The following is a 65,568-nucleotide window of genomic DNA, read 5'->3' on the forward strand; positions in this document are numbered from 1 at the left end:
CAACATCTTTAGTCATCGGAGAAATGCTAATTAAAGAATGCCTTGCTAGTCAGAGTGGCTACAATCAGGAATGTGTACTCCAAATGAAGATCGGTCACCCTCACAAATATGGGTGAGAATGCAAAGTAGTCTAAACACTTTGGAAATCAGCCTACAGTTTTCTCAAAAAACGAAAAGAAAATCAAACTCGAGATGGAATGACCACAGCACACAGCTATCTATGCCACTCGTGGATGAAAACCCAGAGGATTCTATTTCCTCTGAGAGGGACACTTGCTCGCCTCTGTTCATTACTGTTCTGTTCACAATAGCTAGGGAAGAGAATCAGCCTCTGTCGATCGACAGATGACTACATAAGGAAAATAAGGCGCATATAGAGAGTTGGAATTTTACTCAGCTGTCAAGAAAATGACATCTGCAAGAGTGAACGGAACCGGAAGAGTTTATATCGACTGAGGTCACCCAGGCTCCAAGAAAAATGCCGCGTCTTCTCTGTCGCATGGGGATCGCGGTTTTGAATTTTCAGATTCGTTTGTTTCGGTTGGAAAGTCCGTAGAGATTAGAAACAGGAAAGCAGTGTTGGAGGGGAGCAGAGGACGTAATGGGGTGGAGATAGAGGGACACATGTGCTTTGAGGACAGAAGAAGGGATTACTAGGGGGTTACAAGGCTTAAAAGGGGAGGATGCAGAGACCATAGAGGAGATGGGGTACTGAGAGGGTTGATGGAAATTAAGCATGTGCAAAGAAGCCACATGGAAATCCAATACTTGATTATAAAACGTAAAAAAAGATAGTTGGAGCAGGATGCTGTGCGTGGAATTGGTGATGCCAGTCCCAGAAGCCAGGGGTAAGTAAACAATAATCCTCCTAGGATAACGCTCTAGGATTTATTGGCCAGAAAGAGCTCCAAAGACCCCCCCACCCAAACAGTACGGGTTATAGCCATTGCCTTCGGGTAACCTGCCAAACTGGATAGTATGACCTTGTTGCAGAGTACGGCGAGACCACGCTGGGATAGTTTCCTCCTTGCTGGCTGGGCTTCAGAGGATGTTATGACTAAGAGCACAAAATTTGTTATGGGCTTGCATTCAGATTCCATCCAGGGATTGAAAACTCTTAGGTAAAATATAAGTACGTTTAACATATATAACGCACTTCCTGGAGTCTGTAAGTGTTTTCTACTTTATCCATGTCCTTACCCGTGCTTGCAACTAGCTGGGCTCTGAATCACACAGCTCACAGTCTGTGGAGTAAACTCTCGGGGATGTCAAAGCACACCAGGCAGAAGTCATTCTGCTTTTAACCCTTCCTGCCATACACACCCGAGGCTAGACAGGCCCTGAAGGGACCAAAAGTGTATGTGTGATGGGGGATTTCTGAACCCAAACAGCTGAGTGATATTTTCCAATCTTCAGCCCAGAATCCATAGAGCAGGGGACTCTGTTGTTAGACTACAATCTCAAATAAGGACTGAAGCCGGGTGCTTTCTTCAGACCCTGGCCATGCTGGGCCTTCAGTGAGTGAGCGAAGAAGTCTAGTGCATGAAGCTGTATCTGGATGACAAAGGCTGCATGACACCTGGGATTGTGGTGAGGCGCTGTCCGGGCTTCAAAGAACCAATGGGGCAACCCCAACGGTGCCTTGAGGATCCATTCCACCACCCTCAACACTCCCACCACACACTTCCCACATTTAAGTAAATGTAACATTGTTCAGTGATGCTCTCTCAACTTCCCAAGTATCGATAGTAATATAGAGATCAAAAAATAAGCTACTACTAGTGAAAGAAGCTTGAGAAATTGTGAACACTCACTATATCTATGAGGTGTGGGCATGAGCATATTACGGTTTTGAAAGTCACAAAAGTTAAGTTTTGATAAATCCAGGGTATTTCTCGACATTTTACCAACTAACCACCATTTTGCTCAGCATACTGTCCACTTCCCTCTCGTCAGTGTTCTGGTAGCATCATACCAGGAAAGGTAAAATTAAAATACTGCCTTCAGAAGGAAGAGGCATGGGGTCATTGCTGTTCACATTTGTCTGTCTGTACTGGGATCTATGTTTCTGGAGTAATGATGTTTGCAGTATTTCTTGTAGATATCCAGCCTTGTCTTGATTGAGTGGGTGTTCCGTTCTTTGAGCAGTTACTCACTCTAGAAGCTAGGCAAGTGTGGTCTCCGTGGGGTCCCTGTTACAGGCGACAGAAACGGCTGGAAATAGTCTAGAAGGAAAGCATGAGGGGGCAGTGGAAAAGAGTTAGGGAGACCAGTTATCCTAAGAGGTGGAGTCTCCAGGAAGTGGAGGGAGGTGGGGGGAGGAGCTTCTGCATGCAGCCTGCTTGCTGTGGGGCTAAGAATAATTCTGAAGACACTGGAATGGAGAACAAGAAGGATAGTAGAAATATCACCTGCCTGCATCTTAGCCCAGGGAGGTCACTGGGGGTTCCTGGTGGATAGTGTTTCTGTGGATCAGTAGCTGACAGAAAGGAACAGAGATGGGCAAGCAAGGATGGAGGGCTGAGTGCTGCTGGGAAAGAGCTAAGGGGACTCCACCTCAGCCCCAAGATGTGTATGGCTTTGTTCTGATCACAGGAAAAATGCTGCGTTTAGAAATAAAACGGTTCTAAAATTTAAATTAGACTTCTTCAAACTTAGGACTTTTGTTCTTAAAAGACACAGCTAAGAAAAAGAAGTCATGACAGAGGAGATCATACACCACATATGAAATACCTATGACAGAGGAGATCATATACCACATATGAAATACCTGTGACAGAGGAGATCATACACCACATATGAAATACCTATGACAGAGGAGATCATACACCACATATGAAATACCTGTGACAGAGGAGATCATACACCACATATGAAATACCTATGACAGAGGAGATCATACACCACATATGAAATACCTGTGACAGAGGAGATCATACACCACATATGAAATACCCGCTGCCAGAATCTATCATCTTCCCCCAAATTCTCCAGAGTGTCAATCAGAAAAAAATAAACATCCAATTACAAAAGGAATCAAAGTATTTATTTCTTTTTATATCTTATCAAAGAGATGTGCTTAAAAACTGTGTAGCAGGGCTGCTCCTCAGGAAAAGTAAACTCCTGTAAAGGGGTTAGAGTGATGAAAACTTAAATTATTGAAACCGAGTATCATTCTAACACCAAGGTTAGAATGGTGACAAATAAAGCTAATGATACTGTTTCAAAAGTTAAAACAACAGCAGCAAAACCATAGAGCTTTTTACACCCCTGAGGTGTAAAATGGACAAGAGTCTGACAGCTTCCTTGAAAGGTATGTAAGCTCTGTCTGTGTGTGTGTGTGTGTGTGTGTGTGTGTGTGTGTGTGTGTGTGTGTGTGTGTCTGTGTGTGTGTGTGTGTGTGTGTGTCTGTGTCTGTGTGTGTGTCTGTGTGTGTGTGTGTGTGTGTGTGTGTGTGTGTGTGTGTGTGTGTGTGTGTGTGTGTGTGTGTGTTATATGTGCTGATGATTCTAAATCTCTTCATAGGCTAGAAGATGGCTTTGGATTTCTTGGATCTGGGTTGGTCGTGAGCCTGATACATGTCTGGCAACCAATTTTGTGTCCTTACAACCAGCAGTAGTTTTTGAGTGAGTGTGTGTGTGTGTGTGTGTGTGTGTGTGTGTGTGTGTGTGTGTGTGTGTTTGCATGTGCACCTGTGTATGATTTGCTTTCTTTTTTTTTCCATGTGGAAAGGTTTAATGAGAGAAGAAGAATAGACAAGGAGAGGAGTAAAGGTTGGCCATGAGCACATGGAGGGAAGTGGGGAGGGAAATGGGGAGAGAAGGGACAAAGGGGAAGAGGGGAGAGGGGAAGGGGAAGGGGGGAAGGGGAAGTGGGGAAGTGGGGAAGAGGGGAAGGGGGGGAAGAGGGGAAGGGGGAAGAGGGGAAGAGGGGAAGTGGGGGAAGGGGAAGAGGGGAAAGGGGAAGGGGAAGAGGGGAAGGGGGAAGGGAAGGGAAAGAGGGGAAGAGGGAAGGGGAAGAGGGGAAGGGGGAAGTGGGGGAAGGGGAAGAGGGGGAGAGGGGAAGAGGGGAAGAGGGAAGAGGGAAGGGGGAAGAGGGAAAGGGGAAGAGGGGAGTGGGAAGAGGGGAAGAGGGGGAAGAGGGGAAGAGGGGAGGGAAGGGGAAGGGGAAGGGGAAGAGGGGAAGTGGGGAAGAGGGGGAAGAGGGGAAGGGGGAGGGGAAGAAGGGGGGGGGAAGAGGGAAGAGGGAAGAGGGAAGAGCAAGAGGCAAAGGCTCTTTTATCAGAAAAATACACATCTAAAAATCTGCTCATTGGCACTTGGCATATCTCAAAGTAAAATTGTTAACAAAGTGTTGAAGCATGGTGGGCAGTAAAATTTCATATGAACTAATAAGAGATCTTGATTCTCAATTATTGCTTATATATTTATGCAAAATCATTTAAATAAAAATAACCCCCAATATTTTCAAGAATGTATTTCTTTCTTTTGTTCCTATAGTCCTAAAAGCACACCACTGCCTGTACACAGAGTTCCTGGTTGAAAATTTTACATAAAATATTTTTGTTGCCAATTATTTTTTCTCCATCTTTATTAACTTGGGTATTTCTTATTTACATTTCAATTGTTATTCCCTTTCCTGATTTCCAGGCCAACATTCCCCAACCCCCTTCCCCTTCTGTATAGGTGTTCCCCTCCCCATCCTCCCCCCATTACTGCCTTCCCCCCAACAATCCCGTTCACAGGGGTTCAGTCTTGGCTTCCCCTTCCACTGGTGCTCTTACTAGGCTATTCATTGCTACCTATGCGTTGGAGCCCCAGGGTCAGTCCATGTATAGTCTTTGGGTAGTGGCTTAGTCCCTGGAAGCTCTGGTTGATTGGCATTGTTGTTCATATGGGGTCTCAAGCCCTTCAAGCTCTTTCAGTCCTTTCTCTGATTCCTTCAACAGGGGTCCCGTTCTCAGTACAGTGGTTTGCTGCTGGCATTCGCCTATGTATTTGCCGTATTCTGGCTGGATCTCTCAGGAGAGATCTACATCCGGCTCCTGTCAGCCTGCACTTCTTTGCTTCATCCATCTTATCTAGTTTGGTTGTTGCCAATTATTTTAGCACTGAAATTATCACTATTTGTGTAGCACCAGTTAGAGACACTTAGAAGGGGTTAGTCATGCAGTGATCTAATAACAAGAAACAAAGTAATCTATCTTCTTGTCTGGTTTTGAATGCACTCATGTTATTACTACTGGTAAACTCTGGTTTATCCAAAGACAATGGCCAGTGGGAATTTAATACGTTTGTTTACAGTGATGTTAAAATCTTCAGAAGAAAACAGTTGGAGAGGAAAGAGGCCTGGAGCAGAGGATTCCAAGTATTTAGATGTGAAAGGTCATGGAAAACATACAGCAAACATGCAATTTCTACCATCTCTTTAGCTTTGAGTTCATACTTAAATACTCAGCATTATATATATGTATATATACATATATATATGAAATATGATTAGTGATTCTTAAATTTTAAAGAAAAGAGATATAAAAGAAAAATAGCACACAGCTGACAACTGAATCTTGTGGAACACATTTGCAAGTGGTGTGCTACCACCGCACAGCCTGGCTTTGTCAGGAAGCAGTTCACATAGGTAGTTGTAGAAATACAGTTCTTTCCTGACTTATTTCATTGGCCATCCAGGTAAAACCGGTTGGTGTGAAACAAGAATTGTCATCAACACTCGATATCACCATCCTCTTCACACTCATCAGTAAGTCTGTAACAAGGGCTTCTCTGTCTCCTCTCTCTTTCTGCTTCTGTCTCTGTCTGTCGGTCTTTTCATGTGCACAGACATGCACATCATAGAGAGACGTAGCTGTGACTTCAGTACACAGCACCAAGAAAACAGAGAAACCCTAGATGCCAACCAACAATAAACCAGGAAAAATTGTGGTTCATATGCACAGTAGAATTTATGCATCCAGAAAGAGAATTCATGACGCTTTGGGGAAATGTGTGAAGGTCAAAATTATGTGAGTCCAAGTAATAAACCAGAAAGACAAACAAAAAAGAAAAGGTGTCTTCTCTCCTATGTGGAACTTACGGTTTTATATGTGTGAGTACATGTGTGGACAGAGTGCCAATATAGGTCAATAAACTGGAAATGGGTCAGCAAGGTGGGGGGAGAAATCTAATGGAGAGCAAGGAGCATGATGGAACACTTGTGGGAACTAAAACAGAAGGGGGTCACTGTGGGGCGGAAGAAAAGGGGCAGGAGGTGTGGAGGTTCAGAAGGAGAGGGGAAAGTAGATCAATGTAAACAAAACGTAAGTGAAAATGCTTGAATCGAAATACATTATTTTGTATTTTAATTTCTTAATAAAAAATGTCAAGGGCTCAGATTTTTTTCACAAATCAATTACAGACTCTTCCTCCCTCCCTTCCAACGTCCCTCCCCTACTTCCTCTCTCCTTCCTTCAGCAGGAAAGAAGTACTGACAGGGAGCCAACAGGAAATGCTTAGTCACTCGAAAGAAGACCTAGGAGCTGCTGCGACATTTCTCAATGCTGGACAGTTTGTGCTAAGTATGCCGGGGCACGGGGAAGGACTAGGAGATTGGAGGGTGCAAAGAACCCAGGCACAAAGGCCACAGAGCTATGGTTTACTTCTTACCAGATGTGAGGATGAGGAAAGTCCAGGGTCTATAGGAAGGGAAAGGTCAGAGGAATACTGCAGAAAAGGAACATCTCTCTCACAACAGTCAAGGGTCCACCTGAACCACACTATTTGTGACTTCTGTGACCCTTTGATGATTTAGCAGGGAGGAACAAAGCTTTCCACATGCCTCTGAAAAGGTTTCAAAACAGCATCTCTGAGATGGTTGTCACTGAACAGTATGTGAACCAAAGAGGGGATTTATGACTTGTACAAGTGACTCAGTAGAATGCATCTAATTTTCCCAAGTAATAAAGCTTTGGTACAAAACCATGGCACCTTATAAGGAAGGTGTGGTCATCATACTGCCTGGTAATGGCTCTTGACGTGACGACTTGTTGTTTAAACTTGCTAACTTGTGGTGGCAGCCTTCTTCCTTAAAAGGCCCTGGATGAAAGATGCTATGAAAAAGGGTCATGCCAAGAGGCTCTCCCTGGAAAGAGGAGCTTTTTTGAACTGAGCATTTGTTCAAAGGACAAGAAAGGAGAGGTTAAGGAACTGACAATCTTTACTTGGGAATATTTGGGGCTTGTTCTGTATTTCCCAGGAGAGGACCAACCTGAAGAGTTCTGAAGTCTCTGGCCACTGAGGTTCACACAATGTCCCCTAACGCTAAAGAAGCCAGATCATAATATTACAGTGCTTTGCTTACTAGAAATATTTTTCCAGAGAAGCGATAAGATGGATTTTTTTTCTCTACTTGAAATCTGTTTTATACAACTCTAGGTACGGGTAATTTTTCTAGTTGGGTAGTCATGAAATGAGGGAAAAGGAACAGTTGGTACTCTGGATATCAGTGTAGCCTTGCTCACATCTATCAACAACACTTCAAAGCAGTTTTCATAGAGAACTGAAGCTGAGCTCATTTTTGTAGTAAGCCCACTGTGCACACAGCTGAAAGCATTAGGTCAGTGAACCTTGGGATCCAGACAGCACGTCCCCAGAAGTCTTCCACTGAATGACAGGATAGAACCGTCATCTAAATGCAAATATGTCTTAGAATTAAAGATATCTAAGCCATGGTAATCACCTGAGCGCGTACCCTTACAAATATGTACATAATTTAAATAGGAAAACTCTGATGATTGTTCTTTTGAGTCAATTGCAGTTTGAATTAAGAATTTATTGAATGTGAATTGTGCACTGACAAACGCAGAATACTTTGTGGCTGGGAAGATGGAATTATATGCTATGTGGACCTTATGATAGCAAGTGGAAACTTCTGTGAAAATTTTATCTTGAAAATCTATTCTGGGGGTGGAGCTGAAGTAATTAAGGGCACCGGTTACTTTCGTAAAGGTCAGGAGTTCAATGTCACAATCACCTGTGACACCAGCTTCAGGGAGTTTGACCCTTTCTGGCCTCTGCAGCTCTCTTTCTCTCTCTCTCTCTCTCTCTCTCTCTCTCTCTCTCTCTCTCTCTCTCACACACAGACACACACACACACACACACACACATGTGACATAAATAAGTTAAAATGTATCCTTTCATCATTTTCTTACATCATTTTGGAGAGAACTTAATGCACTAGGCTGATAAAGCAAAGTAGAAACAAGGAAGTGCCTAAGTTTGGTTTGACGTAGTTTAAGGCTTAGGTATCAGAGGCTTTGTTCAGTTACCGTGAATGAAAATGCAGGCACAGTGTTAGTAAGCATCTATGACCTCCGAAGGGTTATCCTGCTGAAATGGCTGCAGGTCGATTTATTATCTCCTTCAGTTATGTGGCTACGCAGCTGACAATTCCTTGACTTTGAGAGTCTGTTCATACTGAAGGAAAGCACCCAGAGAAAGAAGAGGGAGTGACAGCAGTTATTTTCATTAAGGGTAATTTAATGGCCTGAGTTTTGCTAATCACCACCTCTGTGGCAGCCTCTCACGGGTCAGCCTGTTGTTTCCTCTACTGGGTTTGCAAAGGAAGGAGGTACGTTTCACATCTAGTCTTGAGGTCTGAGTGTGGCAAGTGACTCCTTACACCATGCTCTGCCCCTTATGCCATAGGCTTCTACCCCCTCAAACTCTCATCTGTCCTCTGTACTAAGGATGCTCGGGTGGACCCTGCCTGACTGTGATGTAGAAACTCCACACTTTTTCAGAGTGCAAGCAGTCACTGAAGACTCAGGAGTAATTCAAGAAAATTAATTATAATGTAGGGAGAAATGAACTCTAAAACTGACAGCTTCTTCAAAACGAGTGTTTCCTGGTCCAGTAGAAGATGGTAAAAAGAAAGAGCGGAGTTACGCCCTTGCCAGCTTCTTACAGGACGCACTCTCTGTGTCTTTTCTCTTTTCCCAATATTGTCCCCTTGTCTCCAATACTCACTTAGCTCTTTTTTTAGTGAAATTCTATTGCCTGCCCCTATGGGAGCTTGTCTTACCCTAGTTATCATTTGTCTCTTCTAAAGTGCAGACAATAAAATGAAACAGTCTTCAGCCACGTATATGTAGTTGAACTCTCTAAGATACTGTTGAACAAGATCAAGGGCTGTAGCCAATGGTGGCAGAGATGGGATAGGCTTTGGCATTTCAAATGTTGAGTATCCTAATGTTTCCAATAAAGTTATGTCTTCTTATCCTTCCTGGCAGAAGCTAATGCTAATGGATAAGGTGTGTGTGTGTGTGTGTGTGTGTGTGAGAGAAAGAGAGAGAGAGAGAGAGAGAGAGAGAGAGGGAGAGGGAGAGAGAGAGATATGCATTTATGTACATAGGCATGTTTGAACGTTCACAGGGATGGACATATATCTCATGGCAGACAAGGCTGAATTTCTATAAAATGCATTCTGATGTAGGAAGATTAGATACACCTCCCATTGAAGAGCCCAGCCGTGTTAGCTCTCTTTAGATTACCGCAGCAGGTACTCTGGCTTTCGGTGGTAAGTGACCCCATACTTTGTCCTCTTGGTGAGTCTTGGGTTTTGCAGCTATCGAGTGCCTTTCTTAAGAGGTTTTACTTTTCCATGCATGTATTGCACATAGGCCGCATTTATCCACACACACAGAAAGTCTAGAAAAATAGACACAATTCTATTTGCATGATGGACAAAGGAAGAGTGTCAGGTAGTGTAAGCCATAGGGATGAGGTCGCATGACTGACTACACAGTCTAACTGCATGACTTCAGAGTCCATGCTGTTTCTTGAGATTTAGTCCCCTGTAGCTCATGAAGTAATCCAATACCATGACACACATGTGCAAATAATTCTCAGCCCTGGGAAACACGAGCTTTGGTTTGGTCCTCACCAACTAGTTTGCTTTTTGGGCCAGGCATGGGCACGTCTATACCTTCATAACTAAACAGAGCAGGATTTGAGGGTGTGTTGGGAAGAATAAGAGATTCTAATACTGTAACAGAAAATGATTACAAAGGAAAAACGATTCCCACTACGTATCTCAGGCAGAGCTCGAATTTTCAGTCCTCCTGCTTGGGCCCTCTAAGTGCTGTTCGTACAAACACTACCACAGCGAAGAGATTTCCCTTTCTAATGCATGCGTGTAGTGCCACAGTTACCAGGCAATACCGATTTTCTTGTGTTCTCCATAGTTTACTGTGCTTTATCATCCAAAACATAAAAACAAAACTTTTCTCTGGGGCTTCTTTTTTGACCCCTTTCCAAGTCTTCTAATTCCCCCCAACCTTTCTCATCACTAATTTCTAACTTCATTTTGCTGTAGTTGGAGAAAATCATCTGCGTCATCCGCTTCCCTTTGTACTTGCGGAAGCTTGTTCTGTGGAGCGGAGGAGGAAAGATGTGTTGCCCCGCCTCCCAGGGTTGTTATAAACAGCGTGCGTTTTTTTCTGTTCCTAGGTGATGTTCCACAGATCTGCGATAGAGCCTGTGGGCTGGTGGTATCGTTGATTCTCGCTGTTGTGTCTCGCTGATATCGTTCTATCATTTGTTAAACGTTTTGAAGCTGTCCGTCACGGTACAGCTCCTTATTCCTTCTCCAGTTCTTTACGCCTTATACTGCATGCTTTACGTTGTGGTCTTTTATGCATGTACATTGGCCTTCTGCTTCTACTGACCTTTTTATTATATAACATCCCTACCTCCCTACCGCTTTCCTTTTTCTTTTCTGTGATGACACTACCCGAGATTAATTTATCTACTCTTACTTCCCCCCCGCGACAGTTTGTGTGATGGTGTATCTGTCTTTCTTCCATCCTTTACCCTTGAGCTACGCGAGTGTTTCTTATAGACAGCATACTATAGAATGACTTTAAAAGAAAACCCATTCTGCCAATTTCTTTTAAACTCAAATTACTCTACTTTAAAAAAAAGTATATGTTTATTTTGTAGTTCCAGTATACACTGTTGATGTGCAATACTGATGTATATACATATAGTGTCATCATTTCATTAGCTAAGGCACAATTTATGAACTTTTCCATGTCCCTTACCCCCTTTAATTGCTTGAGTGTCTATGTGCATGCATATTAGAATAACACCAGAAATTATAATATTTTCTCCCCTTGTGAAGAATTATTTAGAAAATGAAAAAAAAAAAAAGGAAGGGAAATCTTTGTGCTAATACCCATGCATTTTTCTCACTTAATTTTCCCCCTTTTTTGTTTGGTACACCAGTGTTCCTTCTGTTGCGTTATTTCTGTTTAAATTTCCCTTCAAATATTGTCAAAGGGGTGAAGGGGTCCAATGGTAACAGCGTCGTTCGGGTTATATTACCTGTGAACATCTTGATTTTCCCCACCACTCCGGAGCCCTGTTCTGGCTTGACATAGGATTCCGGGACGGCAGCTCTGATCTTTCAGGGCGTGAGAAATCTACCGCTGCTCTCCCGGGCTTCCCCAGTGAGGGCTCGTGTCACAGAAGTGATTTTCTGCTACAATGAAACAAACGTTCCTTCCTGTTGCAAGGCTTCCTGCATCCTTGTTTTCTCAGATGTTGGGGTCTCACAGGCCCCTTCCAGTTTTTCTTAGGCTTTTCCTCCCGACTTCTGCCGGCTTCTGATACTTAAGGTCTGTGTCTGTCTGATCTGGGAAGTCTTCAGTCCTTAAGAGAAAAGCCATCTCTCAGTCCTGGCCCTCCCTCCGCTTTGCTAAAACTCTGATGACAGAGATGTTACATTTCTTGTCACAGCTCCACAGGTCTCCAAGACTCCACTTACTTTTCTCTTTTTAAGTCTTGTGTTTCTCCGTTATTTAGGTTGTACCATTTCTACTGTTTCTAATTCCAACTTATCCTAATTTCTAATTATTTCCTCAGCCATCTCTGCCACCCTATCAAGCTCACTAAAACCTTTCTGTTTCCCATGATACTTTTCAGTTCTAACATCTTTTCATTTCTCCTTGTATCTTCTAGTTCTTTGCTGGATTGTTTCTTCTTTTTATCTTTCTCTTTGTCTTCTTCCTCTTCCCCATTCCCCATTCCCCTCCTCCTCCTCCTCCTCTTCCTCCTCCTCCTCCTTCTCCTTGTCCTCCTCCTCCTCCTCATCCTTGTCCTCCTCCCCCTCCTCCTCCTCCTCCTCCTCGTCCTCCTCCTCCTCCTCTCTCCCCCTCCTCGTTGATGGTAAGTATGGAATTTTCCTCTACTGCCCTGACTGACACCAAACTCCCGGGCGTGAACGATCCCCTCCCTGGAGTCTGCTGGTGTACATCAGGTACACCCCAGTTTGTGTTTTTCATCCATTTCAAGTATATTTGTAGTTGTTTAAAAATCTCCTATGAAGATTACTTTTTAATCTATGAGGTGACTCCACCACATCTCTTACCTCCTACTGACTGGATGTCACTCAACTTGGCATTTTCTGGTTTTGCAACAAGTACCCTATACCCGAAACCTTTACGTATTATACTGTGTGACTGTGGGTTGTATCTAAGCTTCTGATCTAAGCTCCCTGTACCTCACCATGGCAAGGGAAACAAGATGCAACTAGCAGCAGACACGCCCAGGCTCTTCCTTCCTCCTTACTTGGCAGTCATGGGTAGGAGTCCTGTGACTGTCACTATGACGCCACATGGATCATTTTGGTACCGTTCCCTGACACGTTTATGCTAGGACCACAAGGCTCACGGTACCAACTCAGGGAGAGGAGGATGGTAATTGTATAGATGCCCGGTGGTATGGATGTACAGATGGTATGGACTTATCCCATGTCTGCCCCTGGTGCTGTAAGGAGTAGGGCGCCTTCTGCTCCTCAGGTAACCATAGACACTGTCCAGACTGTGGATGTTTGGGTTCTCACAGCCAGCAAAGGGGAAGTTCTGTCTCTCTGCTTAGCATCTGCTCCTACGGGTCAAGGAACCAGTTTTAAAACTAACTGATCACTCAGTTTTGTTGGAGTGGGCTGGTGGGATATCTCTATGTGGCTGGTTTGTTCTTCCCCTTGACCTATGGTTAGAGGGAACAGGACTTTGTTGGTATTTTCTTTTCTACCGGTGCCCACTAATATGTCTAGGTCATTATCTTTTCCAACATCGTTACTGTGGTATGTGATACATAAAATAATCCTGGGACTCAACAAGGGCAGGTTCGGGGCCGGCTTCCAGTATCCGTGACTGGTGTTCCCTTACAGACCTACCAGTTGTCTTGTACTTGCCTACTATATAACGTCAAGAGTTTCCTGTTATATTTTGTTGGAGGGCTGGGAAAATCCATCCACTCCGTCTTCCTTAACAAATCTCTTCACTTAATTTTAACCACAATGATAGTGTTTAGATAATGATATGAGGCAAAGCATCATTTTTGTCATTTATGTTTATTTATTATCATATTCGGAGATTTTTACATGTCCATTTGATTGAGCTTCGCTCTTCTTTCTACATATCCATCTTCTCATGAAACTAAGTATCATTATTTCTTTAGCTAGGCTTCTATAAGTAAACTTTTTCTTTCATGATGACTTTGCGATGAATGCCATCACACATGTTAGTTCATTGCAGTTATGTCAGTAAAATACTACCGAATATTGAACTTGACTCCCATATTTCAGAATATGGAGATCAGCAGTGCAAGGCATTCCTTTGGGGCCCACTAGATGTTCCTTCTTTATGACAGTACGTTGTATGTTCCAAGACTTACAGATAGAGATAGGGATGGCCCCTATTTCCCTCTCACAGTGTCAGTGAGTGTCCTGATGTTGTCTTCGGGTCTTTCCCTGAAGGAGACGTTCTTGAATTTTCTTATAGTTCAGCGTCCCTCAGTTGGTGTGTTTCTCTTAGTGCCTGTCCAGGTTTTGTGCACTTTAATTAATGTCTGCATTTGATGATGTGTGGGTATCTGAAGAGTCTGAGAATGAGTTTAGAGGAGCAGGCTGCTTACTTAAAAAGAAAAAAAAAAAAAAAAAGGCAAGAAACTTTCCCCAGAGAAAAAACTACAGGCCAACAAAAAATACACTAACACCATTTTCTTGACTATTTGAAATGTCTTCAGAATTCATTTCTTTCTGTTCTATTTTTTTAAAGATTTGTTTATTGTATGTATGTGAGTGCACTGTAGCTATCTTCAAACACACCAGAAGAGGGCATCAGATCCCATTACAGATGGTTGTGAGCCACCATGTGTTTGCTGGGATTTGAACTCAGGACCTCTGGAAGAGCAGTCAGTGCTCTTAACCGCTGAGCCATCTCTCCAACCCATCTTTCTCTTCTTTAACCAAACAAAACAAACAAAAAACCAAAAAAAAACAAAAAAACAAAAACAAAAACAAAAACAAAAAACAAAAAACACCCCCAAAAACAAAAAAACAAATCAAACCGTACTTCCGGGCTCATTTTTTAGCAACTTTTAGAAACCTGACAACAGTTTGTACACATCTTAATTAGGAACCCCTAATAACGATAACGCATCGATTTTTACTTCCGTGATGGGAATATTATGACCCTCGGGCTCCACAGAGGGAAATTTCTCCTCAACTGAACATGGGACTAAATGTTGCAAGTCTGTGCATCGATTATGAGATATTCTAAGCCTAATTTCCCCCATACAGACACATAATCACATAATTATAATTCCACAATTACTAATCTGCCCATTTGGTTGCTCTGAAATTCCCGCCGTTTGGGCAAGACTATGTCTTCTCTCCGTGCCTCCCGTGTGTAGCACAGCTCTGGTGCACAGTGTGTCTCCCGTTAAGTCAGAATGGGAATGGATTTGAATGTTCTTAGCTCTCTTTGAAGATTGCTTCTCATGAAGGCAGATCCATTTCTACAGCTTCTCTGTAGCTTCCCAAGAAAAGAATTCTGACGGGGAATTATATCGGGTTTGCTCTATTTGGTTGGTCCCCCATTTTCCTGAGGATAAGTCCTCTGCAAACCAGACAGTGATCATTGAGAGGTCTCTAAAGAGGCCTTTCTAGCTCGGTGTTAATTGTTATCATCCTGACATACGCGGCTGTTGGAATGGGACACTGAACTGTGTTTTCCAGATCTGTAGAACCAACACGGCTTCGTTTTGGTTATGCCTTTGTCTTTTGTCTCAGTTGGTTGGAGTCAGGTAGTGAGAACTGACCTCAGAATTATCGACGAAGGAGCTAAAAGCCAGCAGAAGTAAAGCTAATTAGCAAAATCCAAAGATTAGTTCTCTGAACGCTCGCCACACAGAGGGCACGCACATGAACATAGCTCAGAGGCTTCTTGTGTAGCGGTCCATGGTGGTCGACCCGAGCTCCCACAGCAAACTACTGTCTGAGCAGGCACTCGGAAGGGATTTCTCTTGTTGTTCACAAGCGTTTCTCTCATTTATTTTTTGTTTCCTTTCCTTTTCTGGTTTCTATCTTTATTGTTGTTGTTTCCAGACATGGGTTCTCTGTGTAACAGGCCTGGCTGTCCTGGAACTCATTCTGTAGCCCAGCCGGACCCGGAACTCCCAGAGACCCACCCTGCCTCTGCCTTCTGAATGCTGGGATTAAAGGTGTGTGCCACCAGAGCCTTTCTATCTTTCTTATAATAAAATTAAGAATTAGATTTTCCTATGCAGACCATGGGGTTCTGTATTTTTCAGTCACAGGTTTTAATTATCTGACCATTGTTACACTTCCCACCAATGGAGGAGCCCTTTTGATCTTTTTTTTTTTTTATTAACTTGAGTATTTCTTATGTACATTTGGCAAACATCCCCCCTCCCCCCTTCCTTATGGGTGTTCCCTCCCACCTCCCCCCCCATTGCCGCCCCCCCACAGTCTAGTTCACTGGGGGTTCAGTCTTAGCAGGACCCAGGGCTTCTCCTTCCACTGGTGCTCTTACTAGGATATTCATTGCTACCTATGAGGTCAGAGTCCAGGGTCAGTCCATGTATAGTCTTTAGGTAGTGGCTTAGTCCCTGGAAGCTCTGGTTGCTTGGCATTGTTGTACATATGGAGTCTCAAGCCCCTTCAAGCTCTTCCAGTTCTTTTTCTGATTCCTTCAACGGGGGTCCCGTTCTCAGTTCAGTGGTTTGCTGCTGGCATTCGCCTCTGTATTTGCTGTATTCTGGCTGTGTCTCTCAGGTTCGGGATCCACATCCTGCTCCCTGGGTCGGTCTGCACTTTTTGCTTCATCCATCTTGTCTAATTGGGTGGCTCTATATGTATGGGCCACATGTGGGGCAGGCTCTGAATGGGTGTTCCTTCAGTCTCTGTTTTAATCTTTTGCCTCTCTTCCCTGCCAAGGGTATTCTTGTTCCCCTTTTAAAGAAGGAGTGAAGCCTTCACATTTTGATCATCCGTCTTGAGTTTCATTTGTTCTAGGCCACTAGGGTAATTCAAGCATTTGGGCTAATAGCCACTTATCAGTGAGTGCATACCATGTATGTCTTTCTGTGATTGGGTTAGCTCACTCAGAATGATATTTTCCAGTTCCAACCATTTGCCTACGAATTTCATAAAGTCGTTGTTTTTGATAGCTGAGTAATATTCCATTGTGTAGATGTACCACATTTTCTGTATCCATTCCTCTGTTGAAGGGCATCTGGGTTCTTTCCAGCTTCTGGCTATTATAAATAAGGCTGCAATGAACATAGTGGAGCACGTGTCTTTTTTATATGTTGGGGCATCTTTTGGGTATATGCGCAAGAGAGGTATAGCTGGATCCTCAGGCAGTTCAATGTCCAATTTTCTGAGAAACCTCCAGACTGATTTCCAGAATGGTTGTACCAGTCTGCAACCCCACCAACAATGGAGGAGTGTTCCTCTTTCTCCGCATCCTCGCACAGCATTTGCTGTCACCTGAGTTTTTGATCTTAGCCATTCTCACTGGTGTGAGGTGAAATCTCAGGGTTGTTTTGATTTGCATTTCCCTGATGACTAAAGATGTTGAACATTTCTTTAGGTGTTTCTCAGCCATTCGGCATTCCTCAGCTGTGAATTCTTTGTTTAGCTCTGAACCCCATTTTTTAATAGGGTTATTTGTCTCCCTGCGGTCTAACTTTTTGAGTTCTTTTTTTTTTTTTTTGTATATTTTGGATATAAGGCTCTATCTGTTGTAGGATTGGTAAAGATCTTTTCCCAATCTGTTGGTTGCCGCTTTTGTCCTGACCACAGTGTCCTTTTGCCTTTTACAGAAGCTTTTGTAGTTTTATGAGATCCCATTTGTCGCTTCTTGATCTTAGAGCATAAGCTATTGGTGTTTTGTTCAGGAAATTTTGTCCAGTGCCCATGTGTTCAAGATGCTTCCCCCCTTTTTCTTCTATTAGTTTGAGTGTGTCTGGTTTGATGTGGAGGTCCTTGATCCACTTGGACTTAAGCTTTGTACAGGGTGATAAGCATGGATCGATCTGCATTCTTCTACATGCTGACCTCCAGTTGAACCAGCACCATTTGCTGAAAATGCTATCTTTTTTTTTTCCATTGGATGGATTTGGCCTTTGTCAAAAAATCAATGACCATAGGTGTGTGGGTTCATTTCTGGGTCTTCAATTCTGTTCCATTGGTCTATCTGTTTGTCTCTGTACCAATACCATGCAGTTTTTATCACAATTGCTCTGTAATACTGCTTGAGTTCAGGGATAGCGATTCCCCCCGAAGTCCTTTTATTGTTGAGCATAGTTTTAGCTATCCTGGGTTTTTTGTTATTCCAGATGAATTTGCAAATTGTTCTGTCTAACTCTTTGAAGAATTGGATTGGTATTTTGATGGGGATTGCATTGAATCTGTAGATCTTTTTTGGCAGAATGGCCATTTTTACTATATTAATCCTGCCAATCCATGAGCATGGGAGATCTTTCCATCTTCTGAGGTCTTCTTCAATTTCTTTCTTCAGAGTCTTGAAGTTCTTGTTGTACAAATCTTTTACTTGCTTGGTTAAAGTCACACCGAGGTATTTTTTATATTATTTGGGTCTATTATGAAGGGTGTCGCTTCCCTAATTTCTTTCTCGGCTTGTTTCTCTTTGTGTAGAGGAAGGCTACTGATTTATTTGAGTTAATTTTATACCCAGCCACTTTGCTGAAGTTGTTTATCAGCTTTAGTAGTTCTCTGGTGGAACTTTTTGGGATCACTTAAATATACTATCATATCATCTGCAAATAGTGATATTTTGACTTCTTTTTTTCCGATCTGTATCCCTTGACCTCCTTTTTGTTGTCTGATTGCTCTGGCTAGAACTTCAAGAACTATATTGAATAAGTAGGGAGAGAGGGCAGCCTTGTCTAGTCCCTGATTTTAGTGGGATTGCTTCAAGTTTCTCTCCATTTAGTTTAATGTTAGCCACTGGTTTGCTGTATATGGCTTTTACTATGTTTAGGTATGGGCCTTGGATTCCTATTCTTTCCAGGACTTTTATCATGAAGGGGTGTTGAATTTTGTCAAATGCTTTCTCAGCATCTAATGAAATGATCATGTGGTTTTGTTCTTTCAGTTTGTTTATATAATGGATCACGTTGATGGTTTTCCCAGATATTAAACCATCCCTGCATGCCTGGGATGAAGCCTACTTGATCATGGTGGATGATTGTTTTGATGTGCTCTTGATTGGTTTGCCAGAATTTTGTTGAGTATTTTTTGCCGATGTTCATAAGGGAAATTGGTCTGAAGTTCTCTTTCTTTGTTGGTCTTTTGTGTGGTTTAGGTATAAGAGTAATTGTGGCTTCACAGAAGGAGTTCGTAGTGCTCCATCTGTTTCAATTTTGTGGAATAGTTTGGATAATATTGGTATGAAGTCTTCTATGAAGGTCTGATAGAATTCTGCACTAAACCCGTCTGGACCTGGGCTCTTTTTGGTTGGGAGACCTTTAATGACTGCTTCTATTTCCTTAGGAGTTATGGGGTTGTTTAACTGGTTTATCTGTTCCTGATTTAACTTCGGTACCTGGTATCTGTCTAGGAAATTGTCCATTTCCTGCAGATTTTCAAGTTTTGTTGAGTATAGGCTTTTATAGTAAGATCTGATGATATTTTGAATTTCCTCTGAATCTGTAGTTATGTCTCCCTTTTCATTTCTGATTTTGTTAATTTGGACACACTCTCTGTGTCCTCTCGTTAGTCTGGCTAAGGGTTTATCTATCTTGTTGATTTTCTCAAAGAACCAACTTTTGGTTCTGTTGATTCTTTCTATGGTCCTTTTTGTTTCTACTTGGTTGATTTCGGTTCTGAGTTTGATTATTTCCTGCCTTCTACTCCTCCTGGGTGTATTTGCTTCTTTTTGTTCTAGAGCTTTTAGGTGTGCTGTCAAGCTGCTGACATATGCTCTTTCCTGTTTCTTTCTGCAGGCACTCAGCGCTATGAGTTTTCCTCTTAGCACAGCTTTCATCGTGTCCCATAAGTTTGGGTATGTTGTACCTTCATTTTCATTAAATTCTAAAAAGTTTTTAATTTCTTTCTTTATTTCTTCCTTGACCAGGTTATCATTGAGTAGAGCATTGTTCAATTCCCACGTATATGTGGGCATTCTTCCCTTATTGTTATTGAAGACCAGCTTTAGGCCGTGGTGGTCCGATAGCACGCATGGGATTATTTCTATCTTTCTGTACCTGTTGAGGCCCGTTTTTTGACCAATTATATGGTCAATTTTGGAGAAAGTACCATGAGGAGCTGAGAAGAAGGTATATCCTTTTGTATTAGGGTAGAACGCTCTATAAATATCCGTTAAGTCCATTTGGCTCATGACTTCTCTTAGTCTGTCTACGTCTCTGTTTAATTTCTGTTTCATGATCTGTCCATTGATGAGAGTGGGGTGTTGAAATCTCCTACTATTATTGTGTGAGGTAATGTGTGTTTTGAGCTTTAGCAAAGGTTTCTTTTTACGTATGTAGGTGCCCTTGTATTTGGGGCATAGATATTTAGGATTGAGAGTTCATCTTGGTGGATTTTTCCTTTGATGAATATAAAGTGTCCTTCCTTATCTTTTTTTGATGACTTTTAGTTGAAAATTGACTTTATTTGATATTAGAATGGCTACTCCAGCTTGCTTCTTCCGACCATTTGCTTGGAAAGTTGTTTTCAGCCTTTCACTCTGAGGTAGTGTCTGTCTTTGTCTCTGAGGTGTGTTTCCTGTAGGCAGCAGAATGCAGGGTCCTCGCTATGCATCCAGTTTGTTAATCTATGTCTGTTTATTGGGGAGTTGAGGCCATTGATGTTGAGAGATATTAAGGAATAGTGATTATTGCTTCCTGTTATATTCATACGTGGATGTGTTATGTTTGTGTGCTTTTCTTCTCTTTGTTTTGTTGCCAAAACGATTAGTTTCTTGCCTCTTCTTGGGTATAGCTTGCCTCCTTATGTTGGGCTTTACCATTTATTATCCTTTGTAATGCTGGATTTGTAGAAAGATATTGTGTAAATTTGGTTTTGTCATGGAATATCTTGGTTTCTCCATCTATGTTAATTGAGAGTTTTGCAGGATACAGTAGCCTGGGCTGGCATTTGTGTTCTCTTAGGGTCTGTATGACATCAGTCCAGGATCTTCTTATTTTCATAGTTTCTGGCTTAAAAGTCTGGTGTGATTCTGATAGGTCTGCCTTTATATGTTACTTGACCTTTTCCCTTACTGCTTTTTTAATATTCTTTCCTTATTTTGTAAAAGGCTTTTTGGTGTTTTGACTATTATGTGACGGGAGGTGTTTCTTTTCTGGTCCAATCTATTTGGAGTTCTGTAGGCTTCTTGTATGCCTATGGGTATCTCTTTTTTTAGGTTAGGTAAGTTTTCTTCTATGATTTTGTTGAAGATATGTACTGGTCCTTTGAGCTGGGAGTCTTCACTCTCTTCTATGCCTATTATCCTTAGGTTTGATCTTCTCATTGAGTCCTGGATTTCCTGTATGTTTTGGACCAGTAGCTTTTTCCGCTTTACATTATCTTTGACAGTTGAGTCAATGATTTCTATGGAATCTTCTGCTCCTGAGATTCTCTCTTCCATCTCTTGTATTCTGTTGGTAAAGCTTGTATCTACAGCTCCTTGTCTCTTCTTTTGGTTTTCTATATCCAGGGTTGTTTCCATGTGTTCTTTCTTGATTGCTTCTATTTCCATTTTTAATTCCTTCCACTGTTTGATTGTGTTTTCCTTTAATTTTTTCAAAGGGATTTTTTGTCTCTCTCTATGGGCTTCTACTTGTTTATTTATGTTTTCCTGGAATTCTTTCATGCATTTTAAGATTCCCTCTCTGTAGGCTTCTACTTGTTTCTAAGGAGTTCATCATGTCTTTCTTGAAGTTCTCCAGCATCATGATCAAATATGATTTTGAATCTAGATCTTGCTTTTCTGGTGTGTTTGGATATTCCATGTTTGTTTTGATGGGAGAATTGGGGCTGATGGTGCCATGTAGTCTTGGTTTCTGCTGATTGGGTTCCTGCGCTTGCCTCTCGCCATCAAATTATCTCTAGTGTTACTTTGTTCTGCTATTTCTGACAGTGGCTAAACTGTCCTATAGGCCTGTGTGTCAGGAGTGCTGTAGACCTATTTTCCTCTCTTTCAGTCAGTTATGGGGACAGAGTGTTCTGCTTTCGGGTGTGTAGTTTTTCCTTTCTACAGGTCTTCAGCTGTTCCTGTGGACCTGTGCCTTGAGTTCACCAGGCAGGTCACTTGCAGCAGAAAGTTGGTCTTACCTGTGGCCCGAGGCTCAAGTTCCAGCTTGAGGTTCTGCCCACGGGCTCTCCAAGGGGTGGCAGCGACCAGGGAAGATCTGCGCAGCCTCTTCCGGGAGCCTCCGTGCACCAGGGTTCCAGATGAGCCCTTTGATCTTAATCCAGAGGTTTGCTTATAAATGGATTCTTGGCATCTAGGATACGAGAGTGGTGGGAAAGCCCCGAAGCCTTGCTTAGAGGACTTACTAACCCCCTTCCTGCAAATACCTTCTCCACAACTGGTTATAAACTACTGATGGCTTAGGAACTGGCTTCAGAAAAAAGCAACACAGAGTTCGGAGTTGAAGGAAAACTCCAGGAGGCCTTACTGGGGTCATCTCTCCCCATCTGTTAGAAGTAACTAAGTCTGAGTAAACAATACAATCTAAGTCTCAGGGACCATCCTGAGAAAGATACAGTCTATGCCAGTACCTTGTGGAGAGGTTTGCACGTGAAGGAGCACCCAGTGTCAGGAATCAGGACAACTCCTCTGGTGACACTAACAGCATCAAGGGATGAGTCTGGCTGAGGGGCAATAGTAAAGAATGCTATATGCAGAAGGTGACTGCCTGTGCCCGTACTGCAGTGACAAGAGGGCAAACACAAGTGTGAACCATACACTAACAGGAGCTGAAGGGCAGCCTGTAATCCCACGTAAGCTTGCACCCACATTTCCCGCCTCCTGCCTTTTAGATTGGTCAACAATTCAGACATATTCCACTTCAACTCCTTTTGCCTCCCTCCTCGACATAGTACACGACAATCGCCACCTCTTACTTACAATATGGATAATGTGTAGAAGCCTTAGTTTATGTCCCCCTGTCCCCAACACACACACTTTGGGATTATCCTCGTGTGACAGGGGATAGAGACATTGCCTTTAGGATATTTCTTCTTATGGCCTTCAGTTGCCCAAAGCCTGTATCCCAGAAACCGAACAGAGTAGGTTGGCAGAGCGACTGGCAAGACAGAAGGAAGAGGAAGGCCATTCCTGAGGGATGCTCCTATAGCTGGAAAGGAGAAGAAGAGGGTGGCAGCGGCAAGTCCCCAGATGCTGCTCCTGAGGTTCTAAGGCTCTAAGGGTCCTACAGGTCCTAAAATGAGTGACCAACAATGTGGGACGCTCAGCAGCATGGCTGCATACCTCAGTGTTGCTTTGGCTTTGAGTAGTGAAGAGAGGGAAAGAGCCAGGCACACATCTTTATTCTCAGCAGTTGGGAAGCAGAGACAAAAGGATCTCCGTGAGTTCGAGGGCAGCCAGGACTAGATAAAGAGACCCTATCTGGAAAAAAAAAAAACAAAAAACAAAACTAAACAAAGAGATAAAGAATGGAAAGGAACCGAAAGCAGGGTGTCCTGCATTTAAGACAGGGCCATCCCATCTATGGACAGGCACACTGTGATACATGGCTGTGGGTGGCAGTTCTGGAAAGTGGACCAGGGAAGTGCGTGACTGACAGAGTCGGGATGGTGTAAAGGAGGCCTGTGGGCATCAGAGCAGGAAGAGGGCAGACTCTGTGGTACACTTCCCTTTCTCCTTGTCACAGACGCTTCCTCTGCAGTTAGCTTCTGCTTCTGTGGGTGGGGGCTACTTCCACGAGACTTGGTTTTGCCCCCATCTCAGGAGCCTCTGCCTTCATTTTCCAGGCAGGGACTGTGGGTACTGGGCATCTGATCCCCTGCACTGGGGGAGACCTCTACTTAGCATCTAAGACCCTTGCTGCACTCAGTTAAGGTGCTGGTAGACAGGGCCATGCCTGCACTGCCTTTTGTCACCCTGCTGGAAACAAGGTGGTTTTACAAGGAGGCAGTGTGGCGTTCCTTGCATACCTGCCACCGTAGTTTCAGGTTTTCAACATCATCATCACCATCACCATTATTATCATCCTCACCACCACCACCACCACCACCACCACCACAATCATCATCATCATCATCATCATCATCATCCTGTTCTTTCAGGCTGGCTGTTTGCTAAGTGGTAATCCATCAATGAATAATTCTTCCCAGACAAGTGACATTTGAGAAGCCATTTTTTTCTTTTCCAGAGGTGGGAAGGATGCTTCAAGGCAAGATAGAACCTCAAAGGTGGCAGGCATTTGAGATGGAGCACCTGAGCCCCGGGTTCAGAAAGGCCTTTTGGATTACAAGTTCAACTTAACATTTGGGACCGGTCCTTTTAAAGCATGTCTGTCTGTCTGTCTCCTCTCTCCCCTTCTTTCTTTCTGTCTGCCTGTCTGTCTGTCTTCTCTCTCACTCTCACTCCCCCTTCTTCTTTCTTTTTTCCTTCTGGATTAACTTTTTCATAATGGAATACCCAGAAAGCTTTGCAAAGTGTCTCCATCTTGCTTTCTTCTTTCATAAGCCCACAGCTACCATCCTGAGGGGTCCCACAAACTCTAAATATGATAGTCTCTAGACATAACCGTCATGAACCACATGTAAAGCTGTTGTCAGCTATACTGACCTAGTGAATTGGTTTAAGATGTTCTTGGTGACACTGAAGAACTAACCTAACTTTTGATTGGGTAAACAATCTCAGGGGTGGGAACGTGGGGCACTGCCTTGCGTGGGAGACAGCTGGAGACCAGGCTAGTTTTGAGCCTAATGAACCGAGAGACTAGTCAGAATTTTATTGCTTCTGGCCAAAGAACATTGCTAAAATTTCAGAACAAGGGCCAAGTTACAAGGTGTTCTCCTGAAAAAATTATGAGTTCAGACAGGACGAAATGAAATTAAGCCTCTCGAAATAAAATATAATGTTTTTGAAGTAGTTTTGTAAGACTGAACATCAGAATACACTGCTGTGACAAACATTCAAATCTGAAATAACTTTGAGCACTTTCTCTAAGATACCCATGGCAGGGTGAGGGGAAGGGAAGCCACAAAACAACAGAACAAATAAAGAAATATAAAAAGTCTGATCATTTAAGCATTCAGTACCTGAACAGTGCACTGGGGTCTATCTAAGTTACATGCATACCATGTTGGGAAAAAGAACTATTTGAGAACATTCATGAATCTGGCCTCTTCCTTCCACTTTCTGACACTTACATCAGAGCACACGAAAGGCAATTGAGTAAGTGTGCTTCAGTTACAGAGAAACCAGAAGCCATGTCGGACCCAGAGTATATTTATTAACCTTGGTCTTGCTGGGGACATAGATAGACTCTGGAACAAGAACGATTTGCTTTGTTCGTAGTAGTCTAAATGAAATTTATGACTTTATGTTCAGATAAAGCATCCTTTAAAAGATCACACAAAGCAGGAACCTGAAGTTACAACTTATAAATGCACAAACAGCTCAGCCGCATAATTGGTCTGTAACTTTAAGGAAGTAACTCATGTTTTCTGCCTTTAAAATGTGGATTAAAGCAGTTGAGAGCTGCAAACTTGGAAATGTGCGACAAAAGGGTTGTCACCTAGAGCCAAATACATATCAGCAAATATTTGTATGCTGCGTTTAGCCACTTCGGCAGGGTGAGAGAAAATCTTGTTGGATTGACACCTCACCCCTGTAATCCCACCACTTTGGAGACTAAGGCAAGAGGGTTTCTGGGAGCTTGAGTCCAGCCTAGGCTACAGTGTGAGACCCTGTCAAGACAGAAAGGGAAGGAAGGGAGGAAGGAAAAGAGAAGAGAAACAAATGACTCAGTTTGAATTTGCTCTTCACCCCGTCCCCATATTTAGTGGTTTATTATTATTATTATTATTATTATTATTATTATTATTATTATTGTTATTGTTATTGTTATTGTTGTTACTACTATGATGGTGGTGGTGGTGGTGGTGGTGATGATGATGACGACGACACGACGGTACAATTTGTAACTTCATGGGCTTCTGCTCTCCACAACTTCTGATCAGTAGAAATTCAAAAATCACAGTCATCCCCAAACAGCTTAGCACACCGCTCTGCGGGAGCCGTCCACATTGCCAGGCCTGCGGGCTGCGGCTCCCGGGCGACGACCGCGGGCTCTGGTCCGGGAGCGGTGTGGCATCACGCCGCCGCCTCGCGTCCCCGCAACTGCCTCGGGTTCTGCGCTCTCCCGCCGCCAGCCCAGCAGCGCCTTTTCCAGCCGCCCGCCCGCCCAGCCGAGCGTGCGAGCCTGGCGCAGGAGGCGGGCTCTGCGCTTCCCGGCCTCGCCTCCGCAGCCGGCGGGAGGAGGCGGGAAGGCGGGCGGAGGCGGGGGAGGAGGCGGGACTACGGCGGGCCGTAGCTGGCGCCGAGCGCGGTGGGAGAGCAGCGGGTACCCGGCTGGCTCGGCTGGCGGCCTCTGCCCACACCTCGGCGCCGCAGCCCCGCTCCTCGCCCGCCCTTGGCTCCTGGCTCTGCGGCCGCCGGCCATAGAGGAGCCGGCGGAACCCTGGACGACCGGTACGTTGGACGGGGAGCGCCACTCCTCCTGCAACCTTTTGTGCTGCAGAGGTGGCGGCGGGGATGGGTGGGGTACGCGCGTGAGTGTGGGTGCCCCAGTCAGCGAGCCACTGTGCCAGCCCCAGGCACGGCGCCGCCCCTTCCTCCTCGCCTCGTGTCCGGGCCGGGCGCGCGGTGTGTGCGCAGCGCCGGGAAGCCCCGGGCCGCGCCGGCCTCGGCGATGGCTGGCGGCGCAGCCTCGGTGACACCGGGGTCGCGAGTGCGGCTGGTCCCTCAGCCCCGGTGAGGATGGCTGGCGTGGTGATGGGGGGACTGGAACCTGGGGTGGGGCCCGAGCTGGGTGCGAGAGCCCGCAGCTTCCTGGCACAGGGGTGGGGCCGGGGACGCGGGAGTGTGCGGCGCGGGTGAGTGTGCGGGGGCGTGCGCCCCGTGTGCGCGCGGCGAGCGAGCGGACAGGCGGGCGTGCGCTCGCCGCCGACGTGCGGTGCGGGGACTCTGCGACCCGGAGCGACGCTCCCGCGGTGCCGAGGTGCGGAAGTCTGGGTGCGTCCGCGCGCGCCACCTCGGCGGCTCGCCCTACCCGCAGCGCCAGGCGGCAGGCCCCGGGGAGGCCCATTGAGAAGTAGCGCTCGCCCGGCTCGCCGCGCCTCTGGTCCCCACAGTGTGCGAGTCACGGCTGCGGGCTACAGATAGCGGCCAGAGACAGCCCCTGACGACCTTATCTCTGTCGCCTGTGCGCGCTGCACCTCGCGGGCAAGGCAGAAGCCGGTGCGGCGGCTGGTGACGGACGGGCCGGTTGTGACGGAGGAGCGTCTGTAGACTGGGGTTCGCGGCCCGGCGCCTGCCAGAAACTAAGGCGGCAGATGTCTCCCGCACCGCCGCCCTCGCCCCACCTGTCGCGGGTGGACTTTGGGTCGGGTGGGAAGCCTAGGAAAGGGCGCCTGGCGGCGGCGGCCAGCGCTCAGACCTTGAGAAGCGGCCCATTGTGAAGCTGCCAAAGTCGCTCTAGTGGTGGAATCTGCAAATCTCGGCCAGGAAGGAACCCAGTTCACGGAGGGAAAGACGGCCGCGTGCTTTCCCCTTTGGCAAGTGTCTGCCTCGCTAGAGACTCCCGGGCTCTCCGCCCACGCCGCATTGCTTCGAGTGGCTGAGGATTTCTGTAGAACCGGTGGATGCGGGGGGTGGGTGGGGTGTGTGTGTGTGTGTGTGTGTGTGTGTGTGTGTGTGTGTGTGTGTGTGTGTGTGTGTGTGTGTTTGAACTTTTTCATCCTTCCAAGAGGAGTAATTATGGACACAGCAACATTGTACCCCGTTAGCGGCACCTAGCCCAAAGAGCAGAAGCTGCACAAGATCTCTGAGGTTTCAAAACTTCGTTTTATGTTGTTTTTTTTTCCCCCCAGAATGCCGCTATATAATTTCAGGTGCTTTACGGTGGTGCAACAAGGTAGACACGAAGGATTGGAAACAACTCTTCCACAAAGTTTATTTTCCCAATTAGTTCAGAGCGTAGTTATTAACCCAGAAGCTTTGGCTTGCAGTGTATGCTTGGGTTATTTGAATGAATGGATGTTTCGCTGATTTTGGGTGTTTTTATTACGATACCTTGGATTAAAAACAAAACGGACAGGATGAAATATAAGCGTTCACGAGCGCCGAGACTACTCAGCTTTGGTAAGAATTGGTGCATAAAATGTGTTTGTGGCATCGTTTTTAAATTGTAAGTGGAACTGTTAGCGCTAAGCCTCCCAGGTGTAAGGGATCACTAACATTACCAACAGCCAATTACGTGGTCCATAGTTTTGAAGAGGTCACATAACATTTTGTCTTTTAAAGTAATTGGCGTGATGAGAACATTCGTTTATAAACACCATTTAAGTTTTTGTTTCCTCGTTGGTTATTTTCCCCATGAATACCCAGTTTTCAGTTTTTCCTTCCCGAAGGTGAATCACCTCCACAGATACCTGTCTCTTAGTGGTTATGTTGCCAGAAGAGGCAGGTTTCCTGTAAAGTCTGCCAGCAGACATGCGGTTTCAGCTGTTGTCAGACATGTTTGGAGTGAAGCTGAGTAGGATGGAGTACCGCGGGCTTGATTTTAATTAGCAGAGATGGAAACCAAATGACTGCCTGGCTTTTTAAGGGACCTGCTATTAAGAGAACCGATACTAGAAAGAGGAACACACGTATTTGTGTCTTTCTGAACCAATTATAGGTTGCCTTACCATGCTGGGAAGGTGGTGGTTTGTTGGTAAGGTCAAAGGAGGTTTTTAAAAAGTCACACTGCACTTTTAACTGCTCTTCCAAACCCTTAGGAGTTTGGTTTTTAAAAGCTGAAGAAAGGTAAGATGGTGGCAAGTGGTCTCCATGGTGAGAGCACACGGGTTCAGCATTTTGTTTTCTAGTCGGCTCTGTAATCTGTCTGGCAGCTGAACCGTTTTATTTCTGTTCAGTGTTTTTCTACTTGAATATTTTGGTCCCTTATTTCTTTATTTTAGAGTAGTCTTTGAGAGCAGAAAATATTTTGATTACAAAACATTTTTGACAGTTGAAATGGAATTTCCCCTGCCCTGTGATACACACACACACACACACACACACACACACACACACCTACACCTGTAATACTGATAAAAAATTTTTTTCTGTTTTTTAATTAGTGGATCTGAGGGATGCACGGAATGCACACATTTAGGTACTTAAGAGTAAAGACTTTGTTTAGAAGTGAACATTTCCATGTGAAAGGTTCTTTGTTTTGTGGGAAAACAGACAACTGGTGGTGGGTAGTGTTCCACTTCGCTGTTTCATGTGGGAGGATTTCGTCTGGCATGGTGAGAGACCTTTAAACCTGCCGCCACTGCTTTTCCACGCTCAAGAAATAGTGTTGAATGGCTAGATACATCATCGAGCCAGGCTCCGTGGATGTGCCTCTCAAGGTACAGGAGCAGAGAGATTTATTTTCCATTATGCAATGCACACCTCTTTGCTGTTTTGTATGTTGGGATAGGGTAACAGTATGTTTGTCATCCTAAGATACTCAGGGTTCAAGAGGTTCCGCAGGTGACCATGCCAGGGAAGTAATGAATGAAACATTGCTTTTGGAAGGGCTTTATTAACTAATGTAGCCCTTACTAGTTCATGCTTTAAACTTTTCTACTTGTGGGGTCTCATTTCTCACAGTTGGATGTCTTCTCTTTCTTCTCTACCTGTGGCTTCCCTGTCCAGAAGCAGTTGGCTGCACATGGCCGTGTTTAAGTTTCCTGTCCACATTATTTACAGAGGAATGCCGTGGAGAGCGTTCTGTTTGTTTCAGCACTCTGTTTTGGAAACACTGTATCTTAAAGCTTTAGCTTCGCTGCCCTTAGTCTGTTTTCCTGCGCATTTCTTATTTTCTGTCCAAAGAACTTGACATCTGTCTTTCCCATTCACCATCCAAAAGCCTCCAAATGCCAGGATACAACAATAGTCCGTTATCAGTGTGAGGGAGGTCTAGAGTTTTAAAATATTCTAAAATTAGATGGCTTTATTTGAAAGTTCTATTTTGGCCTGACTTTATTACAGCTTCTAAGTTTTATTTTGGGAATGGTAGTGAAAGCTTTACTCTAACTTTGCAGTAGATTGCAGTTCGGCCAGTCTTACAGGAGGTGTGCAGAGCCCGGCTGTGCTCCTTTTTGACTCTCCCCCTCTTTTCCACTTCCTGGTGTCTGTGGCTCAGTGGTTACACATAAACATCAATGTCAGGAGTGAGAATGGGTCCAGGAGGATGCTCCTCTACTTGGCTCACCTTGGCTCACTGTAGTGGGACCTGCTCTATTTTTGACTTGGCAGTGTAAACCAGGGATAATCAGTCACTTCACTTTGCTCATTATGAAATTACAGAGCATTTCTGGACTTCCTCATCAGCTCAGCGCTGTGTGGTAATTGCTGTAAGGCTCCTCTGCTTTTAAATTTAGACTGAGGATTTAACCAGGTCTGTGTCTTTCTATTGACGTAAAAAAGTTTGAAATATTTTTCTAGTGCATCTAAAAGATTGGAAAGAACATGCCAGCAAATGGCCTGGCATAAATTATGTGAAAGCGAAATGAAATGTAAGACTTTCAGAATTGTCTGTATTCAGCGTTGAGGGAGGCATTCACGTTTTTTTCTAATGTTTGTTTTTGGTTTTCAGTCTTAAGTTTCTAAGAGTGTGCATCAAATTTGTCTCACTTTATGACTGGTGAAGCTCTGGCATCCAATTGCAAAACAGCCAGTAGCCTGCAATATTGTGGGGGATGTTCCTGCTGTTATATTTGTCTTAAGGTTTCTCCTGCTGTGATGGAACACCATGACAGAGCAGCTTGGGGAGGAAAGGGTTTATTTGGCTGACACTTCCATATCTTAGTCCATCCTTGAAAGAAGTCCGGACAGGAGCTCAAGCAGGGCTGGAACCTGGAGTCAGGAATCAATGCAGAGGTCATGGTACTGCTTATAGGCTTCCTCAGCCTGCTTTTGAAAATAGATTGCAGTCAGTCCTGGGATGGCACTGTCCACAATGAGCTGGGTCCTCCCCAATCAATCACGAAGAAAATGCCATGTGGGCTTTTCTATAGTCCTATAAAAGCGTCATATGGTTTATACTTTAAAATATTTACCTATTTGTCTGGTGTGTGTGTGTGTGTGTGTGTGTGTGTGTGTGGTGTGCATGATGTGTGTGTCTGTGGTGTGCCTGTGTGTGGTGTGAATGTATGTGTGTGTGTGTGTGTGTGTGTGTGTGTGTGTGTGTGTGTGTGTGTGGTGTGTTTTCTGGGGTTTGAGCACAAGTCTTCTCCATCTCCATATTTGTGCTTTATAATGTTAGCATTTAAAAAGTTTGCAGTCACCTTGGAAGTAGTAATAAAACTGCCCCTCCAGTCATTTCATAAACAAGGCAATAAAACCTTTTATGTGAAATAACCTCGTGAAACACTTAGAGTAGGATTCCACCCACAGAAGTGAATGGATATATGTTTTCTGGAGTGGAATTATCCTGTCGAAGGCTGCACTTACACACAAACTTGAGGATAGGCAAGTGGGCCCTGAAGCCTGGCTGGTTGGTGTGCAGATCCCCGCACCGCTCTCCAGTTGTAGTGTTTAGCTGGATACTTAAAGTGAGGTTAATAAAATCTTCTTCGCTGTTTTCTGGCATGTCAAAGATACTGAAAAATGGTTTCTTTTTATTTCAGTTCCCTACTACAAATGTGAATTTCCTAACAATGATCTGTAAAGTTCTTGGTGGTGGAGGGTAATTATGTGAAGAGAATACTTACATCACTAGGGAACAGATCTTGTTTCACTGTGCTTCACTTTCTGTTAAGACCACAAGCCTCATTGGTGAGGGAGGCCCAAGTCTTAATTATGCAGATTGCTTGTTTGCTAAATTTAAACATACTTGGCTGTAAAAATATTAAGTAGAACATGTCTGTCTCAGCATTAGAAGTGCCCATGGCTGATAGCACCAGGGTTCTTCCCATGATGAGCTGGTATATTAACTGCTTCTGGTTATCAAGAAAAAATACCTCGAATTCAATAAATTATCTGTTACCTGAAACTCCTCTGTTCTGGAAGAGGAATAACAAACTAGCAACTCTTGGCCTTTTCTTTTGCTGTTTGTCTTTAGTCTGAGAACATGTTCAGAGCTCAGTGATGTGTTTCCAGGCTCCACACCCCTATGGAGATAAAATGAACCCTCTCCACCCTTACGAGCCCAAGCCCCACCCGACCCCTTATGTTGAGTCCAAAATCGTGAACTCTGCAACCAATGAAACCTGTACAGGTTGAAGTGGACTTTGGGGGAGAGGTGTGTGTGTGTGTGTGTGTGTGTGTGTGTGTGTGTGTGTGTGTGTGTGTGTTAACAAATTAATCCAATTAACTGGGGATGCAAGAGACAAAGATAGATTCTTTTAATTCCCGTGGTAAGAGGGGAATGACGTGGAGGAAATGCTACAGACATGAGTAGGTTGGCTCTTCTGGATTTTTAAGTGTTTCTGAGTTGGGGTGGTGCTTCAGTGGATGAAATGCCTCTCCTGCAGGAATGACTGTGACCTGAGCTTTTCCCCTGGTGTCCGCATGAAAGCTAGACACGGCAGTGCCCTTTTAAAAGCCCAGTGCTCTTTGGCAGAGACAGGAGGATCCCAGTGACTCCTTGGCCAGTAGCCGGGCTAAATTTGATGATTGGTCAGTTAGAGTCCCTATCTCAAGAAATCGAGAACTAGGGCTTTGGCTCAGAGGCAGTGTCAGAGACTTGCTAGCAGGTTCAAGGTCCTGGCCTCACTCTTTCTGTACCAATATAAATAGAGAAGGCAGTGCCTGATGTTGACCTCTGGTTTCCACATGCATGTATGCTTGAATGAACATGTAGACACACACACACACACACACACACACACACACACACACGCTCTAAACACACAAATCTTTCAGGAGCTTTCTAGTCCTTTGCCACAAGCAGTCTACTGCCTTTTTACTGCTGCTAATTTGGAGTTCAGACGAGTAGACACCAAGATTAATTTCATAATAATAAGATCACACACATCTGTAAAGGGCCTGCCTGCAGCATGTAAAACCCATTCATCTACCTCAGCTCCCTGGATCCGCATAACTCGTGTTAGGGAGGGACGGTGGTGTGATTAGCCTCATTTTAGAGACTGCTGTTTACCGAGGTCGAGAGGGAAAGTTCTTAGCTTGGCTGTAGCCACGGCCCACTCTTTCTGTGCCTACCTCAGCATTTCCCTGCTGGCCCCGATACAGTCCTCTAAGCACATCAATAGGAATAGAACGATAAAAACAACATTTAAGCCTTCAATGTTTTGTGTGTTTTTATCTAGCCTAGCTAAATACTCTTAGTTTCTAGGCAGAGTCTGGGGAACAAGGGCAGGAAGATGTTTTGAAGACTCGTTTAGCCGAACTAAATCTCAAAGCCGTCTTTTTAGTTGAATTAATTAGTTACTGTGTCCCGTACAACCCGTGCCCAGCGTTAGCACCTCCTGCGACTTTCATTCTGTCTTGCAGTTAGAATTGTTACGATTGCTCTATAAACCGTTGCCCGTTAAATTACAGGCTTCTTTCTGTGTCTCATGTTTTAGTGTCTGGAGTAGAACAGAAAAGTTACTATGCCTGTGCTCCCCAGGGACCCTTTGGAACTTACACAGTGACGTCATCTGGGATTTAGCCTGGTAAGTCACATTTTGTTGTTTCTGTTAGTTAAGCATCGTACGGATATAACATCATAGCGCGTCTTAAAGGCGACACAGGATGAACAGGCAGAAACGATGTCCGTGTATTATTACAGCCCTGTGTGCCACGGTCACCAGAGTCTAATGGCTGCAATTGAGCTTTGATGGCAGCGTGCTAAAATTACTTGAAATGTTCAATGCCTTCATGTGTTTTTCTTTTTCTGAAGTTCCTGTAAGACCGGGGACTTCTTAGGGAAGGGTAGGATAGAAGTAGTTGATCAAATTTGAGGGATGATACAATAACAATTATTATTTCCACAACTGCCAAAGTAATTCACAAAAGGTTCTGGTTACATTATTTCCATAAGTAACAGTGGCTGAAGTCCACATAGTTGTCAGCTGCTGCCTACATGGCCTCCGTCCTTTGTTTCCTCATACCATGAATTGATACAAGTGTGCAATACCTTGTCATCTTTCCGTTGTCCCCTCCCTTCCCCCATGCCTCTGTGTGTGCTCACATAGCTGTTTGTGTGGCTTCAAGTCTTCGGTGGGGAGATGATTGAGAAGAGCTGTGTGTTTTCAGGACTATGTTAATGCCAGTGGCTGCTCTTTAAATCCTGTGGTCTGGTCTCGTGCTTTGACTGACTTAGGGGTCCTTGTCTTTGGGGGAAGCTGGTTTCGTAATCGGCAATCTCTGAATGGGCGGTCAACTGGAGGATGATTTCAAGGGATAATGGGGGAGTAGATGCATCATATCTAATTCATTTAAGGCCCACAAAGGATTTTGTTTTTCCCTTTGTGTGTATTTGTGTGGGGGCATGGGCTTGTGTGTGCAGGTTCCTTCAGAGGCCAGAAGAGTGCACTGAGTCTCCTGGGGCTAGAGTTAGAGGTGGTTATGAGGCAACATGGATGCTGGGAGCAAACTTGGGCCCCCTGCTAGAGCCTTACGTGGTTGGTTTTAACTGTGAGATGTCTCTCCAGTGCATGCACTTAAAAACAAAGACCTGAAACACCACTAGAACCTCTAGATTTCAGGAAGAGAAGTAGTTCAGAGACTCACAGTACACTTGGACAGAATGCAGCTGGGACACTGACCCACCCAACTAAAGGAAACTGGAAGAGATGAGTGGGAGGCACAGGGATATACACACATTTGCACGTCTCTGTATCTATCCATCTGTGTGTAAGTGTACGTTCATAATATGTTTATCTGCATGCTCTATTTTTAATAAAGTAGGATTCTAGGAGAGGGTCAAAAGAGGAAGTGATTCACCCGCAGAGTGCGTGAGATCACTGAAGGCTATTCCATGCGTACAGGACAACCCTTGAGTTTCCTTTTGCTTCTGAGACACTGTGGCCGAGAAATGAAGTTTTGGGGAATGGTGTAAAACCTGGCAACACATTACCAAACCCTCTCCCTTTTAATGTCAGGTTTATGGAAGGATAACGTGTTCATTATAACATTCATTTGAGTGTAGTTTGAAGAGTTTCCTCTTGTCCCTTTGTAGTGTGTTCCCTTCCCATCCCAGAACTTTTACCAGTCATGGATTAGTTCCTGCCCTGTTTTGCACTTTCCAGAATGCCATGCAAATGGAATCATTGTATATAGCTTTTCTGTCAGCCCACCTCACTTGTTGCCATGGGACTTCAGTCTGTTTGTTGCTGAATGGTGCTTGCTACATTGTATGTATGCCTGGAGTGATACTTGGACTCTTGCCAGGTTTGGATAATTATGAATGGTACTGTTGTGAATATTTATGTTCGTGTCTTAGTGTGAACATTTCTTCTCAGGTCGGTTGGAAGGCGGTTGGCTTATTTAGTTAGCATTTATTTACCTTTGTAAACAATGTTAAAGTGCTGTTCACCCTACCCCTGAGTCACTCGCATACCAAAGTGCATGCACGTGAACCTGAATTTCAGTCAGCATAGATTTGTTCCACTTTATATCCAACTTTAGCAAGTGTTGTTAGCAGATATTTTCAACCCTGAGTGGATCAGAGTGAGTGAGGGCCTTCAGGACAGGGCCTGGAAGAGACACATTACGTCTACATGAGTGACTTTAAGAGGCAGGTATTAGCAGAGCACAGTTCTGACAGACAGACTGGCAACCTTTGAAACCTTCATGCGCGGTGAAATTGCCTGGCAGTCTTCTTGTTCATTTGCTTTGAAGCATTTTATAGAAAGTTCGATGTGTTCCTAGCTTATGTGTTCAGGTGTTTTGTGCACGTCCATAGGTACCCTATCCCTATGCATGCCTAGAGCGCTAAGCTCTGGAAGCAGAGTTGAAGATGGTTGTGATCAGCCACGTGGGTGCTGAGATGAGAACCCTGACTGTTCTCAGCTTCAAGTTTCTCTTCTCTGTCCTTCCTACAGTAGACATCAGGCAAACTCCCGAGATTACCGTAGAGAGTGGCTCCGTTCTACACTGTTCATTTCCGGTCCCTCTTGTAAAGGGTTTTGCTAGTATGATACCATTTTTGTTTTCTGTATTTAAGATGGTCACATCTACTTTCTTTTATTTTGTACGGCTACATGTTGCTAAACACAGTAAAGCATGTGAAGCAAGTGTTTTGATTACTGAGGTGATTTTTGGGAGGGTTATCCCCAATTTAGAAAAAAATTTTCCAGAAAAACAGACTTTTTTTTTTAAAGGAAGATAATTGTGAGGATTGGGAAATGGTGTCAGTGAAGTGCCTGATGCACAAACATGAGGACCTGCGGCCAATCCCACATTTGGCATCCAGCTTTGGGAGGGCAGAGGAGGGTAAGAGCTGGGGCTCCTGACCTGTTCTTCCTAGCCAATCTTGGGAGTACCGGGATTATGGGAGTCTGTCTGTAAAAACCAACCAACCAATAAGACAAAAACAAGCAAACCCACAAGAGAGATGTCTCTTAGAAATAGCGCCATAGATTTTTCCTCTTGGCTTCCACATGCATGAGTATACATTTATATGCACATCCCACACATGAACACAGATTTCTACTCCCCCTCCCTCTTACACACACACACACACACACACACACACACACACACACACACACACACATAATTTTGTATAGCATTTATGAAAACCAGCAGCTATTTCCGAGTTGCTGTAAGAAGCTGGGGCATTTGTGCTGTATCTTCAAAATACTCCTTTTTTTGCCAAATGTATAGGAAATAAGGCTTCTTGGAGAGTGTTAGAACTGTGCACAGTGTATACAGATTGTGCATAAAGAATCTTCGAGGCTGGGGATTTAGCTCAGTGGTAGAGCGCTTACCTAGGGCACTTAAGGCCCTGGGTTCGGGTCCCCAGCTCGAAAAAAAAAAAAAAAAAAAAATCAAATGAAGGGGTTGGGGATTTGGCTCAGTGGCAGGCGTTTGCCTAGGAAGCGCAAGGTCCTGGGTTGGTCCCCAGCCCCGGAAAAAAAAAAAAAAAAAAAAAAAAAAAAAAGAATCTTCGGTGCATCTGTTGTAGTTGTACTCTGGTTTAGTCTCAGCCAGGACTGTGTTAGGTAAGGTAAGACACATTAAAAATGTACACTTTCTGTTTGTCTAGATTATATAAACATTTTTTCCATTTGTTGAAGGAAATCGGATACTTTGTTTATAACCTGTGCATGATAACATCTGTGAGGCATGAAAATCTCTCATTAAGGTGCAGCGTGGAAGCCACGGCTGCTCTGTTTCTCTCTTCCTTCGGAGAAGGCAAACACATTATCCTTTGGACTCGCCTTCTCCCTCCTTCAGCAGTTCCTATTTATATGCAGCGAGAGTTGGAACAGGACACTCTCCTGGTGAATGTCTAGATTGTACTTTAGAGAAGCGTTCACAGTAACGTTGGGTTATATAAAATGCTGCATTCTCTTTGTGGAAAAGAAATGGGAACATTTTCTATAAAGCTTTGTGGCAGTTGCTAAAAAAATTTACAAAGCATATGTTCTTTGACTCAGCATTTTAGTTTTGGAATTTCTTGCAAAGTTGTTCTCTGTCTTTCTCTGCCTCTGTCTGTCTGTCTCTGTCTCTGTCTCTGTGTGTGTGTGTGCACGCACCTGCATGCATGTACACATACAAATAAACACCTACTCTCATATTAATGAGAACATTGTAAGGAAGTGAAGAGAGATTTTTTTTTTTTGGCTTTAAGAGAATATCGAGTATGGATTATTTGAATCGAATGTCTTTCAGTCTATGTGGATTAATTTTAGAGATTTCAAAACTAATAAAAACAAAAGGTAATCATCGAAACAGGCTGTTGAGGAATGCAAAGGGGTAGGAAGTGTCTGGTTGGGGAAAGTGGGTATGGAAATGTCTGTGGGCTATGGGCTGTTTGAAGAGCTCTGTAGCTCTCGGAGGCAGTGAGGAGGAGGAGGACAGTGCTTCATTGCTGTAGCATGGGCAGGGGAGTCTTTCCCTTCTGAGTACCCATCAACAGAGTTGGCTGTGTGTGTACCCAGGTTATCCTTTGGAAATACTGGCTTCTCTCTCTAAGAGTTTTATGTTGTACCCAAACTTCACTAGATCCTTAATTAATTAATTAATTAATTAATTTTGGTGAAAGATATTTCTTATAATCTAAGCCAGAGTTTAGGACAGGGATGAGAAAGGTGTGTTAGGAGTGGACGGTGAAGCAGGTCAGTGTCTTAATTAGTCGAAAGAGTCCAACTGTCAAATACCATGTCCTTTGACATCCGGGTAAAGCTTTAGGAAGTTGATACATTCCGAGGGTGTGGTGTGCTAATGACATATGAATATACATAGTAGGAAAGGTATCCTGGATAGTTATACGTTATTGTTTGGGCCTCCTGCCTTTAGTATCAGCCAACGTTTACGATTTTACACTAGTCAACTGTGAAAATGTGTGACCTGTGTTAGCTGACCTAGAGTCTTCTGGTTGACTGCTTCTTCATGTATTCCAAGACACAGTCACACCTGTAAACATTACCAGGTCTTTGCTGTTTTCATCGGCTTGAGAAGATCTTTACTCGCCATACAGAACTTTGTGTTTACTTGTTTAAAAACAGTTTTAAAAGCATTATGTTGACTTTTCTACAAGTTGACCTTTCTAGTTTTATCTTTGTGTATATGTGCATATGTGCATGCAAGTGTATGCATGTGTGTGTGTGTGTGTGTTCATGGGTGTGTGTGTGCATGTGTGAGTATAGGTGTATGTATGTGTGTGTAGATATATGTGTATGCATGTGTGTGTGTACATGGGTATATGTATGTGTATGCGTGAGTGTAGGTATATATGTACATGTATTATGTAGATGTGTGTGTGAGTGTGCATGGGTGTGTGTACATGGGTATGTGTGTGCATGCGTGAGTGTAAGTATATGTATATGTGTGTAGATATGTATGTATGCCTCTGTGTACATGAGTGTATGTTTGTGTATGTGTGAGTGTAGGTGTATGTGTACATGTATTGTGTACATGTGTGTGTGTGCATGCATTGTGTGTGTACATGGGTGTGTGTGTGGATGCATGAGTGTAGGTGTATGTGTACATGTATTGTGTACATGTGTGTGTGCATGCATTGTGTGTGTACATGTGTGTGTGTGTGGATGCATGAGTGTAGGTGTATGTGTACATGTATGTGTGTGCATGTGTGTGCACGTGTGCGCATGTGTACATATGTGTGTGGGGGACAGCAGACAGCATCTTCAGGTATTGTTCCACAGGTACTGTCCACTTCCTGATTTGATTCAGAGTCTCTCATTGGCATGAAACTCACCAAGTAGTTGAGGCTGGGTGCCCGGTGAGTCCTAGGAATCAGTCTGCCTTTGCATAACAAGCCCTAGTCCTGTGTTTTTAGCATGGATTCTAGGAATGCAGCCCAGCTTCCCCTGCTCACACCCATACTATAGTTTTGTTTTCTGTACACACACACACACACACACACACACACACAATTTTTTTTTACTCCTTCTGTTAGTATAAGTTAACCCTCTTTTCCAATTTTTGTTTCTAGTCTTCTGTTCTCATTATATATAAAAGGTGTTTGTAGAAACAAGAAGAGTGTCTTTAATGGTGTAGAGTGTAGACCACAGGATCTGATTTCTTTTTTTCTTTTTTTCTTTTTTTTCTATTTTTCGGAGCTGGGGACCGAACCCAGGGCTGCGCTTGCTAGGCAAGCGCTCTACCACTAAGCTAAATCCCCAACCCCGGGATCTGATTTCTCATGTGTGTGCTCGAGTGCTGTATGTGCGTGTTCAGCCTCACCCATGGTGCACCTGTGGAGGCCAGAGGTCAACACTGTGTGTCTTCCTTTATCACCCTCCACCTTATTTTGGAGACATGGGCACTTCCTGGACTGGATCTTTCCTTTTTGGCTAGACTGCCTAGCCAGTTGGACTCAGAGATCCCCTGTTTTGCATACCCTCACCCCTAGGATTACCTAAATGTAGTGGGTGCTGTGGATTTGAACCCAGGTCTTGAGTCTTGCACTTTGCCTATGGTGCTGTCCTCCCTGCCCCCTTTGTGGCTGATTTCTTGACTTACTGCTTGTTGTATCTGCAGAAGTGGTGTTCTTTGTATACGTGTGCAATGATACTCATGAGATCCTGTCTCAGCCTTAAGCTGTTTGAACATGGCGCCACTTTGGAGTATGAGTCCAAATGCTGAGTCATGAGTAGGTTTGCTCCTTTCACAGTGTGTCCACGGCAGAGTGGTTTTAAAAGCTTGAAAACTGTGCCCTGATACATTAGCCATCTCCAGTTATAGTCACGGTGCTGACTTTTCTGTGAAAGGCTTTTTAAATAAGAAACTTGGAGGCTGGAGTGTAGGTCAGTGTCTTTCGTATTCACGAGGCCCTGGGTTCAGTCAGCATCCACAAACAACATGAAAAACATTTCCTGTGGAAGAGCTCGTGTCTAAGGTGTGCCTCCAGGTGCACCCTGTGTCCTCAGTTTACACAGTGTGTGTGGGGGACGGGCTGACTTAGACACTTGTCATTCTTTGCTCTCTATTTTTTAAAAGTGGAATTCTGGAACTAGAAAAGCACCTACAGTCAGCACCGTGACTGTAACTGGAAAAGCCTTTTCTTCAGCCGGGACAGTTGTCTTTGCCAAAGGATCTGAGAAGCCCGACTCCATTATTTCAGTAGTTTGCCTAGCATTTAAACTCATTCAGGAAGTTCCCAGGATTCTCAGCAACGCAGAATGTTTCCCTTCTAACCACACAGCAGAATGGGAGCTACACCGACCACTTGGTTTGTCCTTCTGTCTGAGAGAAACAAAATGCTTACCCTTCCGCGTCTTCTCCTTGAAGCCTGGCTCTAGGCTGCCTCTGTAGCTTTGCACAGTAGGCTCTCATTAGAAGAGCGCTGTACATGGAAAGGCTCTAGAGATCTCCACGTTAGGGAGCGCAAGTTAGCTAACCGTCACCTTCATTCTCTTTATTTGTGGAGGGGCCAGGAAGGAGAAGGGGGCCTCGGAAGCAGACAAAGAGGTAAGTGCAGACTAGGTGGGGTGTGTGGTAAAGAACCTTACATACACTCGTGAGAGTGTCAGTGGGGCCACGCCTCATACAGCCAGTACCGATAAAAGAGTTGTAAGCAGTTCGTGAGAGCCCTGTTTCTTAAGGTGTTCCTTTTCATCTGTCAGCCAGTATACCACAGAGATGGAGGAAGCCAGCCAAGGAGCTGTTCTGAGAGAACACTCATTGTTTGTTGCTTGGGAGAAAAGTACTTACTGATACACGAAGACTAGCGACTTTGTGTTTAAGCGCACGCATAAAGTGTTTGTCTTATGACAGCGGCATTGTCACCTAGTCCAGAGTACATAGGATCTGAACTAGGGATGCTAAGAAGCCTATGTAACAAGTGGAAAAACAAACAAACAAACAAACAAAAAAACGAAAACAGGTTGGTGGAAACCCATGGATTGTGATGGAGTGCCACATTGGAAAAAAATTGAAGTCAATACTTACTCAATGAGGACTGATGGCTGCAGTGTCATTATCTAGGGGTGTGTGTGTGTATGCACGCGTGTTTTCTTTCTTTTCCTCCTTGGCCCTGGTTGCTTGGACCTTACCATGCCTGTGTTCCTGGCCTTTCAGGATGAAGTGTCAGATTGAATTGCCACAGCTACCTGTCAGGTTGTGAAGGTTGAAGGCCTTAGATTTGTCCTCTCCAAGGTTACACAGTTAATGATCAAGGCCAGGTTACTTTGTTGCTTGGTGCTTGTCTTAGGACCGAAGTTCATTTAGCATAACGAGTAGGTGTGACTTGATATGGTTCTGTGAGGTTGGTTCCTAGGCTGAGGTGTCAAACAGGTCTAGACATACTGGCAGTGACTGTTTAGATCCTGTCAGCGGACAAGCAAGTTTGGTCTTAGGGTGGTAACAAAATAGAACAGAACCAGTTACTCCAAATCCAGAAAGCCAGGAGAATAGTGTAAAGCTTACAGGAACCAAGGAGCCCTGTGCACGTGGTGCTGACCGTTACTGTCATATGTGGTAAGGGCAGGTGGCTGTTACTATTCTATGAGGTAAGGGCAGGTGGCCTCCTGTGCCTCTTCAGTCACCCAGTGAGGGGAGAGGGAACAACCCTCGCAGACTCGCTGCTTCATCTGGATTTAGTTTTCTGCTTGCTCGACACTGAAGCGAGCACGGAAACCTTAGGAAGGCAGCTCCTTGTTTTTATAAAAGCTCTCTTGGGAGTCGTGTGACGTAGCAAACTTTTCTCAAGAAATTTCCCGTATTAAACTCAAGTTACTTGACATTTTGATTGGTATTCTCAGAGGCTCCCTTAAAAACCAGTGGAAATTCGACTAAAATTAAACTTTCTCAGAAGACATCATCTCTGTTTTCTCTATTATTTTGTTTCCCCAAAATTTGTATTATCTGCTGTTTTCTAGGAACCCAGCCATTACTCATGACACCGCGTGTCATTAGGTTTTCAAAACTACATAAAGTGGTAATTGCAGTGAAGAATCCCATTATTCCTTGTGAATCATTCTTTTTATGAAACTGTTCAGGAATGTCTTAGGCATTGTAAAATAAAATAACTGTGCACTTCTCATGTTTTGTGGTTAAATAGTCGTATAAAATGGCATTCGGTATTTTGCATTTATTTTTAAAAATTCATCTGTTTTTATGCCTATGGGTGTTTAGCCTACATGTGCGTCTGTGTGTGCAGTGCCTTCACAGGCCTGAAGAAGGCAGCAGATCATCCGGAGGGGCTCAGTTGGTTGTCAGCTGCCTGTGTGGGTGCTGGGAACCAAACTTGGGTCTGCCACAAGCACTGACCTTAACCTCTGTGCCATTCCACCAGGTTCCTTTCCATATGTTTACTGTTAGCTTCAGGCTTAGCTTTTAAACTACCAATGGTTTTCTTGAATTCATTAGCGAGCTCAAAGGATGGATTTTTTTTTTTTTTTGCAAGGTTTCCCTCTCTCCTCTAAATGCTTAGCCACAGCACCAGAATAGTTACGAGCAGTAAGTTGGACAGTGTTCCCTCCCCTCAAGCACGGTCGAAAGTACCACAGGTGCGAAGGGCGGTGCACTTAGATATCTCAGTTAAACGAGAGGAAATTCAGTTTCCAAGTTGGATTGTTTGGAAACCTTGCCGTGAAAACCCGGGTGCTTACGCGTGTTTGTCTACTGTTGGGATTTGTACTGAATTTCTAAGTGTCCCAAGGAGTAAATTCTTGTGTGCTTGAACTGAGAAGTCTATGACTTGGAGAAGTACCCCATTCTCCTTTCTCGTCTGTCTGATCCTCTCCGCAAAGCTCCGGCTGCTCTTTGAGCTGCCTGGGAGGTCCTGTGTGCAGAGCGGGAGTGCATCTTTCTCGCCTGCTCTGATCTGGGGACAGAGGCAGGGATCTGTGTGTACAGGGATCTGTGCTGTACAGTGTGTCTTCCACTGTTCACGCTCTTGGCCCGGAGCTGTGTCTTCCTGCCGTCTAACCTGAGTCTGTTTGCTTTTAGGGGTGCGCAGCCTGGTGCCTAACATGGAAGTAGATGTAAATGGGGAACCCAGAAGCACCCTGACCACCCTGCCCTTGCCCGTGGCTGAGGGGAGCTCTCCAGGAAAGGCAGAGGCAGAGAAACCCCGCTGCTCCAGCACGCCGTGCTCCCCCATGCGTCGGACTGTGTCTGGTTATCAGATCCTCCACATGGACTCTAACTACTTGGTTGGCTTCACCACCGGGGAGGAGCTCCTGAAGTTAGCCCAGAAGTGCACGGGAGGGGAAGACAGCAAGGGGGAAGCCGTGCCTCCCTTGCGCTCTAGACAGCTGGACGCGGGACTGGCGCGTTCCTCCCGTCTGTATAAAACTAGAAGTAGATACTATCAGCCATACGAGATCCCAGCTGTCAATGGCAGAAGGCGAAGGCGGATGCCCAGCTCAGGAGACAAGTGCACCAAATCCCTACCTTACGAACCCTACAAGGCCCTCCACGGGCCCCTGCCTCTGTGTCTTCTTAAAGGTAAGAGGGCTCACTCCAAATCCCTGGACTACCTCAATCTAGATAAAATGAGCATCAAGGAGCCAGCCGACACGGAAGTGCTACAGTACCAGCTTCAGCACCTGACCCTGCGAGGGGACCGAGTGTTCGCTAGAAACAATACATGAATGGCTTGCACAAGAGGTTCAACCACTTTAGGTCGGCCCATACTCGGCTGGAGGAAAATCTGCTGTCGTACTCTGTACATGACCTTCACATTAGAGATGGTTATATCAGCTAAGTGTTCCCGGGACAGAAAAATTGTCTGGATCAAGTTTTGGATACAGGAATGAAATCACAGGCACTTGGGGCGGGGCGGGGGGAATATCATTCTAGAGCACGAAACTGCAAAGAAAACCGAATGTTTGACCGTGAGTTTGCATAGCTTTTTAGCTAGGAAAAGGCTTTGGTGCAGGAATTTCACCTTTCCGGATTCTGACACCCAAATTGGGAATGTTACCTGCTTGGTTGTTGCTAACTTGGTATGACTCATTAGGAATTTATATTGAAGTACCCAGTGCTTCTTGGATCTCTGTATTTTAGTATAAAAGTGTATGTAATGATTCATCTTACGAAATTTAGAGCTTGAACACGGCTGAACTGGACCACTTTTTATTTTTAAATATTGAGTTTAAATATTTTATAACTGGTTTTGCACTGAAAACAATTAACATTTCAGATAATTAAGAGAGTAATCTTTCTTCACTTGCCTCAGTGATAATATTGAGCGATGGATTTTTTTTTTTTAATTTCCGCATGGAAAGTTACTGATCTTTATGGCTGTAAAATATTCCTTTCTAAGCATTATTAAAGTTGTGTCTTAATAAAATTAAATTTGGGATACAAAGTATTTCTTTCATGATGGGTAGCGGGGTGGGGTGCTTTTCCCAGAATGTTTCCGACTTGAAGTTTCCATCAGTTGGAAACATTTCCTGAGCGCTTAGTATCAATTTAAATTCCACGTGGAGCTTGAACATGGGAGGATTCTCCCCTGGGCTGTCGGCACAGTGCTGCTTGTATTCTCACTTCTTGTAAGTTGACTCTAATTCTAGCAGAGGAGCTCCTGACTTTGACTATCAAATGCTTAAACTAAGTCTGAAGTGACACCACTCAGCCCAGGGTCACCACTCTGTGCAGGGTGATTCTCATCAGAATTTTAGTTTCCGGATTAGCCTAGGAGCCTAGCATGCTCCTACTGTTTTAATGGGCTAATCCTGGATTACCTAACAGTTTATGTCTGTCACACTGGTTTCGTTTGTTGCTAAAGAAATAATTCCTTGACTTTAGTAACAGAAGCAGCTCAACGATTCTTGACCATAAATGTGTGTAACTTTCCTTCTGTAAACATTTCTGTTTCTTTTACTCAGTCTTAAAGGTGCAATTTATTACTGATTTGGCAATTCTGGCTATATAGGACTACATATTTTATGTTTTCTTTGGGGGCACTGTGAGTTTCTAAGGGGTTAGCAGTCTTGCTTATAAAACAGGAACACTTTTTAATTGACGAATTGGGCCATTCCTGGAACAATCATAATTTTTCCACTGTCCAGCATGGATGGCAACCTTTCCTTAGAGCAGAATAACTCTTAGAAACCCCAGGAGCTCTTAATAGAGAGGCAGCCATGTTGGCAACATGTAAGAGGGAGCTCAGGAGAGGCTGGCTCCCAGCTTACTGCATCCATCCGAGTTTTCGGTGTCTGGAAAGTTTCTGCTGTTGTCTACTTTAAAGCAAACTGCACCTTTGTAACATATTGTACTGATGAATGGTCACTAAGATTAACTCTATCTATACAGTCATTAGTTTGACAAGTAATAGAATCCTGTCAGATGCCAAAGAGTTGGGATTTTTACCTTTAATGATTAAACACCGTTATTTATTGATGATTTACCCTCTGGAACTGTATTGTTTCTAACTGAAATAAAAGGGTGATGTAAACACACACTGTTTTGTGGTGCTTTCAATCAAACAGATCATCTGTAGGCTCGCTAAGGTCTCCACCCGAGGGAGAGACGTGAGAGGGCTCGGCTGGTCAGGCAGTTGCCTGGCCACCTGAGTTTGATTCCCAGGGCTCCCCTGGTAGAAGAAGAGAACCAGCTTCTATAAGTTTTCCTCCCGACATCCACATCTGTCCCATGGCACATGTGTGCATATGTGCACATGTTCTTGCACACAAGTAAATAAGTACATGTATGTATGGGTTTCACACAAGCGTTTAAGACCCTAGTTTTAGCAGGGCCATTGTCCCTTCCAGATGAGGGAAGTATTCCCCACAGTGGTGTGGATCTAGCCTCCTCACTGGTAGAATGTGTGCCTGGGAGATGGTCCTGTGTGCCCTACATTTCTTTTCTTTTTTTTTTTTTTCTTTTTTTCTTTTTTTTTTTTTCGGAGCTGGGGACCGAACCCAGGGCCTTGCGCTTGCTAGACAAGCGCTCTACCACTGAGCTAAATCCCCAACCCCCCTACATTTCTTAAGACAGATAAAAAGACGTCCCTTTTTAAGTTTTTCATTTGTCTTCGGCAAAGATAAATGTGTAAAATGTCTGATCTGACATAGTTGCTATGATTTGTTACATGGCCTCAGATAATTCAAGAACCGGTTTCCTAGATACAAAACATGGGCATTCTGACCAGCCATTTTCAGAGAATGGTGTTCTTGTGGTAGGAGTGCGTTGCCAGAGGAGGGGAGGAAGTCAGAGGGAGAGGAGGGCAGGGAGAGGGACAGAGAAGAAGCAGGGCAAAGGACACAGATTTCGTTAAAACGACAAGTGGTTCAGTTTCCAGCTGTTGGTGCTGCTCCTGACAGCCGCCAGGGAAGACGAGGACCAAGACCATGGAAACCCCGTGGTCCGAGAACCCCAGATGCAAAGGCGGACTGCTGTATAGCTGGGCGTCTGTTCCAGGTCCATCCGAGAGTCCATTTCTCCTCAGGTTTTCGTGCATGTCTGTGGGCTTCAGTGTCTTATTCTTACCTCAGATTTACTTAATGGATTCAGTATTTTTATTCTGGGAAACTTCTAGAAGTGCCCGAGTTAACTTTCACAGACAGATCGAGTTCTCATCAAGGAAGGTGAACGACTTAAATCTTGAGGAAAGCAACCTAGCTTTAATTATTTTCGTTCCGTCCTAATGTACTTTCCTCTCGGAAAGGCTTTTTATTCCACTGTGGTGGTTGAACTTTTTGCAATGAGACTTTTAAATGACCCTGGCCTAAGTGGTTTGTTCTCAATCAGAGCACGGAGGAGAGGCTGTCACAGCTTCTAAGTGGCATACACGCTCTCAGAGAGATGGGAGGGGACGGGAGGAAGGTTGTATCCCGCCACTGTGCAGAGCACAGCACGTGTTAAGTTACCATGGCCTTCTTAATTTGATTTCTGCTGTTTGATTGGGAGGATGGAAATTGATGGGGGCACATTGCTTTGGAAAGAATAAAATGTGATCACAAAGCTGGACATGGCGACTGTCAATATTGAATGACAATTCTGTCTTTGTTACATTGTTCTCCAGGTAAGACTTCTGAAACAGACTTCTTTGATGTGTTTTATCAGAAAAAAATAAAGCTGGTTTTTTCCTCCCTTCGATGAGAACACTAGAAACAAAAGAAGAATGGATTTGAATTTGTTTCTTCTTTCACATGCTAAGTTCACAGAGCTCTGTTCTCTCTCTCTCTCTCTCTCTCCCCTCTCCCCCCCCTCTGTGTGTGTGTGTGTGTGTGTGTGTGTGTGTGTGTGTGTGTTTACGTGTGTACATGCATTTGCGTCCACAATGAGTTTGCATTTTGCCATTGTCAAGTTACTTTGTGCAAGGTTTTCTTTAACGGTTTTAGAAGTCTGACTGGATTGGAATGTTGCTTGCTGCCTTCTGTCTGTCGACTGCGTTGGATGTATGGGTCTATAGGCAAGTGCAGGTGTGGAAGGGACCACGGCAGCTGAGGTGGAAGAGGGTCCTCACGCAGTCACTGGAGTCCTTACGTGCTCCTGGCTGGCCCACTCCGGAGGAAGAGCTTTGAACAGCTAGCTTTTACGGAGAAGTCAGCAGCGTTTTCAGTGTCCTGTTGGATGTTCTTGAGAGGATTCACGCTGTGTGCTGGTGAAGGGGTGGGCACGTGGCTCCCTGTTGACCTCCAGCCTCGCTCAGCAGGAGGAGGATGCTTTTCTACCTCTCTCCAGGGCTTCAAGAAGGGGAAATACCTCAGGCATTATGAACTTACTGAAATTCAGGTCTCATGAGGTTGGAGATAGAGCAGCAGTGAGCATGCTTACACCTTCAGGCTTCTCACGGCTGCACGTGGCAGACAGAAGGAATGCTTCTGGGCAGTCGTTCCTAGAATCTAGATGTGACCTCGTTATCATATTTTTAGGCCAGTCCTTGGGCAGCTGTGACATATGACCACCATGAGGCAGGACATGTTTTTCTTGTATTTCGATATACCTCCTAGGATGAGGAACAAACGACAAGAAAGAGTCCACTCTGAACCTCACAATCTCAGTGGAGAGCAAGGATGGAGGTTGTCTCTACCATCAGCCTGGGCTCTGGGGCCAGAGTGGGTTTAAGACGGTGGTTCTCGACCCTGCGGATCTCGGCCTCTTTGGAGGTTGCATATCTGACATCCTGCATATGCTATGTTTGCATCATGGTTCATAACAGTAGCAAAATTAGTCATGGAGTAGCAACAAATTAATCTTATGGTTTGAGGTCACCTCACATGGGGAACTGTTAAAGGGTCAAAGCCTTAGGGAGGTTGAGAAGCACTGGTTTAAGACCTGCCTGTCACGGGGACAGGTGGTTAAGGCCTAGGATGAGGGATAGACTTAGTGTTTATGGGATGGGTAGCAGTGTAAGACTGGAGGACTCGAGCCTTCTGGGAGTGAATCTGAGAAAGACTTCTTAGTTTTTTCTCGGTGTTATAGGGATCTCGTGTGTTCTTATTGATGAACTGTGTAAAAGTTGAAATGGAAAGATACTTTTTTTCTTCTCAAAAGTGCCTTCTTAGGGAAATCTAGGGAGATTAAAAAAAAAAAAAAAAAGGAGAAAGGCAGAAATCCTAGTAACTGACATTTATATGTCAGTGTATGCCAAACAGGTCCAGGGTCACCTCTGTGTCCTCAGCTGTGTGGTGAGCTGAACTGACCTACTTTCTAGAAGGGCTAAGGAGGAAGGGAGTTGAAACTGAAATTTTTAAGCTGGGCATTGAAGAGGCTGGAGCAATGAGATAATTATTTGAAAAATAATATTTTACTTAGTTTTTTCCCCCTACTTTCTGCTATTATCTTTATCCCCATCCTACCTAACTCAGTCATGTAAGGTCAGAACCCATCCTGAAAAGTATTCCTTAACATAGTTTGTCTAAGACATAAGACTATAAGGAAGGCATTTTCCTGTTAAAACTCCATAATACCTTCAAATGATGAATTTAGAATACTGAGTTAGTTAGTATTTTTTTATTTTAGTTTCTAATCATCTCTTAATATTTCCATATTTCACATACATCTTAGTGTTAGGTTTGTCTCACATGGTTTTGTTGTGGTTATAGGAAATTTTTTGTAAAGGTTTAGGTTTTCCACAGGATTAAAATATACTATTTACTTGCTGGGCATGTCAGGCTCTCTGAGGGTCAAAAATATTCTCATTCATTATATATGAAAAATACATTTGGTGCTGTGTTATTTACATGACTTTGTAAGAACAGCAGCGTGCTTGGGACAGGTTCTTAAAGTGAAATGATAGGGTTTGTGGTTGTTTTTAAGTTACATGGATTCTTTGACTAAAAAATATATATGTGTGTATGTGCATATATGTGTGTATATGTGTACACACATGTATATATATGTATATATGTATGGGCATACACATGTATATATGTGTATATACATGTGCATGTATGTGTATATGTCTGTATATACATGTGTGTGAGTGTGTATATATGTGCATGTATATATGTGTATGTCTATAGATATGTGCATGTATATGTGTGTGTATATGTGTATATATGTGCATGTATATATGTGTGTATTATTTGTATACATGTGTGCATGTATATATGCATGTGTATATGTATGTGTGCATGTATGTGTATATGTCTGTATATACATGTGCGTGGGTGTGTATATATGTACGTGTATATATTTGTGTATATATATGTATATGTATATATGTGCATGTATATATGTGTATACATGTGTGCATGTATATATGCATGTGTATATGTGTGTATATGTGTGCATATATGTGTATATATATGTGTGTGCATATATGTGTATATATATATGTGTGTATGTGTATATATGTGTGTGTATATGTGTATATGTGTATATGTGTGTGTATGTGTGTATATGTGTGTGTATGTGTGTATGTGTATATATGTGTGTGTATGTGTATATGTGTGTGTGGTATATGTGTGTGTATGTGTATATGTGTGTGGGTGTATGTATATGAGCACTATAGTCACACCATTTCCATCTCTCTGCTCCTCGAATGTCTCTTCCATTCCCTTGAGATTTTTTTCTTTTTCTTTCTTCCTTTTTGTCTTTCCTGAGAGACTTTCTGACTAGGTTAGACAACAAGCCTCATAAAGCCTGCTTTCCCTCCCCAGGGCCAGGTGACTGTAGAAACCGTTTGAAGTACTGCAGATGGTCATGGCTCTAACTCTGCAAAGGAGGAGTTTGGGAGAGCTGCTTCTCTGGAGAGCCAATGAGAGATGGGAAAAGGATGCTCTGTGTGTCCACAAGTAGTTCTGTAATGCATTGGGGGTTACAGACAGACAGACCTCTGTGTGTCTGTATGCATGCATGTGTGTGTGTGTATTGATGATTGATTGATTGATTTTACATAGAACTACTAAGACGGAGCACTGACCCTGGAGATTAAAAAGGAACTCTCCAGGCACTCTAGGTCAGGAGGGAGAAGAGGATGCCTCAGGAGGGAATGATACCGAGCTGGGAGGTTGGGGGAGCTCATCTACTCCACTTCCTCCACTGTCCTTACAGTGTGGACAGCAGTGTGCTCTGCACGTCCCTAGAACTCCAGGGAAGGAAATTATTCTGATGCTACCGTCAATGACTGACCCATATTTTCTGGTTGAATGTTCAGCAGAGAACTTTCTGATACTTTACATTGCCAAGTCGAGTTTTCCGTCAGCACTCTTCTCGTCCAGCATCCTTTGTGCTACCACCAGGTAAGTGGCCTCTCCTCTTTTGTGGCTCTCGATGGTCTGGTGCTGGCAACTGCCCGTGGAAGATGGATTTGAGCCCTGGGACTCTACTGCAGCGCTGGCCTGAAGACTGGGGACAGACTTACCTTACTTGTAGCATCGAATAGAATGCCCCATCATGCATGTGCCAGCACACTCGTTCTGGTTTTGTGTGTTTTGTTTTTCTGACTTTGGGCGTTGAACCTAGTCTTTAGCCAAGCTAGAAGAATCATATGTGCCACTAAGATACATCTGGATCCTCAATGGGTTGCTTTAAAAGCAGGCTATTGGAGCTGGACAGATGGCTTAGCAGTTAAGAACATTGCCTGTGTTTTCAAAGGACCCACTTTCAATTCCTGGCGCTCACGTGGTGGCCCAAAAATGTTTGTAACTCTTAATTCAAAGGGATCCAGTATCTGTTTCTGGTCCTATCCGGCACCAGACATGTACATGATACACTTACATGCATTCAGGAAAAACACCCATGCACATACAATTAAAAAATTAAAAGTAGAAAAATCAATTATGTGGAAGCCTTCTGATGACCCCCGTTGGAGGAGCCTTCCCTTAAGACTCCTTTGACTGACCCCTGTGATTGTTCCCAGAATTCCCTCCTGTGACCTCTTTCTGGGATTTAGGATTGAAAAGGAGGAGGAAGGGGCAGGTGAGGTGCCTGGAGGTTGTTTTGGGTGTCTTCATCAAAGGTAATTTTAAAGGCCACGAGCTTATTTCTCAGTTTCCCATTGCCCTAAGGACTCGACTACAAAGAAAACACTGGAGGAACCATGACACCTCTGTGTTACACTCAGTGGCTAAAATCACACGGACTTTTGCTTTGGGGGAGAAAACCACTCTTACCCTGGCATAATGCACCTTTTTGTGTGAGATGGCCCATGATCGGTATGACCTTTGACGTCTTTGTAAAATGGGGAAGATAACTTCTAGTCTACAGCGCTTGTTAGAATTAGACATAATGTGTGGACTATCAAACGCTGACTCCAGAGCAGTTAACTGGATGAGCTGCAGCCATCAGGGAGGAGGGGGAGGAGGAGGAGGAGGAGAGGAGGAGGAGGGGGAGGAGGAGGAGGGCAGGACTCCTGAAGGGACTTGGTTCTTAGTTTCCCTGCAGCTACTTGAACATGAGTCACAATCACTTCACTTAAAACACGTATGTAGATGCAGCGTGAGCGTGTGTTGTCCCTTACTCCTGGTTAACAAATTAAAGTTGCGTTTTGTGTACAGGTAACCCTGTGTGTGTAGAGAGAGATCTGTGGGGCGGGGAGAGGAGAGTATTAGACCGATTATAGGAAGACTTCACTTCCTAAGGTGTTTATTTGTTCTATGCATTGCTGTCGTTTGCTCTATGTAGAAAATATAAATGGGAACAATATTGACAGTATACAATTAAAACATCTTAAAAGTTCAGGTGGCCATTAGAGATCTCTGGGGGTGCTTTATTGTGACAATTCCCTCTTACTGAGTTTGGCTTAAAACCCTGGAGTTGACTCAAACGTGACCTAAAAGGTAAGAACAAGATATGACCCATTTTTAGACGGTTTTTATGGGCAGTTTGAAAGTCCTGATCATCCATGTGTTATTGGTCATTTCCTGTCGGGTTCCGGGGCCCCTGAGAGAAAGCCGCCTGTCGCTAATGCCAGGCTTGATGCAGTCAGGGACAAGAGAAGGCTGGGCCAGCGCCCATGCTTCGCCGGATTCCTGTCTGTGAACCTTCTCTCTGGACTGTCTCTTCCGCCTGAGAACTTCCGGACTGTACAGAAACCCCTTGCTGAAATTCCTATTCGCAGACTCTGTTATTTGCTCCTCAGATGAGCTGTGTTTTTTTGATAGGCTTTTATTGGCGCTTGTTAGAAATAAGGCAAGTCGTCAGCCTTCAGAGCTTTCTACTGTGGGTTTTGCAGTTACCCTAGGCAGCCCTCCTGAATCATTTGAGCATGTTTTGTTTTGTTTTATTTTGCTTTGCTTTACTGGAACATTAGCACAATCCCTATTTATGGGCCTGTGACCCCAGTTCAGAATCTATTTCTCTTGAGTTAGGGGCTCTTGCAGGGACACTTACGGCCCTAAGAACTACTATCATGGGCAGGGGCAGCAAAACCAGAGGCTTTTCCCACAACAACATTGTCAAACATTTTGACGCTGAAAAAGATACTACATGAAGGCCTTTAAGAAAAGGTCTAGCATCAGCTTCCTCCTATCCGACTTACACATTCCTGCCCTGCCTCTTCCTGATGCTGCTATAGGATCTAAAGACCCCGTTAATCTAAATGTGCTCCAGACGCAGGCTGGTCCTCAGACGCAGTGAATTAGGTTACACGTAGTCCAGGGAACTTCCGTGTGGGAACCCTGAGGTGTTACTTTAGCACCAACCTGCTCACATGGTACAAGGTAGCTTTGGTACTGAGCTGCAGCTAACCAGATTTGACAGGCGTGTGTTGCTGGGGGAAAGGGATCCATGCTTATCACTTCTTTATGGGAGCTGAGGAGAAAGCCTGATGGTTTGGGGACACTCAGGGTTTTTCCTTTGTCAGTTATCCCCTGGCTCAGATTTAGAAGTACCTTTCCAGCTGCTGACTTCCAAGTTTACCTCAATGTTCTCAGCGCTGTGGGTTCCATATGGATTTTAGGTTAACCGTTCCGTCATGACCACCCCAAGATTGCTAAAAATACATTGTTGTTTCTGGGAATTGCAAGAGCATGGCTACTGAAATATCAAAGATCAGAGCAAGGTGGTAGGATGTGGGACCCTATAAAAACCTGACCTTGGGCTTCGGTTTCTCTGTCTCTATCTTTAGACCGTTGCAGAAGCTTGGTTGCATTGCGGTGGGTCATTTTATTGACTGGGACAAGCACATCAGACTGGCTTCCCGGTGTCTTTGGTACACTTTCTAGCATAGGCATCCTTGTCGCTATTCAGAGCGGGACCAGAAAATCCTGCCCACTGTGAAGCTAGAGCTGCAGGCCTCTTAGAAAAGAACAGTGTGGATCTAGGAAACTGGGTCGGCCTGCTGCTCTCAGTTCTGCTCTTAGAATTGCTGCAGTTGACCATCCTGTCCGCAAGCCCGGTAGGACGCGGTTCACCCTGTAATGGAGGTGAATGGCCAATCCGGAGAACGCAGCCCTCGGAATAGGCTAGCTCTGGGTTTGATTTCTGACCTTGAGCCCCGAGACTGACACTTTGCACCCTGCAAAGTGAGCTGCTATATTTGAAACTCAGGTTATTAAATTATTATCGAGGATATGGGGTATGTTTACATGGAATTACTCAGGCCAGTCTGGTGTCTTGGTTACTCAACTCTTCTTAGCTTATACAGGCAGAAGGCGCAGACATCCACCCACCACACAGTAAATGAGTTCTCAACTCTCTGGCTTCTGCTTTTTCATTGTTTTGTTTTTTAAGGCCCATAGTATATAGAGACCACAAAAACAATTTTGAACTTAAAAAGAATTAATTTGGTTTAAGAAATAACTTACTTTCTCAATGTATCTGTGCTTTATATGTGGGTGGTGTGTGTGTGTGTGTGTGTGTGTGTGTGTGTGTGTGTGTGTGTGTGTATTTACACCATGTCTATGTCTGTGCTTGTGCATGCCCTTCCAGCACCATTTACCTGTAAAGAATTCTTGGGAAGAAGCTGGGCTGCACAGACAGATTGCCGGATGAGAATTGCTGTGACATATGGAGGGTTGAAATGTTGTAGGCCCAGAGCCTAATTACACTTTGTCTTGGGCTGGTTGAAGCCTCCGGACTAACTAATTCCTTGCTCCTCTCAGTCGAAGAACTAATGTCCTGTAACTAATAAAACCTTTTTGGAATCTAACTTAGCAGACCACTAGTCTGCGTCAACTCAGAATGCAGTCAGATAACATCTGAGGACCACGGGAGAGGTTCTCCCCATTTTGTCACTGCTGCCTGTTGGATGTTGTCACCAATTTATTTTTAAATGTCTTGGTTTATGACTCTGTATGTTGTGATAAAACTACATGAATTTGCTTGTGTGCCGTTTCCTGGTTCTCAGTCACTCAAATTTAGCTCCAGAGCAAACTTTTTTCCCTTTTTAAAAATTGCTTGCCCCCGCCAAATTCCCCTTTCTCTTCCCCCTTCCTACCGAAACCCTTCTTCCCAAGCCCCACCCTTTCTTTCACTTTTTAAAATTAAATTAAGTTAAATTTTTTGTTCATTTAATTAGAATTGTTTATACAAGCTGGCTAGGTTATTTCCCCAAGCGTGGCAGTTTAGTCGTGGCCATACACGGAAGATAATACTTTCCCCAGTAACCACAAACTGGCTCTGGATCCTCAGGCAGGGTTCTGCCATGGCCTGTAACGCTCCAAGTAGGCAGGGGTGGCTGGCGAGGGAGCCCTGGGGATCTACGACCTGTTATAGGAAAATTACAACTGAGCTGGGGTCGGGGTGGGGCTGTACTCACTTGAATGATGGAGCTGTCTCGTCAACGGTCAAGGTCCGGTTTCTAGTTGACACTGTGCTATCCGTGCCCTGTCTGTGTCATTTCCAAACCGAGTGTCCTTTGCCTTTACTTCCTGCTGAACCTCCAACCGACTCCCATCTTTTATGGGTAAGCCTCATTCAAATGGTGCCAGCAATAAGTAATACAGTAGATAACCAAACCCGCCTATCATTGTAATACAGCTGATGGTCCTCCAATGAAAGCGAAACCAAAGGAAAATCCCAGTCCCAAGCCCCAGATTCTCCATGCCAATTACAGAGTTTATGACTTTACAGTTTAAAAGGCCAATTGCCTTTCTTTTTCACAGACAACTTTCTCTTTCTTTATCACTTTTATTTTTTTACAGTCCAGCCGCTGCCCCCATCACTGTCTGCCCTCCCACAGTTCCTCATCCCATTCCTCCAAGAGCCAATTCTAGAAGAACTAGACCGTTAAAATGTTTCTTAAGAGGGCTAATGAGATGGTTTGGCTGGTTAAGATGTTCCTTGCCAATCCTGATCCCCAGATTTATAGGGTGGGAGGAGGGGAACAATTCCTCCAAGTTGTTCTCCAAACACACATGCTCTCTCTCTCTCTCTCTCTCTCTCTCTCTCTCTCTCTCTCTCTCTCTCTCGCTCTCTCTCTCTCGATCTCTCTTGCTCTCGCTCTCTCTGTCTGTCTCTCCCTCCCTCCGTCCCTCCCTCTAACAAATGTAAAAATTCTTAAGTGTTTCCTGATATGTAGAGGTAATTAACTTATTTGGGAATTAAAGATTACTGTGTAGATATCTAAATTAGACTGAAAATTAACTTTCAAGGCCAGGTATGTAATTGTCCTTTAATACTTTATGGGTTCTTCTTTCAAGTCCCTCACACTAGGTAGGAGAAAAGGATAGAGGGGAGAGAGAAAGGAAAAAAAAATATCCCAAATAAAATTAGGTGGGAAAGGAGCAACAGTAGCCTTACATTACTTCCTGCTGATTAGGGGCATGGAGTTCCTTGGATCAAGTTTGCTCTTTGCTGTCAGAATATCAGAATTTCTTCCTCTTTTTCTCCCCATCTTTCTCCTCTTCCTCCTGTTCCTCCTCCTCTTTCTCTTCCTCCTCCTCTTTTCTTTGCACACAACTACTTAACAAACTGCAACCAAGCATCAGCCCGCCATGTCTCTTGGCACTCAAGCATGTGTATACCCTCTGGAAAGTTCCCAGAATTCCAAATGTTGCTCACTCCCAGAAACTATCTGTAGCTGGCAAAATCATGCCCCCGCTAGAGCACGAGCAAATCATAGTCACCTGCTGGGAAGCAGCCCCGTATCCCTACACCTGGAATTAAAACAAAAACATACCTCACTCCACACATGTGGAAATGCAGAATGACCTTCAAGAATGACCTTTGATAATACATGTTAGAGTGGGCATCAGAAGCCCTAAGCTGCTCATTTCCCTCATATTTTGATCTAACTGAAGGTTAAGTCCTTCTACCTCACCTCTTCTGGGCCTTCAGTTGTTAACTTGTTACAATGTAGCATCCCGCGTGTTATTTCGTGGCTACATCCTTTATGATTATAGTTTTGGAAAGGTGGAAACAGTTTGGAACCTCACGGCAGAGATCATGTGACCAGCATTGATACTTTTCCTACATTGCTTTGGCCAGTGGTTAGGGGTCTGTTTGCTGTGTGATTCCTCATTCTGCTTAATGAATACCTGAAGACCCAGAAAGCAGCCTCATGAGTTAGCGCCTTAAAAGTGCTTATCTTTTTTTTTTTTTTTTTTTTTTTGGTTCTTTTTTTTCTGGAGCTGGGGACCCAAACAGGGCCTTGCGCTTCCCTAGGCAAGTGCTCTACCACTGAGCTAAATCCCCAACCCCAAAAGTGCTTATCTTGACAACACGAATCTCTGTGAAAATATTTACCTAGGGATTTTCTTTCCTTTTTACCCCTCAGTGATATAAGGGCACATAGTACTATTCTGATAAGTATAACATTATTTTCCACATTTAAAAAAAATAATGAAGTGATTTAGGTCTGTTTTGTGACACGGGAAACTACTTTTCCTTTGACATACCAATGAGAACAAAGTTAAATTTAGTAGACAGTCTTGATGCGGACCACGCTGCACACTCAGAAGGCCAGCTGTTTTCCAATTGGAGCTCTCTAACTGGGACAGTCAGCGTAGGAAGCCACGGTCAGCTGAAATGAATGGGCACAAACAGCAGTGACCTTTGCATCCAGGGAAAGGCATCGCTCTGCTTCTCACTCTTCACAGCTTATGCGTCTGTGTTTGTAATGTACGCTGCGCCTGAAAGTTCATCTCTAATCTCGTACCACCGCGGGGAAATGGCAGAAATCCTGAGCAGCCCAATGCTTCAGATTTAAATTTGCTATGCAGGAAAGGTCAGCAATGCCCCGTTCCCAGGGACGCTCTTAGCACAGCGGGCAATGCCGCTGATTAAAATTCCCTTTGAGAGCTGCTGATTTGCGTGATTGGAAAACCAAATAGGTCCTTAATCACCTAGAGGAGATGACATCACTGGAAATCGGATACCATCCAATAGATGAACTTTCTCTTCAAGTATCAACTTCATTTCGAAACTTGGACAACAACAGAGAGCCGCATTTAACAGCAGCTATTTCTAGTTGGATGATGCAAGACCTCTGCTCCTCTAGTTCCCGTTGTTCTCGGAAAACAAAGACCCATTAAACTGAGAAGGACTGACAAGTGATCTTGTGATGTATCCATGCTGTTAAGTGTATGACTAGGGAGGGAACTGTAACACGGTGTTAGTGCCCTTGGCACCTGACTGGATGGGGTCTCACTAAATGGGATGCGATGCTTTTGAGGAAATGGGACTCCTGAGGTTGGTACCTACTTTTGCAGTAAGAACTGTGAGTCGGTTTGTAAGATCAGCACGCAGCCAGCATATTTAGGTGGTGACAAGGGACACATCCAGTGAATTAGGTCTTCCCTTTTCCCATCGGTAAGACTCTTCTGAACATGACGGTTCTGTTCTTGTGTTATCTTCATATAACTAGGACCTTCCCAGGAAGTCTTAGACGGAAGTATTTCCCTTCAGGGAGAGGCCGCCATGATGCCGAAGGCTATATGACATCCTAGTCAGCAGACATCATATTTTGGTATTAGAAACTAGGTTTCAGTCATAGCTTGCTTTATTTTCTTGTCCATTTGCATACACACGGTGGCACCTGTGATGTTTCCGGTATGTTTGGAAGTTACAAGAAAGGAAGAAAAAAAAATTGAAGACCAAGTCTGTACACACACTCTTAAGTACACATATAGTCTAAGAAATGACCCCGGTGGTCGCGGCCCTCCTAGCTTTGCCAGTATGTGCAGAATTCTGCAGGCGCCATGAGTACCTCTTTGTGGCTTTCCATTTTTTTTTTTTTGCTGAAAGACTGAACGGGAATTTGGGGATTTCTTATGATAGTAAATGCCGACATCTGGCCTCTAACCTCCCTTTCATTGGGAACCCCGATGGGTGCTCTGAGAAGGCACCCAGTTGTAGTCGGAGTTGCTGCCAATACATTTAAAACTGCAAAAGGTAAGGTTTCCTTTACAGGAATACAGTAGTGACTGCGTACCCTGAGCTTTTAGCTTCTCGTATGAAATGATAATAAATGATACACAAAGGCAGAGCGCTGAGGAAAACCCAGGCTTATTAAATTGAATTTAGAGGATGGTTAATTCTGATGGGCTCCAACTACTGCTCATCCTGAAGCAGGCACGCTGGTGCCGGGAAAGTCCTTGAGACGTGTGGCAACTGTGACGTTTACCCATTAAGCGGCACTGAAGCATCTTGGACAGAGTGGGGAGCAAAGGCTGAATGCCTGAGTGGTCCCGCCACTAGTGCCTTGGCGCTCATTACAGTGACGGACTTTACAGCTGTGCTCGATGGTTACCCTGGTACTATAAAAGACAGACAGCAGAGCTAGATTTCCTAAATAGAAAAATCTCAAAGGGACTGGGAAGGCTTCGAGGTCAAATACATACATTGAGGGTGTGTGTGTTTTTTTGTTTAAATGTCCACATTGCACAGTCGCTAGGCAGCAGCCACGACCACGTGTGAGCAGTGAAATAATTGAAATAAGTGATAAGAAGGGAACATTAGCGCCCAGTAGGTTTATAAACGAGGGAAGGTCAGTGTTTATTTTCAAATGCTTCTGTAGTATAAAGGCGGATAAGCTCGTGGGGGGGGGGGAAGGCTTGATGATGGTTTGCGAACAAACGACACGGGAAATAAAAACCCGGACAAAGAAGAGCTGAATCTTTCTGGCCGAGTCCCACGAGCGATTCCACATTTCCCAGCACTGCCAAGGCAGCAAAGCAGGAGGTAACTAGGATTTGCTCTCATCGCATAAGATTAGCTGCAGATGGCTGTGTCTCCAGTGACAATCTGAATGCTAACCCCGATTCCCCATAATCCCCTTTCAAGGTCTTGACATTGCGAAGTTCTTTTATCTTAGTATTAAATGATTTTTTTTATTATTATTCTCCACTGCTCCTCTTCTACAAATCGAAAGAGAGGAAACAGTCTAGACAAACTCACCTGTGTGGTGGCCGTTAGCACTCTGCGTTGACTTGCTTCGCAGGCAGTAAGGGCGGTCGCGTGAGGGAGACAGACCACGTCACAGTCTCCACCTCAGCTGCAGCTCCGGTGGGGTCAGGGTCACGCAAGGACAGCAGGAATCTGAGAGCCTGATGGTTTTGATGAAGGCTCCAGATGGGATTCCAGCTATGTGCTTAGATTTCACTGGGCAATGCAGGCAGGTCCGAGACGGTAGCCAGTGTCCCATGGTGACACAGACAAGGAACACGTCAGTCTGTGTGCCGCAAATATTCTTTCCTTCTCTACCCTGCCTTCTGATTCTCTCTACAACTTAACTCTGGAAAAAGTCTATTTTAAATAAAAAAATCACATCTCACTCCTAAAATTAAGAAATGTCCAACAATATTGATGTAGCCAGCTGACATTCTTAAATGCTTATAGCGATGTTTAAAGTTTTCCAAGATCAGTACTTTGAAAGCAAATCACTGGTTTGCTGTCTCCCATACCCACCTCACTAACACTGCAGGCCACCTCTAGCCTCCCAATTGTTGGGTTTGCTTTGTTTCCCCCTCAGTTCCTATGGCTGCCACAGTCATCGCTTCCCTTGCCTCTGCTCTCTGTTTCTAACGGAGTGTAAACTTCATAAAGGACAGGGATTTGTGTCCGCTTGGTCGTATCACCATTGCCAAGATTAATGCTGGACACACAATGAAGTACTTGTTGACTAAGTAAACAAGCGGATGTGTAACCTGGGCCTTCTTAGGTGATCAACTATTTTGGGTTTTTAGCATGCCTAGATAGTTGACATTATTAATGATTCATTTCCAAGCGTCCTTATCCCCTCAGAGTTTGATTCTCAGTGTCTGTTGGGTGTACTTCTGGACAACAGGCTTCATTCAGTGGAACATTAGACTTACCAGCACATGAAGGGTGGTGTGGTGGCTCAGCAGAAAGGCGCTTGCATGTGTCAAAATATATGTCAAAAAAAGAAAACTTCAAAACATGCTCAAGGCATTAGGGTTCTCTCAAAACCTGGTGACTGAGTTTGATTCTCCAGAATCCACACGTCTGATGCCCTCTGATCTCCACAAGGACGTCCCGACTTGTGTGTGCCTTCTAAACAAACAAACAACATTTTTAAAAAATCTCGTTATACATTACATACATTTCTATAGATATCGTATCATCTTTAAAGAAGGAAAAGAGCTCAAGAATAGGATGTTTCCAATCATGAAAGTCACATGCTTTGTCAGTTCAGGCCATGTTCTCTGTCACTTGCCAATTCAAAGAGGCTTTTGCAGGGCTGTTGCTGTGGTCTCACACCTTGCATGCTGGCTGTGCTGTATGAGCCACGATCCTTAGCCTAATGTGTACCTCAGCGGCTAAATCTAAGGAGCTGGGCTGGTGGGAGGATGGAATGAGATGCCCAGGCGAAGCACTTACTGTGGTACCCAGGGCCCAGCACTGTGCATGGACTCAGTGGTAGAATTTCTACTTCACACTCAACAGTTTCTGTCCTTTACCTGATTTTGGAGGTTTTTCGTTTGTCTTTGCAAATGGTACCTACAACATTTGTTTCTCAACATGGGAATCAAATGGAAAACTCAGGGAGACATCCACTGTGGGAGAAGGGGGAAGAAAAATTCTAAGCACTGAAGGTTGGAGACTATTATAGGGAAAGTATTTTCTAGATATGGTAGAGACTCTGTTCTCATGAACTCACAGTGGCTGTGTTTGCCCCACAGGACCTAGACAGGGCCAGAGTAGTCAAAATGTCGATATTCATGGGGGAGGGCATAGGAGTTCCTACCTCCTCCAGCAGAGGAGGAGGTCTTGGCAGTTGATGTCTGCTAGTAGGGTGGACATTCCCCAGCTAGCAGTGCCACACCCACAAATATGGTCAGCTCTGACTGGATTCAGTTCGGGGGCAAGAGGGAAAGGCTGGGAAGACTCAAAGCTGGGAGGGGGAAGGTGGTGGGGAGGGCTGAGAGGAACGAGCAGTGGAGTGAGAATGTGATTCAAATATGTTGTGTTCTTGCGTGAAATTATAGAATACATTTAGAAATATATGTCAAAAAATAAAACTTAAAAACATTAGGATTCTTTCCTGGTGCTCCATAGTTAATTGCTTTAAAAAAAAAAAAGTCAAGTACCAGTCATTCCCATTCTGCAAAAGGTTTTCGTTGGTAGATGAGGAAACATGATGCACTGGCTAAATTCTCTTGGCCCGATGTTGCTCTCATCCAGAGGGGCATCGGGGAGTATTCTGTGTTCTTAAAGGGAAACCCACAGGGTAGAGGGTTGTGAATTCAAGATTTGGGAGGCACTTCTCAAGTGCATTGTACCCTAGGGACTGGTGTTGGCACCGTGCTCCATACTGGGAGGGGTAAAGCTGTGTAAGGGAGACACCGAGGCCCTGACCCATCATTGTTGTTGGGACACCCAACAATGTGATCACGTGAGTCCTCTGACTTCCGACACAGAGGGAAGAATAGATGTTGGGTAGATAGAGACTCCCTAGAATCCTATTGAACAGTCTCTATCTGTGGATTTTGGAATGAATTTGCTAAATCTCTCTTAAAGTCTTAATTTTGTAGTCTGTCCAGTGATGGTAAAAGAACATTTCTCACGGAGTTGACCAGGTGTTGAAGAGTCACTTTTTGCTAAGAGCATACAAAAGGCAAGACACATTGTTGCAATAATGATTGGGAGTAGCAGGCCTACTTAAAAAGCTTTAGGGATTAAATAAAATGTACCCAGCACCTAGCACTTGCTTAATACTGCTTCAATACCCTTTCTCTCTGCTTTCCTGGGAATTTCTGTAAATCTCACAGTTCCTTGGGGAATAATTTCTACCTTCTGCTTCCTCCCCCCGCCTCGCCTGCAATGTCTTCTCTCACTTTAACTCTGACAATACTCGAATCGTGTATCTGCCCACATCTTGTGCTTCGTGCTCCTAAAGTACAAGATTCAGGAGGATGGCGAGACAGGCCACTTAGTGAAGTCCTTTGGAGTGTTTCCACTGAAAATAGCCACCTACACTCCTCACTTCTTCCCAAAGATGGTGACTTCTGAGAGCTCGAAATGACAGGATCCCAATGCTAAACATAGCCTGGGTCAGAGATAGAAGGCAAAGTGTCTGAGTGCCTGAGAAGCCAGGTTATGTGCCTTCAACTATAGGATTGTTTGTGGCATGTGCTATATGAAAGCTTTGGAATTAATTGTTGGCATCAGATAATCTCTCTCTCTCTCTCTCTCTCTCTCTCTCTCTCTCTCTCTCACACACACACACACACACACACACACACTTCTAGACATGTTATATCTTTTCTGAGAGATTTGATGTGAGGCTTCAAACCAGAAAGTCACATAGCTGGGAGCTGGGAATTGAACCCAGGGCCTTGCGTTTGCTAGGCAAGCACTCTACCACTGAGCTAAATCCCCAACCCTGGACCGAGAAAGTCTTAGCTCCTTTCTTTTGATACGAACACCATCTTAGTTCATGATGATGCATTTGGATGCAAGTCTATATAGTCATTGTATGTTTCCCTTTCTCAGGGCACTGTGGGGATGATGGGTTGAAGACTTGGCCATCTTCTCTGAGTTCTTGAATATTTGCTCTCTGGGGCCCAGGGCTGAAAAGGATCATTTACAAAAAGCTAAAGTGTGTCGATTGTCACCAGGTACAATTAAGAGCCATTTCAAACAGGCTGGTGTTTATGACCTTTAGGGCTGACTCAGCAATTGGGTCCATTTCTACATGCCATTACAAGTCAACCACTCACTGAGAGAAAGAGTGCTGTCTTTTCAGACAGATTTTAGTTAAAGCTCACATGTATACCAGAGCAATCCAGAATGCTAGCAAACTCAGATGTTCTGTTTTATTTTTAGGCTCATTTCAGTACTCGTGGGGAAAGCAGCCATATTTTATAGCCTTTTTTTTTCCTGGAAAAATTAAAGTCTTTTCCCACAGAATGTGGGTGAACTTTGAAAGAAATCTCAACATCTTTTTGAACGATGAATACTTTTATTAGGCAGAATAGCCAAAACAATGCTCAGCTCCTTTGTGAACATTGTGATTATGTGATTCCCAACCTTACCTATCAACCCTCTTACCATCCAATAAGCATTTTTTTCATATGCGGTAATTTTTTTCCAACCAAGGAAGAAGTTAAGGAAAGCAAGAGAGAAAAACAATTGTCATTTTCCAAACAGAACCAGTTGGAAGGATACCACCCCTCCCAAGTCCATTTCCCTGTTTTTTTTTTTTAATTTTATTTTAAAATCGCTTTATAATTTTGAGAATTTCCAAATTCTGTCTGTTCAACCACTCCTCAAACCACTCTTCTGTATTTATTTTTAATTTATTTTTGTGAGTGTGTGTACTTACTGAGTTGAATTAATGTTGCCCTTATTTGGATGGGATTAGGAGTGCCCATTTTGATTGGGGTCTCATCCCTGAAGAAAAGGAAGGAGGGGGAAGGAAGAGAGGGAGGAAGGAGAGGAAGGAGAGAGAGAGAGAGAGAGAGAGAGAGAGAGAGAGAGAGAGAAAAGAGAGAGAACAACAGAATAAAAAACCCTGGCTTTCAACCACGTTTCTCCCTCTGCCCTCTGTTTCTGCTATATACTGAATGATTTCCCCATCCTTTAGATAGTGACTTGACCTCACTAAAGAGTAGTTAGATATGGCTAGTTTTTGTTTTTGTTTCTCCATTGTGGTATATACATGTGGGGGAAGTGTGTGAAGCAGGTCTTAGAAGAGTAAAGGGTGTAGCCCAACACATTTGCCTATCACAAATGTCCTATTTCAGTGTCAAAGGGTTGTAGACCCTTAAAGGAAATGTTCTCCTGGCAAAAGATTTTTTTAAAACCCGTTTTAAAAATTCTCTTTATGTATTTCACCATTTCTTCCCCAGGATAGAGAAGTGGCCCTAAGACTTGTGTAATGAGGCTGTTGCCAGGGAAACTTGTTTTTTAGTGAGTAGCAATTTCCCCAAGCAGATGCATTTCCTTTCTGACTAATGAGTGTGTAAATGGTACCTCTATTGCTTTCTGCCTCCGTATTTTGAAAACAACTTGAACTATTTGCTTAGGACAGCAGACATCTGCTTTGTAAAAGCGAAGCAGACAGACCTAGCATGCCTTATTTAGATGCAACTTGTGCTGCCTGCTGACTGGTTTGCACGTTTTTTGTTGTTAGAAGGCATTTTATACCTGTTGATGGCAGAAATAATTGTTTAGATGAGATAACAATTAAGAAAAGCTCCTCTCTGAGGATTTAACTCTGCCTGTCAATACTGCATTTCATTCCCACAGGTCTAACCATAGGCCGAGGAACTTGAGTGTTCTGGGCTGGGAAGCCTACTGGAAGCTTCGTAATAGCAATCTGGTTATTGTTATGCAAACCTGGGGGAGCAAGACTATTTCACAGGCAATAATGTTTCCTTCCAGTCCAGCGGGCCACTAAGTTCTGTCCACTTTAGACTGCTCTTGTATTGTTCAGGAAAGGAAAAAAAAGTTATTTTCTGCCGAGAGTGCTGTTCTAATCTTTGGCTTTGAACAGAAATCTCCTTGATAACAAGGACATATAGTCACTCCCTTGCTCTTTGGGACAGCTGGCAATGGGTGCAAACATATGCAAATAAGGAGCAGAGCTATTTCCATAAAAGGCGGAGCCACG

The 65,568-nt window shown here is 44.1% G+C and overlaps 1 protein-coding gene across 2 annotated transcripts; it reads left to right on the plus strand.

The window, feature by feature from the left end:
• Positions 1–25,819: 25,819 nt before the first annotated feature.
• Macir (macrophage immunometabolism regulator) lies at positions 25,820–45,616 on the plus strand. Of its 2 annotated transcripts, none has more exons than XM_032901708.1 (3): positions 25,820–26,063; positions 33,158–33,247; positions 43,158–45,616. In XM_032901708.1, exon 3 carries the CDS (start codon positions 43,181–43,183, stop codon positions 43,802–43,804), a length of 624 nt encoding a protein of 207 aa, XP_032757599.1. In that variant the 5' UTR covers positions 25,820–26,063; positions 33,158–33,247; positions 43,158–43,180; the 3' UTR covers positions 43,805–45,616. The 2 variants fall into 2 exon arrangements, with proteins under 2 accessions (XP_032757599.1, XP_032757600.1); XM_032901709.1 differs by lacking the exon at positions 25,820–26,063 and adding an exon at positions 26,232–26,345.
• The last annotated feature ends 19,952 nt before the right edge of the window (positions 45,617–65,568 follow it).

Source organism: Rattus rattus, chromosome 4 (genome assembly GCF_011064425.1).
Source record: "Rattus rattus isolate New Zealand chromosome 4, Rrattus_CSIRO_v1, whole genome shotgun sequence".
NCBI lineage: Eukaryota > Metazoa > Chordata > Mammalia > Rodentia > Muridae > Rattus > Rattus rattus.

Coding starts and splice junctions, on each gene's coding strand:
- Macir (XM_032901708.1), top strand. CDS start 43,181: ATGGAAGTAGATGTAAATGGGGAACCCAGAAGCACCCTGACCACCCTG.